At 37.2% G+C, this 64774-nt stretch overlaps 9 protein-coding genes across 10 annotated transcripts; 5 read left to right on the top strand and 4 right to left on the bottom strand.

The window, feature by feature from the left end:
• Positions 1–4235: 4235 nt before the first annotated feature.
• On the bottom strand, positions 4236–5708 carry LOC128252936 (pyridoxine/pyridoxamine 5'-phosphate oxidase). Its single transcript, XM_052981167.1, has 2 exons — positions 4886–5708; positions 4236–4421 (listed from the first exon to the last, which is right to left on the bottom strand). The coding sequence occupies exons 1-2, from the start codon at positions 5588–5590 to the stop codon at positions 4353–4355; spliced, it is 774 nt and encodes a 257-aa protein (XP_052837127.1). The 5' UTR covers positions 5591–5708; the 3' UTR covers positions 4236–4352.
• Positions 5709–11713: 6005 nt separating this feature from the next.
• LOC128252937 (pyridoxine/pyridoxamine 5'-phosphate oxidase) lies at positions 11714–12817 on the bottom strand. Its single transcript, XM_052981168.1, has 3 exons — positions 12688–12817; positions 12567–12626; positions 11714–12505 (listed from the first exon to the last, which is right to left on the bottom strand). Coding segments are annotated over exons 1-3 (741 nt in total). The 5' UTR covers positions 12689–12817; the 3' UTR covers positions 11714–11825.
• A 3860-nt stretch (positions 12818–16677) lies between these two features.
• On the top strand, positions 16678–22466 carry LOC128252926 (arrestin domain-containing protein 17). 2 transcript variants are annotated; one of them, XM_052981152.1, is made up of 5 exons: positions 16678–17419; positions 18261–18613; positions 18768–19605; positions 20207–20323; positions 21353–22466. In XM_052981152.1, the coding sequence occupies exons 1-5, from the start codon at positions 17305–17307 to the stop codon at positions 21490–21492; spliced, it is 1563 nt and encodes a 520-aa protein (XP_052837112.1). In that variant the 5' UTR covers positions 16678–17304; the 3' UTR covers positions 21493–22466. The 2 variants fall into 2 exon arrangements, with proteins under 2 accessions (XP_052837112.1, XP_052837111.1); XM_052981151.1 differs by having other exon boundaries at positions 20207–20386.
• A 92-nt stretch (positions 22467–22558) lies between these two features.
• Positions 22559–24504, top strand: LOC128252933 (uncharacterized). The gene is made up of 3 exons (XM_052981162.1): positions 22559–22942; positions 23046–23813; positions 23876–24504. Exons 1-3 carry the CDS (start codon positions 22825–22827, stop codon positions 24058–24060), a joined length of 1071 nt encoding a protein of 356 aa, XP_052837122.1. The 5' UTR covers positions 22559–22824; the 3' UTR covers positions 24061–24504.
• A 314-nt stretch (positions 24505–24818) lies between these two features.
• Positions 24819–31700, top strand: LOC128252928 (arrestin domain-containing protein 3). Its single transcript, XM_052981156.1, has 4 exons — positions 24819–25397; positions 25474–25799; positions 26105–26753; positions 30997–31700. Exons 1-4 carry the CDS (start codon positions 25286–25288, stop codon positions 31383–31385), a joined length of 1476 nt encoding a protein of 491 aa, XP_052837116.1. The 5' UTR covers positions 24819–25285; the 3' UTR covers positions 31386–31700.
• A 524-nt stretch (positions 31701–32224) lies between these two features.
• LOC128252931 (arrestin domain-containing protein 17) lies at positions 32225–36137 on the top strand. The gene is made up of 3 exons (XM_052981160.1): positions 32225–32373; positions 34485–35453; positions 35513–36137. The coding sequence occupies exons 1-3, from the start codon at positions 32262–32264 to the stop codon at positions 35662–35664; spliced, it is 1233 nt and encodes a 410-aa protein (XP_052837120.1). The 5' UTR covers positions 32225–32261; the 3' UTR covers positions 35665–36137.
• A 3306-nt stretch (positions 36138–39443) lies between these two features.
• On the bottom strand, positions 39444–43676 carry LOC128252930 (arrestin domain-containing protein 17). The gene is made up of 4 exons (XM_052981159.1): positions 43405–43676; positions 41713–42062; positions 40705–41260; positions 39444–40543 (listed from the first exon to the last, which is right to left on the bottom strand). Exons 1-4 carry the CDS (start codon positions 43514–43516, stop codon positions 40266–40268), a joined length of 1296 nt encoding a protein of 431 aa, XP_052837119.1. The 5' UTR covers positions 43517–43676; the 3' UTR covers positions 39444–40265.
• Positions 43677–55860: 12184 nt separating this feature from the next.
• LOC128266406 (arrestin domain-containing protein 17) lies at positions 55861–59714 on the bottom strand. The gene is made up of 3 exons (XM_053002904.1): positions 59518–59714; positions 57209–58264; positions 55861–56765 (listed from the first exon to the last, which is right to left on the bottom strand). Exons 1-3 carry the CDS (start codon positions 59630–59632, stop codon positions 56521–56523), a joined length of 1416 nt encoding a protein of 471 aa, XP_052858864.1. The 5' UTR covers positions 59633–59714; the 3' UTR covers positions 55861–56520.
• A 445-nt stretch (positions 59715–60159) lies between these two features.
• Positions 60160–62468, top strand: LOC128266408 (arrestin domain-containing protein 3). The gene is made up of 5 exons (XM_053002907.1): positions 60160–60377; positions 60515–60664; positions 60728–60936; positions 61284–61878; positions 62030–62468. The coding sequence occupies exons 1-5, from the start codon at positions 60266–60268 to the stop codon at positions 62266–62268; spliced, it is 1305 nt and encodes a 434-aa protein (XP_052858867.1). The 5' UTR covers positions 60160–60265; the 3' UTR covers positions 62269–62468.
• Positions 62469–64774: the final 2306 nt, after the last annotated feature.

The following is a 64774-nucleotide window of genomic DNA, read 5'->3' as shown; positions in this document are numbered from 1 at the left end:
ATAAACTTAAATAACCTTTTACGAAGAGCGTCTCTAGTCATTATATTCAATAGATTTTATACTTTAAATGTGTTTCGAAATATATCAACATTTCGCAAGGCGTGGCATCCCTACCCAACTTGAGCTGGCACGCAACGAAAACAAGGAATATTCATTATCCTTGCCAACAAGTTTGCCTGCTCTCCGCATTTTCCACGAGAGAGCCGCATAGAGCGGTGCCCAGAGAGAAGGCCAAACACACACCCTCCGTGAGAGGAGTGCCGACAAAGCACGAAACGGGCGGAGCAAAACAAAACGCCGGAGAGACGAAGCAAAAGGCGAAGCGCAGACGAGGACTAAGTAAACAGGAAAGCCAAAAAATGAACAGAGGAAGGAAGCGAACGACTGACGGAGCGCTGGCTAAAATTACAAAGGAGTGCAAAGCCAAATTTCAAGAGGGGCGGGCAGAGTAGGTTGTGGGTAACGGGGTGTGTGCTTTTCCGGCCTTGCGCTTTGGCTTTCACTATTTGTTGTCTGCTGTCACTACCGCTCAGCCTCCGTTCCTGTGCCCTCCTCATCCTTGTATCATCCTTGTATCATCCTTGTATCATCCTTGTATCACATCTATCCATCCAGCCCACATTTCCCGGCGGGCATTACTCTTTGCGTTTGACTGCACTCGCCTATTTATTTTATTACATTTTTACGTGCTCACGTGCAGTGGGCATATTCGCAGGATCCAAGGACATCCAATTAGGCAGGCTGCAAGCTTTGCGTTTAATGCACTTTAAATGCGATTGGGTCAGAGCTGGAAGAACTTTCGAATTTATTTAAATTTATTTTGGCAACGATACGCTTGAAGACTTAAGCTCCCTTGCTGGGATGCAAATAAAATATTTTTCCCGTGAAAAGCTAAAGATACACTCAACAAAATCGCTTTTTCGTCTCGTGATTTAAGTTGCCCTAAAAAACAAGGACAATTTTATTTCGTTTGTCGCCATTTTGATTAAATCAGGATCGATTTTTATGTATCTATACCCTTTCAGAGGTTGAAATATTTTCAGTCAAAAGTTTTCAACGCATTGAAACAGATGTAAAGTATATTTATTCTTGTCCAACTTCACTTGTCATTCGCTGTTTTTATTATAGTTGAATATAATTCGAGATTTTAAAATGAACCAATATTTTAAAATATAGGTTTTTCGTTAATAAAGCTTCACTTTTCACATTTTTGACTTGCCAAACATTTTTTTCTTAAATTAATCAAATGCATAAGGATTTGACAAAAAAATTGCTTATTGTTACAGTTTGGAAAAGTTTCATTACAAGATATCGCCATTTATTGAATAAAAAACTAATTTTTTTTGACAAACTCACAGAAAATTCGTTGTCATCTGTCAAATCCACATTGTTCCAAACAAAAGAGAGTAACGAAATTATTCTTTGTCAAGGACGTCCATCCGTAAGTTTTAAAATAAGGCAATCGCTAGAGAAATGGCTTTTCTTATATTACCAGAAATTACCCGCGCTTTTGACATTTGTACATTTGATGCAGCTAGTAGCCAGGAAATTGGGAGGCGTCTTGGATAAATTTGTATACCCTTGCAGAGGGTATTATAGTTTCAGTCAGAAGTTTGCAACGCAGTGAAGGAGACATTTCTGACCCCATATTCTTAATCAGCATGACTAGGAGAGTCGATCTAGCCATGTCCGTCTATCCGTGCAATTTAAATAAGTTATAACTTGCTGATTTTTAATTTAGTTTTAGTTCTTCGACATTTAGTAATTTAAATATTTCAGAATTACGGTTTAAATTTCAATAAAATCGGACGACGTTTGGCAACGACATTGATCACTCCAAATTTAAATTACAGATGACCAAACTCTTTTTAATTTCATAACAGTTTTGTAAAATCTAGAAGAGATAAAGCCAGATTTTTTACAAATAATGTAAGTTGGCGTCGGGTCACAGTAAATGCCGAAGACTTTTGAGATGATGCCATTGCTACCACCTCAAAAAAAAGGGAGGGCGCAAAAAAAACATTTTCTGAGTGTTTTCTAAAAACACAACAAAGGAAAAGCCCAACTGTCATCACAAAATGGGTACAGTGACGACAGCTGTGTCTCGAATTCGGGGTCGGACTAACTTGGGAAATTAGTTTAAATTGTGACTTTTTTTTTTTAAATCTTCAAAATATAAACCAAAGTTTTATTGTTTTTTTAGTCAATTGTCTTCTCTCCATTTTCAGCTGTTCAGCTCATAGCTTCGAGGTTACAGCTAAAAGCATTAGCATATAACCAAAATTAAAAAAAAAAATAAAACAAAAAGGAATACAATTTCTATAAAAATCAATTGTTTACTCTCTATTTTCAGCTGTTCAGCTTATAGCTTCGAAGTTACAGCTAAAAGCATTAGCATATAACCAAAAACTAAAAATTAAAAAAAAAAAAAGAAGACAATTTCTTAAAAAATTAATAACTAATATTTAAAAGATTTAAAGTTTTGGTTTTTATTATTTTTATTGCTCATTGAACTCAGTCCAAAGCCTGCATGGTCACTGCTTTCAACAAGATTTTGCAATCGGAAACAGTCCCAAAAAACTTTCAAACCGCTGTGTCCCATTTTTAAGAAAGGCAACCCGAAAGTTACATCCATCTACAGGGGAATCTCCTTTCATAACGTGTTAGCTAAAGTTTTCTCTGCACAATTGCTCGATCGGCTGAAAAACTGGGTAAGATACTGCGATATTCCAACTGAATTACAAGCCGGTTTTAGAAAAGGTTATTCAACAATTGACAAGATTTTCAGTGTCACTTGTAAAGCAAGGTCATACATTTACAGCGGAAAATAGTTGTGGTTATTTATGGGTTTTAAAGCTGCTTTTGGCTCCATATACAGAAGAACTCTGATGTACAAGCTCAGTACTATTGTAATATCAACCAAACTTTTAAACGTTTTTCACCTTGTACACGGACAACTTGGCAGCAGAGTGGGATTTAGAGCAATTATCCATGCGGTTTACCATTGAAGCTGGAGTTAAACAAGGATGTACACTAACCTCTTCTCTCTTTACCCTCTTTTTAAAAAATATTACTGATCATCAGCCTTGCGGGGGGCATCTCTCCCTATGATGTTGTTGAAAGCCTGTTAAGATTCTTCCTAAAAAGATTTTCGCCTACCCAGATTTACTCCGAATAGAATGTTATACTTTGAAACAGGCCTGTCGCCGCTGCAAATTTTTCAGCTGATATGCACTTCAGATATGTATATCCGAAAAGTTGTGAGCATGCCTGAGCATAGGCTGCCATGTTTCCAAGCCAATCATGTGCTGCAGGAACGAGAGCAGGAAATCGTAGTGCACATTATTGGATACTGTCCTATTCTAAGGGAGATCCGCCTTTTGTATTTTGGTGAGCCACAGCTGCAACGCGCTGGGCGGTCTTTGTTGTTCGTCTCTCTTCAACTACAACAGCAAGGAGCTCAAGTACAAAATTAACATTTTGATGGGTTCTTTTTAAATATTATAATGAATGTAACTTACATTTTCTTTAAATTTTATTGTTTGTTTTACATACCATACATATGTATAGAAATTTAATTTGAACACGAGCGTCGATCTTTGTTGTCCACCTGTAGTGCTAATTTGATTCGTTATAAACATAGTATTTCATAATTAATTGTTATATTTTTATTTTACGTGTTGAATGAAATCATTTTTACTTGCGAAATATTTTTATGAAAAGCACATTCCTCGACTCAGAAATAAACCCGGGACCTTTCGCGCTCTACATGAAAGCCTTAACCACTCGTCCACGCACGTTCTAACTTGTCAGTAGGCAAAAGCCGAACATCTATTTTCCTTAAAAAGGCTAATTCTTATATTAAGCAAAATTTTGCATCATTATTAGAACATTTTTTCTCAAATTCAGAACATATCCTCAGTTTAAGTTTTTTTTCTTAAAATAATAACATGGCTAAATCAAAACGTCAGTGATGCTAATCAATAATATTTATTGCACACCTTATGGGTCGGAAACATTCCATTCACTACGTTGCTAACTTTTGACTGCAAGTATATACAAATGGGAGTCCCCCTTAAGGATCAACAATTTGAAGACCGATGAGAAGATGCGGCCCTTTGGGATAATTAATAGTACGGTTTTGCTATGTCATGATATTTGCCAGTATTTTCACTAATACCTCCTTTTTAATTTTCTTTAAAGATTTATTTTTTGTAATTTAAGTTTATGGTTTTAGTTTTAGTTTTATATAAAAACTTAATTTAGTTGACAAAAAATTTAGAAAATAGTAAGCATACTTTGGGGTTAGTATGACAAGAAGGAAATAAAGCAGATCTGAAGTAGATTTAATTTCAATATTCCTCACAAGAATCATAGACCCAATCCTGCCTCTCAGCTTGAACGGAACCAACTCGTGTGCCCTGGAAAAAAGGTATAAGCTTAATTTAAATTAAAAAAATCGTAAAATCCAATTGTAACAATGTAAAAAAAGGTTTAGGAATATTTGTGATTTATGATGCAATATCTTTCATATGAGACATCAAATGTCCTTATAAAAAAATAAATATTTGTTTCTAGGGTTTCTATGAGACATCAAGTGGCATTCTAAGAAGAATTAAATAAATTTAATGAAATGAATTGAATTGCTTAAAAGATCACAAATATTGTTCGATTTTTGTAATACCCTCGAAGGTTCGAAAGACATTTGCTTCAATATTTATAATACAAATTAAAAAACAAGAATGCATACGTTTTTCTTATTTTAATTTTACAAACTACGTTTAGGGAGACTTTAAAACTTATTTAACAAGAAAGGAAAATCTTTGGAAAGAAGTGAGATATTTATTTTTATTTTTTATTTGTAGGGACTTATTTAAGGACTTACTCTGGGCATTTCAAGGCAGCGACGGAATCTCACCCGAGTCCTGCCGGCCTTCTCTCCGCTGAGCATCCCGAACTCGAAGAGGCTGGGCGTCAGGATGTAGCCCCCCCAGTTGGGCGGCATTGGAATCTCCTCCGGCGACTTGCCAAGCCAGTCGTACAAGCGTTGTACGACCCGCGAAAAGACCCCAGAGCGGGACTGCCACTCGGCAGCTGCGTATCGTGGTCCGTGGGTGATGCACATCTGGACGTGGCGCGGGTATCGGCGGAACTGGTCCAGTGCCTGCTCCTCCGTCAGCTGGTGGGCGGTTCCCGCTATCCGAACACTGCGCATGAGTGGCGCCCAGTTGAAGTGCAGCGACACGTGGGGGTTAGCGCTAATCTCGCCCGCCTGACGACTGCCCAGAGTCGTGAAGAACGTGATCCCGTTGGCGCTGACCTCCTCGATGCTGGTCAGCCGGGTCACAGGTTCGCCGGCCTTGTCCACGGTGGCCATGCAGGCGAGTCGCGGGCGCACTTGAGGGGCCTGTTCCTGGGCAGCTACCAGCCAGTTCTGGAAGATCACGTATGGTTCATCGTAGATCCGCTGCTCCTCGCTAGCTATAATGTCCACATGGTGGGACATATGGTTCACGCACTGCCCAATGCGACTAATTGAACCGATCGACCAAAGTGTGCCCCAAAACTTTTGTACTAAAGCGGACGACATTGTAATTTAAATTGTGGCGTCTGGTAATGTGCCCTAAAATAATATTGTTTTCCTACTTGTGAAGTATTTCAAATTGAGAAATTGATAAATAAACAAAAAAGGAAAAAAACTTCTTAAAACCGAAGTGTGTAGTGCCTTGCAGAATTTTTAACAAATCAAATTCAAAATATTAACTCTAAAAACAAGAAGCTTGCCCATTTTTTGTCTTTCATAGCACCATAAATTTTAGGATACTTTTTTTCTTAAATTAACATGGCTTCCTTTCTAAAATCTTAAAATAAGGAACGCTTTTCAAAGCAAACTATATAGATTTCCGAAATTAAGGGCACAATATTCAGTTTTAACAAATTATTATTTCTAAAACTAAGAAAAACAAGAAAGAAAGCAAATTTCGGCAAGCCGAAGTTTATATACCCTTGCAGCTATTGCATGTGCGTATATGTTGAAGGGAATTACCAGTGTATCTTTTTTAAAAATCGATTTTTATGTTTATCTCGAAAATACATTTTTAAAAACTGCTGGCATAACTCGACTATTAGTTGACCGATTGGTTTCAAATATACACTTCATCTTTTTGAGCGGGTCCTACCTTCAATGACCTACGAACTTTTAGAATGGTTAAAAACTGTTCATTTGGCAGAATTTAAAAAGTCATTTGTTCGATTCAGTCACTCATTCGACCAGAATCATGTCAGCAGTTGGAGTGCTTTTTTTTAGCTTCGGCAGACATCATATAGTCCCGTTACTTCTCAAAATTTTTTAAGTAGAAAAATCTTAAAACAAGTAGAAAACTCACCTTATTATGTGCAAAAAATGTTAAAATATTAAATAAAATCGTTAGTCTGATATATGAAAATAAACTATTTCCAAAAGATTTTTTTTTAAATATTTAAAAAGTTACATTTAAAAACAAAATTCTTAGTTCTACATTTTAATTGTTCCCACGGGAGCTATGTATATGATATAGTCGTCCGATTTTAATGACATTTGAACCGCAAATCTAAAATATTTTAACATTAAGTACATCTCGAACAACAAAAACAAAATTGAAAACAAGAAAGGAAGCAAACATCGGCAAGCCGAAGTTTATACACCCTTGCAGCTATTGCAAAAATTAAATATTCTTATGAACATTAAACTTATTTTTTACTTGCGTATATGTTTAAAAACATTGATGCTATAATGGTTTGCAGCTCAATTATTCGATAGTTTCTATGGCAGCTATATGATATGGTTTTCCAATCTTAAAAGCTTTAAATTAAAAGCGAAATTCTGAACTGTCAAATTATTAAAGAGACAAACAAAATTAAAAAAAAAAATAAAAATAAAAAAGTTACATTTTAAAAAAAGTTTACATTTTTTTTTATTGTTCTTATGGGAGCTTTGTATTAAATTTGTCCGATTAGTAGAACTATAATATTTTTCAATTATTTTTTCGATTGTTTCTATGGATGCTATATGCTACAGTCGTCCGTTCCGACATTTGTACTACCTGCAATAAGATCTAGATCTACTAGTGATGATGATCAATAATATATAATCGGAAATGTCTCCTTCACCGCGTTGCAAACTTCTGACTAAAATAATAATACCCTCTGCAAGGGTATAACCAGCAAAGTTATAATAATATAATATTTTTGTTTCATCGTTGTATTGATTCGAATATTTATTTTTTCGTTTGGGATTTAAATTATTTATTTTTACATATCATGCCTCAGTGAATATAGTTGAAACAGTTTATTTTATTTTGACAAAAGTATTATAATTATGTATAAGTTATCGATAACGCATCATTTGGGATTTTTCTGAAATACAGCTTACTTATGTTCTTAGTTCTTACTTCCTTCATAGAGTAAGCACTACATAGAGGCACCATTTGTTCTGCCGCTCTCTTGACGCCGTTCTGCCAGTTATGCCACATGGATAAAACTTTTAATTTGGATCGGCGTATCCAGGTTATGGAGCGGATCGAAAAACGGAGCCCAGACTGAGATAAATAATCGGTGTACCGAATGCTCCAAATAAAATTTTATTTAACATAATTTTTAACATATGTAGTAATTGCTTTTCTAATGCATTCTGGTTCGTTGTCGCAGTCGCTGGCAGCATTTGTTTCTTCAGGCTGTGGTTTCTCTTTGATTATATTCGACTAGGTTTCCAAAATCGCACTGTTGTTCTCGTTTAAAAAGTTGTGTAAAACACAACATTCGACGTTTGATCGCATCGGTTGTCTAGGCCCTTTCCAACCCGAAGGCGATCTCTACAACTCTCCTTGCTTTGGAAAGCGCATAATAAAATGCCTTTTCGTTCTCAGTGGCAGCGACGCTGAAAGATTACGGCTTCATTAGGGTTCTTGAAAACCTAAATGCCGAGTCGCCCAGCAAAACCAAAGGCACATCCGTTTCGTTTAAGCGTTTGGAGTTTGCTGGAAATAGTTCAGTATTGTCCACAATTCAGGGTGGAACACTCATAAACTTGGGAGTCGTGACAGCGGCACGGGCAGCCCACGTAGACATACCGAAAACTGTATCTATGAGGGAAAAAAATACGGGTATGACATGATATTGTTCGCTTCATTCTTTGACGGATTCATTGAGGTTCAGAGACAGAGACAATTATATGGATACTGCTTGAGATTTTTTTGGTAATAAGTTCACGGTCACACTGCCTTTTTAAAATCCGGTGCATATTTTTACTATCGGGTATCGGTTCTGACAGTTTTGTTCATTCATTGCTCATTGGAATCGTCATAGGCTGTCTTGCTCGCACTTACGATAAAACGTACAGTTAAAACAAAAAATGAGCAATGAATGAGGCCAACAATGTAGTGTTATAACCCCATTATCTGTAGTCAACCAATGCAAAAAGGATAGTCGAATACCACCCTTTAAAATTGTAGTAATCGATGCCCTCGGCGGCGGCTGGGCAGATCTCAATATGATTACCATCTTCGAGGATAGTTATAAGATTCAAGTCAATTAACTCTGCGTCCAAAACGTTAATTACCAATTGCTCCATAGCATTGCGGGAATCCATGAGCTTCGAATCCCCTAACGCACTCTTCCACTTTCTCCTGTGGGAGGAACTCACGGGGCAAGTACATATTTTGGAGCAAACACCCGGTACAGCTCAAAGCAGAACTCATGCAATATTTTGCCAACCATGGGAGACGACACTCCAAAAAGTCTTCCTACTGTGCGGTACTCCGCTGACGACCCTAAAGTGTACAAGGCGATAGCTATTCGCTTGTCCAAGGGTATGGCGACCCTGAAGCTGGTGTCCTTCTTCTTGAAGCCTTGCAGCTGTTCAACCAATGTGTTGAAGTGTTCTCTCTCCACGCGAAAACTTTCCTTAAAAAAGCCATTCGAGTTTTCAGGCACGTCCCGTTCCAAAAAGGAACCATAACGATTCTGTAATTTTTAATAGATTCATTATAAGTTTTCGATTATTAAATTTTTTTTGCTTACGAACGCTCATACGCATGGGGACTTACGCTTTTTTTTAACAACTGTGATGGCAGTACGATTTCTTCAACAAATCCCTGGACAACCTTCGCCAGCTCATCTTCCTCCTCCTGCAAATTTGCGAGTCCCACAATAGCGTGAAATATATAGCATGCTGATCGCTTAAATTTTCACTGCACTCACTCATTTAACATTTTCTTTGTTTTTCACTCGCGCCAATGGAATCATGCGCATTTAAAAATTAGTGGACTCCGCATTCCATTGGCGCATTAAAACGCATTTAGCCTAACGCGCATTTATTTACACAGGGCTTCCCATAAGGCTTAATTCCGCATTTAAAAAAAATGCGATTAATAGCCTGATTTCATTTGCCACATTAAATTTTTAAATGTCCCTGATTTCAATGGCGCATTAGCATTTAGCTAATGCTACTCCGACATGTGAGTGGCACGAACAGCTGATCTGGGTTTGTTTTCTTTTCAATTATGGCAAATCCAAAAGAAGTTAATTAAAAATTATGAATATGAGTGAGTTTACTTAACTTTTTAATGCTCAGCAGGACATCCATAATGCGACCGAGGCATTTGTCAACTTGGACGACAAGGAAGAGAAGCTAATTGCGTTGTTTGACGGGTTTGCAAAAAGGGCAATGATCCCCGTATAAGTGGGATTTATTTTATTCCAGAGATCCAGCAGTAATGCATTGTGGTACTGCGAGTAGAATTTGCAGCGTGCGCTCTAGTTTTCAGTAATTTTTATACAAAATAGATTTTATATTCAAAAGACATCAAAAATTGCGCCATCCTTGCATATAGAAAACAGCTGTTGTAGTGGTGGCACGAACAAAATATCGTTAAACCTCGGTATTTTCCGGTTATTTTTTCTAAAAACGTTCGGGGCGAATGGTTTTTAATCGCATTTAATTATCGCATTTACTTCATATGCGGCATTTAACCTTATGGGATTCCTTGTGTAAATAAATTATTATTATTAGTTGACTCTGAATCCGAAATAGGTATGGACTTGACTATGCTCTTAGGTGCGGTGATTTCAGGTAGGCTAGAAAACCACTTCGTACTTTATAGTCTGCAGCACCAGTCAACATATCATCAACAAAATAACCGGATCCAATAACTTCAGAAGGTCTAGGGAGTGAAGACTTACTTAACCTCTTTAAAAACCGAATGGCTGGTCCAGTACCATATGTTACGGTGTTCAGCTTCAACAATCTCAAGGATTTAGAGGGGTCTCTTCTCCACACTATAAGTTGAAACTGCCTATTCGCTCTATTATTCTGTGTGTTATCTGTGGAAGACATATGACCTAAGGAGAGGTACTCTTTCATAAATTCAGCTCAGGGTCTTGAGACAACCTTCTTTCTAGCGACAAAACCCGTCGTTTTGCAACTTTTCTTCACATAACTTATGCTCAGGTGACAATAATCTCTTAGGAGATGGAATGTCCTACAGTGACCAAAACTTCTGCAGTGTATTATCAATCGACACTTAAGGCTCTTCAAACCTTGGGAAGCACATGACTCGTATCTTCCAGAAACCATTCAACCTAGAAGGGTTTCTGCAGAGTTGGATAATTTGACCAACAGCTAATAATTCGAAAAACGATTCTGCTCCAATCAACATATCTATTATTTGTGGCTTGTAGAAACATTGGTCTGCTACAGGTAGGTTATTGGGAATTCTGCAGTCATCCACGTTCACAGACTGGTCAGGATGGTATCCTGAGGTCGATTTTATTATTCAAAAATCGAATGAGAACTCACTTCCATTTATTCGCTACTTCACCACCATGTGTGTGAAAATCCCAGATATGGGAAGGTTATTAAGTTAATAAGCGCAACATTTTAGGGCATACAATTTGGAAGTAATTTTTGTTAAGTTATGTAATAAATTCCATTTTTATTCCGGTGTTTTAAACCGAGTCAAATGAAGAATGGCCCCTATTAAGCCGGAAGTTGTCTGGGTTGATTTTGCCGCACGATAAGAATGGAAGCAGTTTGGATTGCCAAGGCAAGGCAACATACTTTGCCCTGGAGGAAACTAATTTTGAATACGCCGGGGGAACATTACCCGAAGTCTGGGTCAGAAATACTTGTGCCTCAGAAATACTTGTTTCCCAAGACAATGAGAAGGCCAATTTTCTGGACCTAATGCAACGCAGAGCTCTCGTGGTATCAATAAATGAACACAAACAAGAAGGGAAGCTAACTTTGCAGCTATTTCAAAAATTAAATATTCTTGAAAACATTAAGCTATGATGATTTGCAGCGCAATTATTCGTTAGTTCCTATGGCAGTTGTAACAACTCAATAAATCACGTTAGATCGTCTTTTATAAACGTTCTTTATTTTCACTCTCCTTTCGCGGCCAAAATCCAACTAAACTAATTATTTTAAGTACAGTGATCCAAGGTCTAGGAAGACCTAACTCCTAGCTCCTTGGTGCCGGTTCCCTCAGCAGCTATATGATATCGTTTTCCGCTTTTGTCTGAAGGAATAATAATTTCAGACAGAACCTTGCAATGCAGTGAAGGAGACATTTCCGACCCTATAAAGAACATATATTCTATAGTTGGTAGGGTCGGAAAAGGTCGGAAAGATACATTTTAATTATAACACATATGTACCTTTAATTAGCAATTAGCCTTTATTCCTAAAAGATCATTAACATTTGGAAAACTTCCAGCATATCTAAACAAAATTTGGAAGACATTGCGAATGCATACATATGTTGTTGTTTTCCACATTCTCATGCTTAGGGTGCCAATCTCTCGTACACCCAACCATCCTCTCCCTTGTGGACCAGTTCTCCGTCGACATCGGATTCCACGCTTGCACCTCGTCTGAAGCGGATACGATCGTGAAGGCGATCGGTCTGGCCCTGCCAGAATTCAATGAGGTTGGGGCGCACCAGGTAACCGCCCCAGTTGGGCAGTGGAACCTCTCCATCGGGACCCAGTTTCTCCTTGATTCCCGCCTCCACCTCGTCCAAGTAGTTTCGCGATGGGATCCGCTGGCTTTGCGGACTGGCAGCGGCTCCGATTTGACTGGCCCTGGGCCGCTGGTGGAAGTACTTGAGGGAATCCTCCCGCGGAATCTTCTCGGCCACGCCCTCGATGCGGACACTCCGCCGCAGAGGAAGCCAGTAGAAGGATATGGCTACATTGGGATTGGACTTGATCTCGTCCGCCTTGCGACTGCTGTAGTTGGTAAAAAACGTGAATCCCTCTGTGGTGGCTTCTTTGACCAGGACATATCGATTGGACGGCTTTCCCTCGGCACTGACGGTGGCCAAGGCGGCGGCATTGGGCTCCAGAATCTCAGGTGTTTTTAGGGCCAGCTCCAGCCAATCGCGGAACACGCAAAACGGGTTTTTCACCTTGATATTCTCCTCCAGGAAAGCGTCCTTGCGTTCATGGTACTTTAGCCGAAGTGCTATAATCAAAAATATGCATCGATTTTACTAAAACGTCTGAAAATCATTCAACTTACACACCCGAAAGCTGCAGCTCAGAGACTTCTTGGCTCATCTTGCGAACGGTTTGCAGGAACTTCACTGTTTTTGTGGGGTTTATGGTTTGATTAGTTCCACCCTCACAGGCCACAACAACACGTACTTATTGAAGGTCAACTTTGAGCTTATCTGCTGGTAAAATCGTTATCTACCGCCGCTAAATCGCAAATTTGTGTGCGAATAATAACATTTGTAGAAAAACAGCTGGTTGCGATGGAGTTGCCACCCTGCTAGAAATAGATTGCTTTTGCCAGGGGTGGCAGCTACAGCTATCGCTCAACTATCGAACAAATCTATCGAGCACATCGTGGGCAAGCCCGCGAAAAATATAATTTTTGAAATACGTAATAAAACTACCCGTAAAATTTCATTTCGATTTGATCGAGTTTCAAGGATAAAGGCATTTTGTATTGAAACGCAGTGAAGGATACATTTCCGACTCTTTAAAGATTTGTTGTTGCAAATACTTCCTACATTTCAAACACCACAATTTCAAAAGTGGGTATGTCAAAATGCGGTCACATTACGTTAGAAATTACTTTTAGTACGGAAAGCTTTACAAAAATGATTTTCAAAAGAATTTTTACAACAATTAAATAATAAATTGCAATTTTGTGATTCCTACAAAGCAAAACTGGAACTGTAGGGCATTAAACTTCGTAGGGTCTAGCCCGATGAAGCACGATGGAACAGAAAAAGCTTTCCAAAAACTTGGATAGAAGTTTGACATACAAATTGTTTTAAAGTTTTCCGAAAAGTTTGTTCCAGTTGAACTCTAGTTCGTATATCAACTGAGTACACCCAGATAAAATATAATTGAGTATTAAATATTAAAATATTTAAATGTAACATTGTTTTTTAAAACATAAACTTACTTAAAATCCATGGTATTATTAACATATTTAATCGGTTTATCCAATAAGAAAATTTTAGATATAATTTTTTTTTAATTTAAAACTAAATTATTATTATTATTATTTTATTATACTAAAATGAGAGTGTTACACACTTTGATTTAAACAAAACTCCTCTCAGTACCGAAAATATTTAATTCAAAGGGAAAATGTTTGGACTTTCAAATTTTTTTTCTGTAGGTGTACAAAGTAAAGAATTAGTATTTTAATTTTAAGTAATGCAAACTTATATTAGAAAAACTAATTGCGAACACAAAACAAATAATGTGTTACCCTGCCATTTCGCACTGGGTCAGAAATGTAATTTGTTGGCCAAAAGTCTGTCAGCTCCCTAGCTGTATAGGGAGATTATCTTTTCAAAACATTAAAATTTTCAACCTGCTAAGGTAAATCTACAACCAAAGTCGGAAAATATTTAAATTTTTTGCGTATTTTATTTCTAGAAAATAATGGAGAAAACGGATTCAATTTGTTATAACACACTTTTAAATACAAGATACAACAAATAAAAAAATGTCAACCGATAAATATTATTAGGCGGATTAAGATTTATTTAATTTTTCAAAATGTTGTCTTTTGGATCCCGAGATGCCAATATTAGTAAAAAAAAATCGATCCAACAAAAACCCCTTTTTTTAAAAAATTCTTTTTTAAACTTTTGATAAAAGATGAACACAACTTTATGATAATATAGGTAAATAACAATATATTTATTTTTTAAATATTAAAATGATGACGTCATACGGCTCTTCAGTGTATGCAATTTAATATGTTTTCTGTATGTATTTTAGTTCTTGTATGAAAAGAATTGAAGAAAGCATACTTTTGCGCTGCTTTAGACATTATACTGCCTCTACTTCAAATAAGGTTCTTACCTAAAACTTAAATTCTCGAAAAGTAAGTAATTTAAAAGCATCCCATAGCAAAAATGTTTTTGTCGATCTTTTAAAAATAAGGAAAAAATCAAGCTTAATTATATATTTTACTCGACATTAATAAATTTATCGATCAGCTAAGTATTCATATCATTTCACTAGATTTTTCGACTTCTTGTTCAATATTGCAATATTCCGCCCAAGAAAATTCATAGAAATGTTGGCATATATCAGCTTAATGTACATTAAAAACGAACACGTAGTTTTTATACCCTTGCAGAGGGTATTATAATTTCAGTCAGAAGTTTGCAACGCAGTGAAGGAGACGTTTCCGACCCTATAAAGTATATATATTCTTGATCAGCATCACTAGGAGAGTCGATCTAGCCATGTCCGTCTGTCCGTCCGTCTGTCCGTCCGTTTATATGCAAACTAGTCTCTCAGTTTTAAAGCTATCTGCATGAAACTTTCCCAAAAGTTGTCTTTCTATTGCAGGTAGTATATAAGTCGGAACGAGCCGGATCGGACGACTATAGCATATAGCTCCCATAGGAACAATCGGAAAAATAAATGAAAAAAAATTATAACTTTGCTGTTTTTTAATTTTTTGTTTAGTTCTTCGACATATAGTAATGGTAAAATATTTCCGATTTAAGGTTTAAATTTCATCAAAATCGGACGACTATAGCATATAGCTCCCATAGGAACAATCGGAAAAATAAATGAAAAAAAATTATAACTTTGCTGTTTTTTAATTTTTTGTTTAGTTCTTCGAGATATAGTAATGGTTTAATATTTCAGAGTTACGGTTTTAATTTCATCAAAATCGGACGACTATAGCATATAGCTCCCATAGGAACAATCGGAAAAATAAATGAAAACAAGAAGGAAAGCAAACTTCGGCAAGCCGAAGTTCATATACCCTTGCAGCTATTGCATTAATTAAATACTTTTGAAAACATTTAAATTATGATTTACTTGAGTATGTGCTAAAAAAAAACATTGAAACTATGATTATTTGCAGCTCAATTATTAGATAGTTATTTTATATATTTTATTATTTCTATGGGAGCTATATGCTATAGACGTCCGATTTTGATAAAATTTATACCATAATTCTGAAATAATTAAACATTGCTATATGTCGAAGAACTAAACAAAAAATTAAAAAACAGAAAAGTTATAATTTTTTTCATTTATTTTTCCGATTGTTCCTATGGGAGCTATATGCTATAGTCGTCCGATTTTGATGAAATTTAAACCTTAAATCGGAAATATTTTACCATTACTATATGTCGAAGAACTAAACAAAAAATTAAAAAACAGCAAAGTTATAATTTTTTTTCATTTATTTTTCCGATTGTTCCTATGGGAGCTATATGCTATAGTCGTCCGATCCGGCTCGTTCCGACTTATATACTACCTGCAATAGAAAGACAACTTTTGGGAAAGTTTCATGCAGATAGCTTTAAAACTGAGAGACTAGTTTGCATATAAACGGACGGACAGACGGACAGACGGACAGACGGACATGGCTAGATCGACTCTCCTAGTGATGCTGATCAAGAATATATATACTTTATAGGGTCGGAAACGTCTCCTTCACTGCGTTGCAAACTTCTGACTGAAATTATAATACCCTCTGCAAGGGTATAAAAATTATAACTTTTCTGTTTTTTAATTTTTTGTTTAGTTCTTCGACATATAGCAATGTTTAATTATTTCAGAATTATGGTATAAATTTTATCAAAATCGGAAGTCTATAGCATATAGCTCCCATAGAAATAATAAAAATATATAAAATAACTATCTAATAATTGAGCTGCAAATAATCATAGTTTCAATGTTTTTTTTTAGCACATACTCAAGTAAATCATAATTTAAATGTTTTCAAAAGTATTTAATTAATGCAATAGCTGCAAGGGTATATGAACTTCGGCTTGCCGAAGTTTGCTTTCCTTCTTGTTTTTTATTCATTTTCGAAAAAAAAAATAGCGGTCTTTTGGCCAAAAGTCGGACCCGCTGGCCCAGTGTGCATTGTGAAAAGGGCCTAGGCTAATGCGAAAAATATGTAGAAAAACCAACAACGCCAGCACGTGTGCGTGGCTCTCAGCTCGACGGCTTTCGCTGGCCCACTCTCTGGGGGTTGTTGTTTTGGCGAGCGGAGAGCGGAGAGCGGCAAGCGGCGAGTCCTGTCGGCTCCGCACGAGCGTCCGAGTACGTATATCCTGCGCTCGGCTGGGGGCTGGGGCTTGGGACCTCGCGACGATGATGACATGCGGATAGAGCAAATCCAACACGAACGGCTGCTGGACGTGTTTGCTGTGAGCTGCGAGCGAATTGAATTGAATCGAAACTAAAGGCCAAGCCAGAAAACTTGGGGATAGGCGGACGAACCGACAGACAACAGACAGACAGACGGACAAAGGGCCACGGGAAATCAGCAAAATTAATTAATATTCCTCGCCCGTGCTAATGTTGTGAATAGTTGCAGCATTCGCATAGACCCGTCAAGTGATTGCCCGTCGTTTGGGTGCGTGCAAAGAGAAGTAGGTTACGGCGGAAAGAATTCTGAGGTCGGATGGTCGGTGGGCCGTGGAAAGCGTTCACAAATTTTCCGTGTGCATGTGTGTAGGCCGCGGGGTGTCGAGGAAATGCAGCGCGAGTGTCACAAAGGCGACAAAGGCGAAGTGCAAATGGCTTGATAGCGAATATCAAATGAACGAACCAGCCCATTTCCCAAATACTTCGATTTATACTACCCAGCCGACAAGGGAAAAGTGATATTTTTACAACTGTGGCTTGCTTTTGCACAGTCCAAAGCAACCCACACAGACACAGACACACACAGACAGACACAAACACACACAGACAGACAGGGGGTATCAAGCGGAAGACACACAAACACACACGACAACTATATAGCAATATATGCCCATTGAGTGCCTTATATCATTTGATAATAATCCACAAGGTGTCTACTATGCCGGACAGGAGCTATCCGGAGTTGTTGATCTCAGCGTCGACGCCACCAAACGCATTAAAGGTGAGCCCAAATGTATACTACAAAAATGCCGCCCATGAGTCACGGGGCGTATGGTTGATGCGGTCACTTGGCACTTCGGTGCGGCCATTCGGTTGCACTTGAATGCACGACAACATCAGCTAATGGCAATATTAAAATGTTTTTTTCCCCGGACGCCGTTTCGAACGTGCCGTGCTATTAATTGTGGCTTCTGGCCCCCGCCCCATAAATATGTATGGCAGTTGTGGCTGTCACAGTGAGATAGTCTGCAGCTCTTGTGCTCCTCTTGGCATGCCGCCATTTTCATTTATCCATGAACTCGTTAAAGGCAAGGGTATTTGTTACTCTTTTGTGTATAGCCAAAGTACACTTGGAAAGTAGTTGCCCTAAAAGTTGCAAAATGGGACTAGTTGCTACATATTATATAATATTTTCTTTCGTTGATTATTTTACTAGTTGAATTGTATTTGCATTCGAAAATACACTTTTATAATATAAATTGTAAAACGTATTAGAAGGTTTAGTAAAATGATGTTGTTTTCTAAGTTACTAAACGTAAGAAAGAAATCATATTAAATGAGCTAAATTTTTAATTATCTCGAAATTTTCTGTCATAATAAAAGAACACCATTTTCTAAAACTAATTTTATAAATTCGTATAAAGTCTTTCAAAAAGAACCTCGATCCTCAATGGAAAATAGGAATGTTCAAAGAACAACTTTTCATTTTTTTTGTCAAAAATTAGGAACAGTCTATTAAATGAATTTGAGATGGTTATTTCCTTATTTCGAGTGTGTGAAACTTGCAATTCAATTCGGCAGTCCTAAGTCACAGAGGGCGGGGTGGGGTAATCCTCTTTCAGGCATCCACGTCACCGTCAGCGGCTATGCCAAGATACGCTGGATAAAAAAGGGATATCCGCGCGACAGCGAGCGAGCCATGTGCCGCGCCTACCGATCGTACCTGTCCTCGCGGTCCTACGTCCTCGGGTCCTGCGCGAACAACTCGAGCATCGACTGGCCGGCCGGCGAGTACTCGTACACCTTCCACGTCATTCTGCCCGACAACCTGCCCACGTCCTTCGATGGCAAGTACGGCCAGATTCACTACGAGATCATCACGACCATCGAGCGGGCCGGTCGCTACCCGAAGGTCTTCAAGCTGCCATTTACCGTGATACAACCCTTGGACCTGAATGCCGACGCCATTTACAGGGTAGGTAGATCTAGGCAACTGTCCCTTTGCGAGTCCAAAGTAACTTAACTAACAAATCTGTAAGTAATCTTGATAAATACCCAACAACTTCAAACATAAACTAATTTCATATTGGTTACAAGGATAATGTTTAATACAAAACCCATTCTTACAGGTGCCTTTGGAGATTCTCGATCGGAAGCGCTTCTGGAGCTTTTGCTGCCCCACGGGTCCGTTGACGGTGAAGTTCTCGACGCCGTACTGCGGATATGCACCCGGCCAGAAGATCCACTTCGTGCTGTACATCAACAACGAGTCCTCGATCGACATCACCGAGTGCGAGGTGAAGCTGAAGCAGGAGGTGAGCTACGAGTCGCACGATCCGCAGCACGAGTACCGCTACGACAAGCACCTGATCGCCCGGAAGCAGTTCGGAAACGTTTTGCGATGGTCGCGGAAGGTGTACCGAGGGTATCTGGACCTGCCTTCGATTCCGCCCACTTCGGTGAAGCCCACGTGCCCCATTAGTGTTAACTATTCGATTAAGATCATCGTGAACCCCACGGAGTTCCACTGGAAGCTGAAGCTCAAGATTCCGCTCACCATCGGCAGCATTCCGATCATGGATGGCCCAGAGGCCCTGCTGCGATTCAATCGCCAGCAGCAACAGCACCAAGTAGCTAGTCAAAATTTACAAATGTCCACGCAGCAGCGCGACAGGAACGCTGATCTGGATCGAGACAGGGATCGGGATCGCGATCGGGATCGGGACCGGACAGGTGCCTCAGTTCAGCAGCAACACCTCAGCAGCATCAACAACAACAATCATGGACGCTTTGCGGGTGGACTACTGCCGACCAATAGCAATATGAATATGATAGTAAACGCAAGTCCCACGCCCACGAGCTCCACGCCCTCATCAACGCCAACAACTGCCGCCCTCAGGCCCACGGCCATGCCAGCGATATTGGTGACCAGCGATAGCGATAATCCCCCGGACTATATACCCATGAGTAAGCCACCGGACACTCGTCCCGTTTGTCCTTGCAGATGGACTCAAAACTTATGAAGGATATTAAAATGTTTATAGTGACATACATTTTTATATATTATATTATATTATTGCAACGCAAAGATGGAGACATATCCGACCCTATAAGTATCTTCAATTTTATTAAAACCGTACGACTATATAGTTCCAATGGGAACAATTGGAATATTAAAAAACAAAACAAAAAACTAGCCTTATAGCTTCAATGTTTTAAGCATTCAGGCATATAAATCGAAGTTTAGGTGTTTTAAAGAACTTTTAGTCTAAGCAATATCTGCAAGGGTATATAAACTTTGGCTTGCTTAAGTTTGCTTCCTTTCTTGGTTTCTGTTTGAAGTACTTTACTTATCAATTACTGTAGTATTTTCAATTCAATTTTACATTATCAGTAATATAGATAATTTAAATAAAGATTTTAAATTCTACTTGAAGTCGTTTAGGTATAAGAAAATAAACCGTTTCTAAACTTGAAACTTAAATAATTATTCGTGAGGAAAGGCATCTGCAATGGCATTTATGATCCCAGGCACAATACTTACCATTAATTCCGGATTTATTTGCAGTGCCACCATCGTATGAAGATGCCATGGCTCTAAGTGAGAAATTCAGCGATGATACTGAGTTCTTGACCAACGTTAGCATGAGCAGCATTTTGTCCGCTCAGGCTGATGTTACCACAAGTGAGCCCTTTAAGCCGCGTTATCCGGTCTATTACGATTATGAGACACCGACCATACCGCCCGGTAGTGATGATTCTAATGAATCCGACACATAAAATCCCCTCCAATACAAAACTATCAAAAAATGTTACCAAAAAAAGCAAAAATGAACCAATAATTGAATGGCTGAGTGGCTTTTTCTGAAAATTCTTCGTTTATTCCTTTACTTAATAGTAGTTAGAGCATTTTTCTTAGATGTCTTGTATTTTGTTAAAGTGTCGAGATATAATATGGAATGTGAAAATTTATTTCAGATTGTCCGCTTAGTTGTTCCGGAAATGAAAGAAATTAATAATCTTTTGTCACATTTTACAATTCGTTGTCCTTATATCGTCCGAGTTGTTTAACAATATTCCCTTTGTTCTGTGCGTCTTTTCAGCCTATTATCTTCTTCCATTTAAATCTCGTCACTTATATTATTAAATTACATTTTATTCGTATTATATAAAATTGTGAACCAAAATTAATCGCACGTTTAATTATATATACATGTTATATCAAATTATCCAAGAGTTTTTACTAAATTTAATAAATAAGAACTTTTTGATCCATCTTAATATATCATATATCTTATTCCATTACCTTCCATTCTAATTATATTTTCATATACTTTACATCAAGTTGTTAAAATATTACTCGGTTATTATTAATATTTAAACCTTAAAAAATTATTATAAAATATTTGTATATTTCTGAATCGAATATCAAATTGTAGATGCTTTATTAGAGCGTCTTTAAAAGTTTAAGCCGGATACATTAACCAATTACCGTTTAAGAACATTATTCGTACATTATTAAAGTTCTTTTTAACTTTTTCTACTTTTCTTACTATGAATTTCTTTAATAATAAGATTAAGCCGAGCAGAGACATATTAAAAATGTGCTTAACTTGTAAATTTATTCTCTTGTTACCGCCCCAAAACATGCTACATTTTGTACCGTCTATTCACGTCCCCTACCACCTTCTTCCTTCGAATCTCGAAACCCCAGAGAGGCTTTACGATGAGTCCAGTGCCCAGCTGCGTCTCACACTCAGCTGCCAGGATTCGGTGCCAGCGGAAGCGGAAGTGGATGAGGAGGTGACCCCGAACGCACCTGTAGGAGAGTTTTTCGTCTGCGAAAAGAAATGAGACGGCCTGGGATCAAATTATTTGCGAAGAGCTGCATCAAATGTTAACCTACAAGGCATCTCCAAAAACACTTACATATTTACTGGAAATCAAAATATTATAAAAATCTATAATTCAAACCAAGGCGCTAACGTATAGTATAGTAGTTCTTAAGTCTGAGCCGTAAATGAGAACTGAAGACAGCAGAACGGACACATTTAAAAATAAAACAATACAGAATGGTATATATTTTGCAGAAATATTAAAACTATCTAAACTAACATGGATTTACTTTTAAATTCATTTAATTTTACTCGCAGGTTATTTATTTTTTTGTCCTGCCTATCTTCTATCAAGCCTTTGCTTTTTCTAATCTCTGCTCTTTTCTGAGTCTAATTTCATCTTTAATCTTAAACAACCCAAATTATTATTATTTTTAAAATATATTGCAAATTGTAAACAGATATAGGGCTGAACCAAAGTGATCGCTGGCAACATATATACGAACAACGTAGTGAAAAGTTAAATGAAATCCTTTAGCCCTAAGACTAAGATAAACCCCAACAAAATCTGCACAATTTTACCTAAAGGAGACTCTAAATTAAACAAGAAATTAACTTTTATCAATATTGAATATTGTATTTATAAAGTATCTATGAGAAATTTACAAGAAAGATTAGCCAAATTGTATTTAGTTTTTTATTATTTTACATTGCTACACCCACGAAAGTCTTATTGTAGTTGAATCAAGTCATCACATCAACCTAACCACTAACACATATATTTTGTAACTAAATATAAAAAGTGTCTTTTGCTCTAGTTTATATACAAGCGTTTGAATTTAGATTGTGAAGCCCTCTTACTACTTTGTACTTCCTCTGATTTTCAAGCCAGTCTAATCAGCAAACATATAAGTCTATTCCTAAGTCTTAACTGTCTTCAATTCGATTCAATCCAATTTAATAAAGCTAAACAAACAAAATATGATATCTATATCCCGAAGCTTAAGATGAACTGCTTAAAATGGAGAATGGGCTCATATCCTGATAACAGAAAAGAAGCTAGGTGAACAATCAGTAACAAATCTCAGTCGACCAAGCCTTGCCATAAACTGAAATTATGTCTGTATGTCGTCACAGCCAAAACAGACTTCGGGCCAATTTAGCAATAAAACAGCAGCTGTTTCACATGAAGCCGACTCGTGTGGAAAAAGTTTTTCAGACTTTCATCAGCTTCGGACAACTTCAAGTTGTCGCAGTCTCTGGTGTGCCGTCCGTCGACGAGGTCGCAACTGGAGTCTCGGTCGCGTGATTGCGAATTATTTAGAACCACACCACTATAAAAGCAGTGAAAATGCCAATAAATTGTGCATTTTATTTATCGCGTGGTGCTGATATTTATTACACTGGCGAGCAAATTTCGGGTTCACTCACTGTGACAGTTGACGGCAAAAAACATTTTCAATTAGAGGGTAAGTCGGAGAAGCAATTAGGCAAATGATTTGGTCTAGTGATTAGATAGAGACTTGTACAAATAGTAAGCAATCTGATCTTACTGTTGTTTTCCCTTGACAGGCGTAGGTATAACTCTCCACGGAGTCTCATCGGTTCACTGGCGGGAATCACTACATGGTCCTCCGGAAATCGAACATAATGACAGTACCGGGATCTTGGAGAATGCCAAAGTGGATTACAAGGGCACCAAGGTTCACATAAGTCAAACAAAGAAGTTGACTAGTGGACTACGCCTACAACCTGGCATTTTTCAATTGGGTGACTTTAAGTTCCAGCTCCCTGAAAACTTGCCAGCTACTTGCAGTCTTCCCTTCGGCAAAGTGCAGTATATGCTTAAGGCTGTTTTTGAAAGGAGGGGAAAACACAACAAATGCTTTCAGCAGCGACTGGTGATAAGAAAGAGCCTGGAGTTTAGTGATCTTAAGCCCCAAATTACGGAGACCTCCAATATAAGTCTTACACTGTCCCGAAGTGTGTTTGTTCCCGGTCAAAATGTAAGCTATGAAACAAATCCCAAGGATGGATCTTCGAAGCTCTTAACCCGATTGTGTAAAAAAATCAGTTACACATGTCAGAAACCCAGTGCAAAGACCAAAACCGTTGTACAAGTTTTATCTGAGTCTTTAGACCTGATAAGTAACCTTCGCTTGCCTCTGACAGCCCCCATTATGAGCCACCCAGATCTGTTGGAGCCTATACAAATCAGTTATTATATTGAGACACTTAACTACTTGGACCCTCCCCTAAAACTGCCTATATTTGTGGTTACTGCAGCACCACTCATGTACTCCCCCATGGAATCTTCGCGACTTTGCTTTGTTAATATGGGTGAGCCAATTTTTTCCGCCTAATTCCCCACTCACCATGATTAAATATTGGTTTTCTTCCAGCCCTGAGTCAGAGCGATCTAATGAAGCCAATTAATCAGGATCTGACCCAGAGCTTATCCCCGGAAATTGGCTCATTGGCGCTGACCAAACATTGTGAACGCATCAAGTTGCTAAAAGGCCCGAGGAGAAAAAAGTCGTACGTGCAAATAGCATTACGATACTTTTATAAGAAAGTTGGACCCTGACACGTGCCGAGATTGGAATTTCAGTGTCAAGTTATTGATACTTTTAGAGTTCGATGGAAATAAACGTGAAAAATGCGGTAAAGGAAACTTAATAAACTGTGTTCAAAAGTGGCACACAGAAACAAATAATGTTTATTTAAAAATTACGAAACAAATCTTTTTTGTACGTGTTACTCTTTTATTGATAAAAAAAAAACACCTTTCTTACCTGTCAAAGTGAACAAAAAAAGTGAGTTACTAAGGAATTAAGTATAAAATGTCTAGAATCGTCAGCGCTTTAAGATAAATATACCTGATTGCTAGATGGCGCCGCATCTTCTTTATTCACAGTGCCAACTGAATTTAAATTAGCGCCACCTGTTGATGGCATATTTGTTTTGAAATTGGTTAACTGAGTAACGACTTTCAAACAGATAAATTCATATAAAATCGAGGAAATGTTGTTTATACGCTACTTATAATAAACAAAAATGGACGCAAACAATCAAGATCCTAAGTCTAATTTTTTCTCTGTGCCCATTTAATTTTATGCAGCCGCATTTACTTGCCCTCAGTCAACTGGGAAGCTCTAATTATCGAAATTATGCATGCCAGATTAATGGAGTGAGTGCCCAAATTATTTCGAGGCCCTTATTGTGCCACGTTTTGCGGCAACAAAGTGGCCAAAGGGTTACAGCCAGCACCCCGAAAGCACAGGGCTTGTTGTGACGCACTGCTTGATTCAATGTTTTTGTTGACACTCGTTCGGGCCTTGATATATGCTAATAACTGAAATGTACCACAGTATGTAGTGTGTATTGGCTCCTGACCTCGCCAGCATCCGCCCCGTTGGCTTTCGTCCCCCATTTTTGTGGCACTGAGCTATGTGCGTGAGTGTGTGCGCTGGCCAAAGCCAAACAAAGGAAACCGAAAGGACCCACGGCCCAAAGCTGCTCCATTTCCGAACGTTTCGCGCTGAAATATTAGACCAGAAGCAGACAGTAGACGGCTACACAGACGCATGGCGCCAGCTTATTGATTGGACGCCGCCTCCGCTCCCCGAAAAGCGAAAGCCCGATGGCGTCGGATGCTGACAAAGAACTCGCAGCTCAGAACTCAGTGCGCGTCTGGCTGTGTGGAAGTTGGGTTGCTCGGTGCTCCGTTTCCAGAGCCCCAGAAAAACACAGTGGTGATGAAGTGACAGTGACGATTTGGTGAACACGAACCGGAAGGAAGTGTCGCAGCCATGCCCACCACCTGCGTCTTTCAGCTGGATCGCCTGAATCCGGTCTACAACAGTGGGGAGTACATCAGCGGTCGCATTTTGCTGCGCACGGACAAGGTGAAGCGGGTCAATGGTGGGTTGAAAGTACTCCCGAGTCCATGTTCCACTGGGGACACTACATGTTCTGCAATCCCAATCCCAATCCCCAGCCGTGTATGTGACCCTGGAGGGCGAGGCCAAGGTTCAGTGGTCGATGAGCGGCAAGAGCGAGACGGCTAATTACTCGGGCCACCAGCAATATCTACACTCCCGCACCAATGTGTTCGACAACACCCTCTTCCGGGCTGGCGTCCACGTATACGTGCTCACCCTGAGGATTCCCCCGGACTGCCCCAGCACCTGCAAGGGTCCCTATGGCTACATAGCCTACACCATCTCGCTGACCATCGACAAGCCCTGGGGCTTCGACGAGGTCTTCCGAAAGCCCATCAATGTGGTGCAGACGCTGGACCTCAACTACAACACGGAGTTCGCAGTGAGTTACATCGTTTAGTAGTGGGTGGCCAACGGGAAATGCATAGCCCAGTTGTTTTGCGTAAATCTGTGCATTTCAAAGCCTATATTAGAAAGAAATCACAACTTTTCGCAGTTCACCCATGCTCACTTGCCTAATGCTATTAAAAATCGAGCTTATTAAAAAAGGCAGTTGAACAATCATAGCATAACTAATAATAGTCTTATTCGAAACCGACAAAAAGCTCACCGTTTTAGAAATAACTTAATGCGAATATCAGTTTGGTGTTAAGTCGTGCAACTAATCTTCCTTTTCCCACACACCAGCTGCCTGTGAAGGATGAAAACCTCAAGTATCTCTGCCATTGGCCCTGCGTCTCTGGTCCCATCTGCTCCACCCTGGTTCTGCCCGCCTCCGGATTCACGCCCCTGCAGGAAGTGCCCTTCCGATTGGAGGTGGACAACCAGTCGCCGCACTACGACATCATCGGCGTGGAGGTGTCCATCAAGCAGCACTTCGTCTTCCTGTCGCGCAAGCCCGTCAAGCGGAACTTCTACACGAAGACGCTGGTCAAGGAGCTGATCTCGGACCGCACTCTGCGCCTGTCCAAGCGGCAGTACGAGTCCAGCATCTGTGTGCCCATGGACACGCCCCGATCCACCCTCAATCCCAACTACATCGTCTTCCTGCACTACACGCTGCAGGTGAAGCTGAAGACGGGCTACTTCCACTACGACACGGACCTGTCGGTGCCCATCATCGTGGGCACCACCTCCTTGCAGCACCTCCGGCACTCTGTCCACACCCAGCAGCCGGTGAGGAGGACGCCCACGCCAGAGAGACAGCGCCTGATCGAGCGGGTGACCCCCCGACCGCCAGCGGTGGAGGAGGAATCTGGCGGGGAAGCGGACGCGGCCACCGAAGAGCCGCACCAGGCGATCGAGGACGATGAGCCGCCCTCGTACGACAGTTGCCGTGAGTTTGTTCCCTACCTTGAAAGTAATTTAACCATAATAGTGACTTCAGCCGTACAAAATTTTTCTTATACTTTTGTATATACTTTTGTATATACTTTTGTATATACTTTTGTATATACTTTTGTATATACTTTTGTATATACTTTTGTATATACTTTTGTAATAGAATAAAACAAAAACACCTCTTGAGGAGGTAATAACAACGTGACGATCGCACCTTCAACTCCAAAAACATCTGATATCAGATTTTGTGACAATTATTATTTATTTTACCAAAACAATGTAATTTATTTTTATTGAATTAGTTTCATATTCGCCACCAAGTTGCACAATAATATCAGCCTTATAGCAACAGGAAAGGAAGCAAACTTCGACAAGCCAAAGATTATTGACCCTTGCAGCTATTGCACAAATTCAAAATTCTTTAAAACATCAAAATTTCGAATCATATTTAGAAACATTTATGCTTCTATAATTTTCAGATCAATTATTTTAACGTTTCTATGGCAGCTATGATATTGCAAACCTCTGACTGAAATTAGTGTACCCTCTGCAATAAAAAAAGTAAATAATAATCTACACAAAATCTGATATCAGAAGATTTTGGAGTTGAAGGTGCGATCGTCACTTTCTTATTACCTCGTCAAGATTTGTTTTTGTTTGATATCAGACGTTTTTGTTTGTAAAAGAAAAATATCTGATATAAAATTTGTGACGAAAAATGAATAAGCATTTTTAAATATATACGCAAGTCAATCATAATTTTAATGTTTTCAAGAATATTTAATTTTTTAAATAGCCGCAAGGGTATATAAGCTTTGGCTTGCTTCCTTTCTTGTTTAAAATGAACTTGACTTCTTATTTCCGTTATTGTTTTAAAACAGCTGGCATGTCTTATGTATATTATTCATGTAGTCTAGTAAATTGAATTTATCTTTATGAATTTCATGTCTTTTAAACAGCTGTAAAACACAAAATAAAAGTGGCACGTCAGGTTTTTTTACCATTGAAAATCTTCTATTATAAGTGGATATAAGTGGAACAATAATTTTGAACGAGACAGCGGAAAAACAGAGTATACACTCAATATGTGTAAAATAAACAATGTTATTAAATTTTATAGAGCCAGGAAAGAAATATTCCTTCTAAAAATAATCTTTGGGCCAGAATGTTCGTAAAAAACATGAGATAACGCTATAGACGAGTTCCACGACTATTAGATACCCGTTAGTCAGCTAACAAATTTCGAAATAAATATACACACAAATTTATATGTATGTGTTTCCGCTGCTCTTCATGCTCGATCTCCATTTTTCAAATATTCAGTGACGTCTTAGCTAAACATAAATGGCAAATATCAAATAATTAGAGTTAATATTTATGGACCATAACAAAGTGATTTCGCGATTTGTGGACTCCGTTTTAGAATAAAGTTGCGCTGTGTATGAATTATTCAAATCTTCAATTCAAACCTCCCAAACCTCTAGTTTTTATAGTTTTCGAGATCTTACCGTTCATAGAGACGGGCAGACGGACGAACAGACGGACATGGCTATTTCGACTCGGCTATTGATCCTGATCAAGAATATATATACTTTATAGGGTCGGAAACGCTTAGCAACGTAGTAAATTTAAGTATTTCATACTCAATTTTCATATTTTTCGCTTGATTGTTATCCATTGCTTTTTTGAAAGTTATCTTCATACATCTTTCTCAAACACGCCCATAACTTCTAAGCTAGTAAAATTACACGTCGATAAAAAGGTATTGTCAAATGCTAAACATACCGCCGTAAAAATTGGTCTAAATACAATAGTTTTAAAACTATTTTATTTGTAATTTCTTTTCACACTTTTTTTGCAGATTACTTAAAAACGGCTCTAACGATTTTTGTTTCACTTTTTATAGCCCCCAAGATTCCTAACTTTTGGTACATAAAAGTTACTGTGCAACAAAAACAGATACTTTTCTCAGTCCACAGTAGTTAACGCTGCATTGGCTAGAATTTCCAAACAATATCATAACATAAAAGCATAAAACAAGGATTATTGTTGTTTAATAAAATAAATTTAATTTTGGAATAGCTGCAAAGGTAAATAAACTTCGGCTTGCTGAAGGAGATTTGCTTGCAGAAGCTGGTTTCCTTATTCCTACATAGTTTAGCTTTAAAGTCTTCCTTGCAGCTATTTCAAAAACTAAATACTCTTGAAAACGTTAAAATTATGATTTACTTGCGTGTATGTTGAAAAACATTGAAGCTATGATGATTTTCAGCTTAATTATTCAATAGTTCCTATGGCAGCTATACGATTGTTCCTATGGGAGCTAAATGCTATAGTCGTCCGATTTTGATGAAATTTAAACCGTAATTCTGATATATTTAACCAATACTATATCTCGAAGCACTAAAAAAAAAATTAAAAAAACCAAAGTTATAATTTATTTTTATTTATTTTTATGATTGTTCCTATGGGAGCTATATGCTATAGCCGTCCGATTTTGATGAAATTTAAAACGTAATTCTGAAATATTTAACCATAACTATATCTCGAAACACTAAAAAAAAAAATTAAAAAACACCAAAGTTATAATTTTTTTTATTTATTTTTATGATTGTTCCTATGGGAGCTATATGCTATAGCCGTCCGATTTTGATAAAACTTAAAACGTAATTCTGAAATATTTAACCATTACTGTATCTCGAAACACTAAAAAAAAAATTAAAAAACACCAAAGTTATTAATTTTTTTTATTTTTTTTTATGATTGTTCCTATGGGAGCTATATGCTATAGTCGTCCGATTTTGATGAAATTTAAATCGTAATTCTGAAAGAAGAACTAAAAAAAAAATTAAAAAATAGAAAAGTTATATTTTTTTTAAATTTATTTTTCCGATTGTTCCTATGGGAGCTATATGCTATAGTCGTCCGATCCGGCTCGTTCCGACTTATATACTCCCTGCAATAGAAAGACAACTTTGGGAAAGTTTCATGCAGATAGCTTTAAAACTGAGAGACTAGTTTGCGTAGAAACGGACGGACAGACGGACAGACGGACGGACGGACAGACGGACGGACAGACGGACATGGCTAGATCGACTCTACTAGTGATGCTGATCAAGAATATATATACTTTATAGGGTCGGAAACGTCTCCTTCACTGCGTTGCAAATTTCTGACTGAAATTATAATACCCTCTGCAAGGGTATAAAAACAGCAATTTTATAATTTTTTTTTATTTACTTTTTCGATTGTTATGGGAGCTGTATGCTATAGTCGTCCGATTTTATTGAAATTTAAACCGTAATTCTGAAATATTTAACCATTAATATATCTCGAAGAACTAAAAAAAAAATTAGAAAACGCCAAAGTTATAGTTTTTTTTAATTTATTTTTTCAGATTGTTTCTATGGGAGCTATATGCTATAGTCGTCCGATCCGTCTCGTTCCGACCTATATACTACCTGCAATAGAAAGACAACTTTTGTGAAAGTTTTATGCAGATAGCTTTAAAACTGAGAGACTAGTTTGCATATAAACGGACGGACAGACGGATGGACAGACGGACATGGCTAGATCGACTTTTTGACAACACCACAAGTGCTTTTCAAAAGAAATACAAAAGTTATTAAGAGTAAAATCATTTTTTATACTTCCATTGAATGTAGGTCAAAGCTTACACGGCTGGTAATCCAAAATATAATTTACATCACATAATTTACCCATTTTTTTGGATTCTTGGCTTACTAAAATTTTGTAAAATTTAACATTAAGCAAGCCGATAGCTCCCATTTATGAAAACGTGCATTAAGTAAATGTATTTTTAACTGCTTTGCAAACTTCTGACTAGAATTATAATTTGTATACGACTCAACAAAAATTTGTAAAAGTACAAAATTATGCATAAGAGATTATAGTTTGATTTTGTTTAAACTTGATCCAGCCCAACGACACACTTGACTTTAAAATCTATTTAGTACACTAAAATAAGGTAAACAATACGAAAAATAATTTCATACGCCCCCATATTAATATCTTTTATTTGCCTATACACTTAAATCAGTTAGATAAAGAATTATTGTGATTGTCGTTTCGGAGCTCAATATGACGAGCATATCAAATAACAAGTTCATATTTGTACAGTTACGATGATGAGTAAAGAAAATAAAGAATGAAAGATAGCTGTATCTAAAATGGATAAGATCTAAGACCTGGTTCTTTTTTTTCCTTTCTACTTGCAGTTCCACCCTCATTCAGTTTTGCCACTTTGGCAGGCAGTCAGCAGACTTTGGGGAGTAACCACGCAGTGGTGCTGCAGCGCATTCACTTACCGAAGTTTCCCGGCTTCAGCACACTAATCGGGACTGCCCCAGCTCACGGAATGGAGGACTCCGGCTTGGACATGCACGTGTACCGGTCGTACGGCTCCCTGAACACGGACCACACGGGCCGAAGTCTGGACACTTTTGGATCGCTCTGCGGTCCACTGTCCGAGCAAGTTGTGGAGCAGGAGCAAGAGGCTGATGCTGGGGGGGAGACGGAGACGGAGGTCCTGGATGTGACTGCCCAGGTGCACCGGGCCCGGATTGCGGAGGTCGAGGAGGAGCTGCAGGACGAACACCTGTTCTAACGAAAGAGTGTCTTTAAAACGTATTACCATCCCAAGTAACAAGTAACTTAAGTGTTCAAGACTAAGGCTTAAACAGGATTTTAGGCAAGATTCTAGTCCGTCGTCTAGTTTTAGTGAGCTTTTATGGCGCAGATTTGTACAATCGCGTATAATGCAAAATTGATTTAATCGAACTTATTGAGTGCCAACGTTCTAACATACCGCTTTTTTACATCCATCACAAATTTACTGTTTAAATATTCGACTTGATACATTTACTAATTATCCTAAGTACCGATTAATGCGTTCTTAAGTGGACAACAAATATATGCAGTATACAAACCAATCAGTTTGATAATTGCATTTGTCATTGTGTAGTTGGTGGGACTTTTCAGAGAATAAATTTCATTTTTTTAAATCGAACTGGCAACTTTATAGTTTCCTTGTAAGACATCTATATTTATTTATGAGAACATAACTATTTAAGGCATTCAAAAGTAACTGGTAGCTGTTTGATATGCATATTTTTAATAGCCAGGTGTGAAACAATGTACATCAGCTAAAGACTCCTTATAAAGGGTGTCCTTGAACCCGTCATCCGCCTGAACTTGCCGCTCATATGTAGGCTACACCTGCCGTCCGATGTAATGCACTTTAATTAAATTACAAATTGATTGATACCAGATAACAGTTGTCACCCGCCACACTTCGCTGGCAGCGTCCTAGGCCAGATTAGATAACGGCTTTGGCGATAATAGCCATAGCCATGGTAGCATTCACACCTAGTATAGCCGATAAGGCCGTGTTGAGCTCCGTTCTTAATGGGCGAGCATATTGTCAACAACTGCCAGACATCGGTTAGAAGTCGAGCCGTTAACATAGAGGACAGTGCTGAAGATGAGCCACCGCTGTGACATCCAGTTGGACAATCCCCGGGGGTCTTATCGGGCCGGAGAGACAGTCAATGGTCACGTTTATCTGACCCTTTCGGAGCGTGCTTTAATCAAAGGTAAGTGAGATCGTGACTCATGGGGCTACCCTGTTCAAAAGACCCACCGAGTGCCAGTGACTCACCGATCAAGATCTAGTTTTGCTTGGGGTCTGGCAAATAATTTACTGATAGTGATTGTCGAATTGCAAATAGCTACCGTTAATGCTTATCGATTGCTGAAAGTATTTTCATACACTCAGAAGAGATAAGCACGAATTTAAGAAATTCGCGTGGCTTCTTAAATCTGTGAATATGCCAATGAATTTTTAAGATTGAAAAAGTTTGAAATACAAAAAAAAGAAAAAAAAGAGTAAAACTTTTTGTTTGTTAATCCCGTTTTTTCCATGCGAGCAATATGATTTAGCCGTCCGATTGTAAAAACATTTAAATACAATAGCAGTTCTGAAATAATAAACCATTATCATATCTCGAAAAACCAAAAATAAAAATTAAAAAACCAGCAAAGTTATAATTTTTGTTTTATGTTTTTTAAGCACTCTAATCCATTAATTTTAGTGTTGTTCCCAGTTTATTACATAAATTTGATCATTTTACAGATATAAAATATATATAAAAGGTTGCACTTATTGAAAACTAGTGTTTTGCAATCGTAAAATGAAATGGATTAAACAATTTACCAATTTATTATGCTGATGCCTTGGAATTGTTCAAAAATACTTGCCCTTTGCGTTAACAATGGCTTACAAAATAATTTTCCAGTTATCAAACCTTGATTTTCCGGTGCAGTTGGACACCCAGATTCAGAAAACATTTTTTCTTAACATTTTTATTGAAGAAACCCACCAGGTATTTATCGTTACTGTCCATTTTAGGAATACAACGTATTATTTCAGCGCCAAAAAAATCTTTTGTTTCTAAAATTAAGGTGTTTTTCTACTGAGTGTAGTTAATATTCGCACTATTGTTAAAATATAATTAAAGGAAAATTATAACATTATGTGCCGGCCTCCGATACTATACACCCAAAAAAAAATGTTCATAAAAACTAGACTATTGTTAAATGAATTTTAAACTATTGGGGCGGATATCATATTCTCAATAATATGAGTTTTAAATAAATACCTCGAAAGTATAGACTACCGTTTTAGACTCTTCGGCACAGAAATGAAACTAAAAAGTTGAGGTGTTACATTAATTAGTACTTAATTAATACCTTTACTTAAATACTGTCTGTGGTTTAATTTTAAGACACAAATAATAAAACTAAACTTTCAGTTCTTTGTTTGGGTGTAGACAATTACTAGGTTAATATTTCAGCTGTGGGACTTAAAATGTAGTTAATTTTAAGGCAATTATGGCACAACTACATTAATCGACAAAAATATAAAATTTTTCCATTTTAAAGTCACCGCTTTATTACCGAGCTAAAAATTTTTATTTCACCAAAAATCGTCTCATACTTTCAGTATTCCCTACACCCAGAGAAAAATCATGGTAAATCCAAAAATTTTCTCTTTGAAATAAATAATTTCGGTTCTAATTTAGCTCCGAGGGTTTTGTGTTTAAACCAATGCAAAAAATTAGTTCTAAACTAAAAAAAAATTGAAATTTTCAATTTTCTTATTGGATAAACCAATTAAATATGTTAATCATGACATTGTCATGTTTATAATTTACTTTAAATAAGTTTATATTTTGAAAATTAATCTAACAGTCAATTATTTAATGTTGAATTTTCCTGGGTGTAAACGAGTGAATCTCTGAACTGCTGATATTAGCAGAGATATCATTAACATGTCTGGCAACTCTGCTTGTGTTATTATTTTAGCTGATCGTCAGTTCTTTTACCATCGCCAAAGCGAACAGGAAAACTTTTTAACATAAAGCTGAGTGAAGACATAACAAAATCTAACATTCAAAGAGCAACCTTATTTATAGCGGGTTATGTTTGTAGCTCTTCGCCATTTCACGCATTTGGTCTGAATTCATAGTCAACTTTCATGTCCAAGCGAATACACGAAATGGTGCCTAAATACGTATTTTCCCATTTCACAAAATAATTGCATAAAAAGACCATCGGATAATATATTCATGTTACATACAAAATTAACATATATTGACTTTTAAATTTGTTTAAAAACTTAGTTTTACAACCGTTTACATTTCAGCAATATGTTTGGAGGCCAATGGCTATGCTGCAACCGCCTGGCAGCAGCCCCAAAAGCAGAAGAAATCAAAGAATTCCGAGGCGCAAGTGCAGATTCAGAGCTTGGACTTTGACTATCGCGTGGATTATTTTGCTAAAATCGATTATTTTGTGGGCTCGGAGGCATCACAGCCCCAGATAATGGAAGCGGGCACGTACAACTACGGTTTCCACGTGAAACTGCCCAAGAACTGTCCGGGTAATTACGAGGGGGCCCACGGTCACATCCGGTACACGCTCCAACTGCTGATACACAGTAGTGCAGATCGTCCGCTAGAGATTCTTAATGTGCGGCAGTTGCAGATTTTCCCGCAGAACAGTCTCATCCAGGAGACACGGGGTAGTGAAGTGCAGATCCACGAGCAGACCCCTCGCCTGAAATTCTGGATGAAACCACTGCACTTGCAGCTCCAGATTCCCAGACAGGGCTATTCGCCAGGAGCGGGCATTTCCGTTCACGTCAAGCTGCACAACCCGGGAAAACTCCCACTCCGAGACGTAATTTATTCCCTCGTCCAGATCAGCACCTATGTGGCACATCTGAGGAACAAGCCCAAGCGTATGGAGACCAAAGAAGAGCGACAAACCATCCTGAGCAGCAGCCACGAGCTTCATAGCCTGCCTCGCGGCGAACTGGAGAATTTCCAACACCTTCACATGCTGCAAGTGCCCCAAACTGCGGCCACTTTGAGTTTGGCAGGATGCGCCTGCATACAGCTTAACTACGAGGTGGAAGTGCTGGTGAGAACTCTGCAGGAGAAACGCCTCATTGCGTCCCGGATTCCTGTGACCATTGGCAACGTGACACCGCCTTGTCCGGGCAAACTTCTAATGCAAGAGCCGCTGGAGGCCACTGCTCCGACACCCACTCCGCCCGCCGAAACAGCGCAAAAATTGGCTCCAAATTTTAGCGTTTCAACGACCTCTTTGGGTACGTTTCTCTGCCGATTTTAATTATCCCAAATTAAATATGGGTTTTCATTCCTGTAGCTTCCAATTTTCGGGAAGCCGAGTTCATGGTCGCTACCAATCTAAACAAGACCAACAAACCCTATTTGTCCGGGGAGCAGTTGGATTTTAGGCCACGCTATGTGTACTACGAAATGGAGCAGACTCAATCGGAGGAAGTCAAGTCCCATTGATTGCATGGCTACACTGAGTACACAGAGAAAACAATAGTGGAACCAACTCTTTTTACCTATAAACTTAATACATTTCGCCTACAAATTAGTCTTAAGTATGGTATCAGCAAAATTCAAAATATTTATTTGAGTTCAATATTTAAATAATTAAATAAAATAATATGTTAAATTTAAATATACTGTAACATTTTTAACAATCTTTTGATGTACAAATTTAATAATGAAATTTTAAATTAAGAAAAAACTCCTTTGTATGATGATTAATTATGATATGTTTAATGTAAAGGATTCAAAAACAATTATCAACTGTATTAACCCTATAGACTTAAAATGTTTCGCCGACGATTTAGTTTTATTTATTGGAGTTCAATATTAAAATAATAAATTTTACTATCATTTTTAATAAAAATAATATTTAAAATCTTAAAATCATATCGAGGTAATAAGTATGAAATGTAACTTGCAATTTATATTAAATGCTTTTGTACATAATTTAAATAAACTTTTTTTGAACAGAAACAACTTTTTATACCAGATACTTGAAGAGTAGAGTAGCCGTTGAAAAGTGTGTAACAGGTAGAGGGATGCATTTCCTACCCTATAAAGTTTATCAAACAAAAGCATCTTTTGACAAGGTCAGTGTAATGTTAATTTATTAAATTAGTTTCTAGTTCAGCACGCTGCTTTTTAACAGCAAAGCTTGATTTTATTGTGCAGCTTTGTGCTTAATACGAAACTAATAAAAGTTAATTTTTTGTTATAGTAAATTATAATCGGCACAAAATTTGATAGCAAAAGTTTTTGAAATTGAAGGTGCGATTGTCACTTTATTCTTATCTCGTCAAGAAGTGGTTTTGTTTGATATCAGAAGTTTTTGTTTGAAACTTTTTTCTTTTTTTTTTATAGAAAGAAAACTAAAGTTTTTTTGGGTTGTGTGACACAAATAACAGTAGTGCACAAAATGAAAGGTTTTCCACAAAACTGGACCGTTTTTTTTTTTTTGTAAAAGTGGTATTTACAGGGTTTAGAGAGATAAAACCGAACCAGATTATTTATATATTGTACTTATATAATAACATCAGATTAACAAAATTAATATTTAAAAGGAACTTCAATTACTAAACTTAATTAGATAATTTAATGTTTCCTTATCGATTTAGATGTAATAATAAAAATCAAATCCAATTAAAATTTCAAAAAGGACGTTCAAGAAGAGTCACTCAAACGATCTACCAAATTGCCTTGCCTTAACCCTACTTTTATCTATTTTATCAGGAGTCTCACTATTAATTACTTTTCATATGTCTTGTTCAGCAGAAAGTGCTCTAATTCTAAACTTCCAAACTGAATATTTCTCGCTATTTTTCGCTTCGATTTCTTTATTTAGTCTATGTATTCTCTAAAAGAATGTCCAATACCTTTTGTTTTTACTATATTAGTATATTAGTTGGGGAGGGAACTTTTATTTATTTTAATTATAATACTCTAAATTATATTAACGCTTTATATAAACGATTTATATTTTCTCAGCAAACAACCAGCCACTTACATGTCAAGATCAAAAGCGAAAGAAGAAAGAAAACCGAGGGCCCACTTTAATCATTGAGGGATTTCTATAATGTTAAATTTTGCTATTTACATAATATTATAATTATGGGATATTAACTAAGTTATGTTCAGCAGCTCAATTATTAGATAGTTATTTTATATATTTTTATTATATCTATGATATAGTCGTCTGATTTTGATGAAATTTAAACCGTAAATATAAAATATTTAACCATTACTATATATATATATGTCTCGTCCCGACTTATATACTACCTGCAATAGAAAGACAACTTTTGGGAAAATTTCATGCAGATAGCTTTAAAACTGAGAGACTAGTTTGCGTAGAAACGGACGGACAGACGGACGGACAGACGGACATGGTTAGATCGACTCTTCTAGTGATGCTAATCAAGAATAAATATACTTTATAGGGTCGAAAATGTATCCTTCACTGCGTTGCAAACTTCTGACTGAAATTATAATACCATCTGCAAGGGTATAAAAATGGCGAATCGCTGGAGGTTTTTTTCAACGTTATAAAAGTGCACTTTATTGCAGGCAAAAATACAACAATTGATGTCGACTCTGTAAATATCACTAACCCATAGAGTAGAACTATACTTTTGAGGATGTTATTTTTGCCAGTCGTTTGTCAAACGTGCGAAAGTAAAACGATAACTATCTCTTTCTAGAGCTTTTCTCTGAAAAACTGATCGTCCTCGGCAAAGCCGATGAGACCACCTTGTGCAGTTGCACCATTACCTACCCCACTTAAGCCTAATGGGAAGAGAACGGGGGGTGGAGACTGTTAACAGTCCGTGAGCGAGATGAGAGATCTCCTGGAAAGAACTGCCACTTGTACGTTAACATATAACAGAAAAAGTGCGCGGACATTAACGATACATAAAGTTGCCAGTGGTTCTTAAAAAGCGAAAATTACGTCAATTTGTCTTTCAAAATAGCCATATTTGCCGCTACTCGCTATTTTACAATTCATCCCGAGTGGGGAAAAAACTAAATTGGCATTACTGCTCATGATGCAACTATAAAAGGTGGTCTTATAAGCTCTGCCGAGGACGAAACACTTTTATTAGCCCTCTCTCTCCGCTCTCACAGAGACAAGCAGCTCTCGCGTTAAGATCACCTTATATACTTGCTTCTCACGGCTTGCTTGTAGTGTTGTCAACGCATTTTAGCGGATGGCAAAATTAATACCCGTTACTCCTAAAGTAAAAGGGTATATTGTATTCGTTAAAAAGTATGTAACAGATAGAAGGAAGCGTTTCCGATCATGTTAAGCATATGTTTATATTCTTGATCAGGATCAATAGCCGGGTCGATCTATCTATGTATGTCTTGTCAGTCCGTCTGTATAAACGTTGAGATCTCGGAAATTATAGAATCTAGAGATTTGGGACTGGCATGCAGATTCTGAGCCACGCCCACTCTTACGTCCTCAAATCGTGAAAGTATGTACTGTCATTCTGAGACATGTTAGACCGTAGGTGTTGGACTCTGTGTGTGTGTTTCGGTCATAGATATCGGTAGACACAAAAATCAAGCTTATATTTTAGATGATATATGGTTTCATTACGACTTCCATTGAGAATTAAAAGCCATAAGGCAAAACTCCGCATTTAAACTAAATGCAAAAATTAAATGTGATTTCAAACTATTCGCCCCAAACGTTTTTGAAAAAAAAAACCGATATTAAATTATATTTGTTAGTACCACTACTACAACAGCTGGTTTCTATACACAAGGATGGCGCAATTTTTGATTTCTTTCGAGTAAAAAATTTATTTTGCATAAAAGTGACTAAAAACAAGAGCAAGCCCAGCAAATCCTGGTCATAGTGCCACAATGCATTACTGATAGATCTCTGGCAGAAAATAACTGCCACATATACAGGTATGGTCTTCTTTGCAAACCAGTCAAAAAAACCCCATCATCGCCCCTTCCTTGTCGTCCAAGTTGGCAAATTCCTCGGTCGCATTTTGAATGTTGCTGAGCATTAAAGATTTCCATAAACATATTCCAGATTTTTAATTAATTTCGTTTTAATTTGCGATTATTCAAAAGTAAACAAACCCAGATCAGCTGTTCGTGCATTAGCTAAATGATAATGCGCCAATTGAATCCGGCACAATTTTATTTTAAAATTTCGTGATTAACATTAAACCTGGATACTATTGTATAATCGCAAAATAGTTTATTATTCTCTTAATTTTTTCAGGTTGTATTTAAAAAAAAATCTTTTAAGCTTTTGCATCCCTTATTTTAATGTAAGCATTCAAAAACTACATTTTTATTTTATTACAAGAGCGCTTATTATATGAGGTAGCCCTTTAGATTCCTTAAATAGAAATAGGAGGAATATGGAGATTCTGAATATATAAATATCATATTTTCTACTAAGTTAGATTGTTGTATATTTGTTTGTTATAATCTCGCAGAGAATATTTAAATTTCGCAAACAATTGGTCGAGCAATACAAAAATTGATTAATTTTTTAAATAATCTGGGGATTTCAACAAAAAGATATACTTTTTTTTGTCGATGTCGAAAAGAATTTTTCGTTTTTAAAATATAAAAGGATTCCTTATACAGCAAATTACAAAATTTTTGTAACTTCATTGATTTTAAAAATAAATTTTGTTATAGCAAGTTTCCTTTATTTCTTTTGGAAGTACTTTAGGGTTTGTGCTAAAACTTCAATATCAAATTAAAAAAAAACAGAATTACAACTTTCGAGTTAAAAAAAAGTGATAATATTATTTAGGAGATTGTAAAACAACTTTTGAATAAAGTAAAAATTTTGATTGTAAGATTCTTTAAACCAAAACATCGGGGGTATAGGTATATTGCTCAAAATGATATAATGGTAATGAGGTTCCAATGCTTTTGTTCTTAGATGCCTGACCTATGGTATTACCTATGGTATTGAAACACTTACATATGGCACAAAATACATTAAAATTAAATTTGGTCGGTTCAAGTTCATACACGCAAAAAAGCTAAGCTTAGTAGACGAGTAAAATCCATTATTTCTAAGAGTTCGAGTTCCAGCCGTAAGATGGTGAAGGGCGATCAATAGAGCTGCCTTCGATCAATGGGGCACTGGCGTCATGAGGTAGGGACAGGACGGGAACGGGTTGTTGAAGAGAAGAACCCGGTTCTTCTGTTAGAAGTGGGGGCGCCGATGGCAAGGCAAAGTTAGTGTACATTGGATAACGCGGTATGAAGTCATCCGTGCGGTTGTGCTCGTCCACGTCGATATCTATAAACCTTTCGCCAAAATTGGTGGCCTCCTCGAAAGTCGGTGGTTCTGTGGGATAATCAAAGAAAAATAAAAATACAATAAATTTGGGCAATTAGATATAACCTAGTTTATAGCACACATATAAGGAATGTTAATTAAAGGTTTAAATATTATATATAAAATATATTTGACTCTATTCTTGACTTCATAGTGCACTGTGTACTCACTGCACTTGTCGTAGCTGGGAGGCAGGTCAGCTGCAGCTCCGGCCGGAGTGTCTGGTGTTTGCGGTATCCACTCGGACACATGCGCGGGGTTCTCAGCGCTCTGGATTAATGGAATGGTGCCAATGACAATCGGCACCTCAAAGTCTGAGTCCACGTGGCAGCTACCAGTGTTGATCGACAGGATAACTTGATAGCTGACCGATATGATGCCATTAGAGCGGGAAGAGGGCGGCACCGCCGGAATAGCTAGCGTGCCTTCAATTATCTTCTTTGACAGCCGCAGCACCCGTTCCTCCTGACCAAATTGGTTTAGAATGTGTTCCATCTCGCGAGTCTTGTGGTGAGGAGTTTGGGCCTGGAACCTGTAGGTCTGCTTCAGTTGAACTTCGATACCGTCCAAGTCATAGCCACTCGATTGGTTGTCGATTTCCAAGGAGAAGCGGATCTTCTGCCCAGGTGCGTAGCCGCCAAAGGGTATTGTGAGTGTGGAGAGTACTGGACCCGATCTGCAGGGCCAGCAGCAGAAGTGCTTAATGTCCTCTCTCACTAGGGGCATCTATGGAATACGAAAGTGGATCGATTTTTTAAATGTCTACATATACGATTTTTTGATTTAAATGTTAACTTTCCAATTTGTTTGGAACTGTTTGGTTTTCGCGATATATAACAAAATTAGAATTAGAATTAGAATTTTTAAAGTTATAGGGTTATGAAGTCCTCTGCCGCCGCTCTGCCGCTGCTCTGCCGGTAATCGCTGATGTAGATAAACAGAACAAAATAACTGTAAGCGGGATGCTGCACGCTTTTAGTGTTGGCTATGCAGTTCGACTTTTTGATGGTTTTGTGTGGGAATATTTCGTTTGAAATTTGATGGCTGAGTAACGGGTCTCTAATAGTCGGGGAACTCGACTACAGCGTTCTTTATTACGTTTCGAGAAAAACTCATTTTTTTTTATAGTAATCTGAACTTTACTGATTAAAAACCATATACACTTGATATTGACTCACCAGCAACTGAGGACTCATGTTTAGGTTGTAGGTCTGCAGTACCGTCAGTGGCTGCTTAAAGATGTTGTTGAAGCGCCACTGGCGATCGATGACCACGGTGATCTCGTAACAGATCTTACCGTACTGTACCGCCACCGATGAGGGGCATTCCAGAGGCAGGGGGATACAAAAGGTATAGGTGTGCGTACCAGCTGGGAGATTTCCGGATCCGAAGACATTGGTGCGAGTGTTCAAATACGTCTGCTTGCCCCGAAAGTGCTCCGTATAGTACTCCGTTTTTCCATTTCTGCTCCTAGTCTTGCGCTCATCCCATCGCACCTTCGCCTCTCCCTCGAATAGTATGTATACCTCTAAAATATAAAATAAATAAAATATTAAAGTTTTTTTCGAATCTTTTCTTGCCCATTGGATAATACATTTTGTACCAACACTAAAACCACAATAAAAATTGGCATAAAAACAAGAAAGGAAGTTCGGCGAGCCGAAGCTTATAATGCCTTGCAGCTATTACAAAAAAAAATGTTCTATAAAACGACTTAGTTTTGATTTTGATGAGTATATGTTAAAAACATTGAAGCTATGTAGGGATTCCGATTCATTTTTCGAGCGTTTCCATGGTAGCTATATATATATGATTTGGTTGTCCAATTTGTATTAAATTAAAACCGTAATTCTAGAATAGTAAACCATCACCATATTTTGGAGAATATTCGTAAAAAATTAAAAACAATGAAGTTCTCTTTTTCGTCGGGTATTATTCCGAAAGCCGATGGGAACAAATAGGGCCAACTTTGGCAAAACTTGTCTTTCTATTGCAGGTATATAAGTCGAAACGACTATAGCTTCCATGGGAACAATCGGGAATAAAATGAAAAAAATTTTAAGATTCCGGTTTATTATTTGGTTCTTCAATCTAAAGTATTAGAATTTGTTTTTAAAGTTCCATTGAAGCTCCATTCTAAACATTCTAAATAAAAAAAAAAAATTAAACAAAAATGTTTACCCTCTAATTTTAATTTTTTTTATTATTTGGTTGGATATAGTTTCCAAGGTACGCTTTAAATTTAATTAAGACCGGAAAATGGAAAACCTCCATGGAAACGATCGAATAATTGAGCTGAAAATCATCAGGGCCTCTATAAGGATGATTTAAACATTAAAATTTTTGCTTGATTTTCAATGTTTTTAAAAATTGCAGTTTAAGTTGACAGCATTTGGATAATGTCAATCAAAATTCCAACGAACTCATACGCTGAATCCACTTAGCTGGCAGTTAATCCACTGTGTAAAACACTTGTTGCTCTCTTATCTCTATGTTTTTTTATTTTTATAAGTATACACACAAACATGTTTGTTTTGAAGAGCTTTTTGGCTTTTGTCCATAATGTCATTTATTTTGCAAAACAAAATAATTCAACACTTCATATGGGTGGAGATTCTTTCTATTTAAGAGGGCGTATAGATGAAGGCATTGCAAACTCAATAATTACATATTAATTATTTGAATATTGTACAAAATAAAGTCTTTTGGATAATAGCAAGAAATCCTCTCTGATGTCTACAAATGTATATACAGTACCGGCTTACTACTTTAACTAAACCGGCTTGGCATTATACATAATGACAACCGTTTTACAGCCGCCATAAGGGAGAACTTCTGCCCTTTATTTATTTATTTATTTATTTACTCACCGTTTACTGACTTTTCAGATGTTGTTGTAAGAATGGCTCGTCCATTGATCGTTTCCCCACTATAGTAAATCGGTTCAGGGCGATCGAACTCAAATATGCAGTTTGATGGCATTGTACACCTCTTTTGATGACGAAAGTTTTGCTTTAAAGATTGCGTGCTGCAACTCAAATAAGAAAATTTTAAAAAGTTTACTTTCTCCCGACCCGCACACTAGAATTATTCAGCACCAAACAAGCGTCGCACCCGAAGTGAAATACTATAACATTAGAATCGGCGGCGTGCGAGAGCTAGTTTGTTTGTGACATCATCACTTTTCGAGAGCTAAAGCTTTTTTTCGAAGAGAGTAAAAGCGAAGGAGAGAGCTTTGAAACTTGCTCCCACCAAAAGCAATTTCGGACAATATAGCATTTTAACCCATTTTTCACTTTTTTGTTTACTACACTACATTCGATTTTTTGTAAAGCTTACGTCAAGCACATTTTTGAAATTGTACGAATGAAGTAACAGTGCACTAAGGGGCCGACGATCACTTTTTGGGGCATTAATTAATATATTAAGAACGAAGAAACATTTTACCGTTTCATATAAATTAAACATGGCCATGTACATTGCATTTTTGAACACCTCTGATACCCATTTGTTCAGGTATTTTGTTTGTTTGTTTGTTGTTACTTATCCGTATATTTATTATTTCGTGAAAGAACAAAATTTTAAACAAAACATAGTTACTTTTTTCAAAAAATGTTTAGGCTGGGAATTTGCCGATCTTTAACCGTAGAATTCGTAAAAGAAAAAAAATGTCGTTCTTATTTAAAGAATTTTTTTTTTTAAACATAGTTGTTCTGCTTAGTTGATATCAAGTAAGCAGAGCACCCTACTAAAATTGAACTTATCCATTAACATTACATCTTAAATTTTTGGGTGTTGTTTAATACTATTATTTTACATCTCTGCATATATTTATTTATAAACAAACATCTCCGGTTTTACATTTATATATTTATTAGAACAATGCGGCTTTTAAATAAATCATCGTAAACCGTCCAGTTTGTGCTTGTATTGTTGTATTTATGTTGTCTCAGGTGAACCAGCAAAATCGCTGAAGCCGATTAAGGCAAAGATGTCTTGCGTTTTGGGAATCTGAAAGTTTTCAGGAGATGGTGGAGAGAACACTGGATGGTATATGGCAACACCAATCAGCACAATGTCACCTAAAAATTAAATAATGCTTAAATTCATTTAAAGGGTTACAAGGGTTTCCTCGTAAAAAAATGACAAATTGTAGTAATAAGACTAAGTAAAAAACGACTCTTAATATAAACATGGCCAAAGTAGTTTTAAGTTATAGACTGATTCCATTGGCGCATTAAAACGCATTTAGCCTAATGCGCATTTACTTACACAGGGAATCCCATAAGGCTAAATGCGGCATTTAAAATAAATGCGATTTTTAAATGCGATTAAAAACCATTCGCCCCGAACATGTTTAGAAAAAATACCGGAAAATACCGATGTTGAACGATATTTTGTTCGTGCCACCACTGCAACAGCTGTTTTCTATATGCAAGGTTGGCGCAATTTTTGATTTCTTTTGAATTTAAAATCTATTTTGTATAAAAATGATTGAAAACTAAAGCGCACGCTGCAAATTCTGCTCGCAGTACCACAATGCATTACTGCTGGATCTCTGGCATAAAATAACTCCCACATATACGGGGATCCTAGCCCTTTTTGGTCTCCATTGCAAACCCGTCATAACAACGTAATCAGCTTCTCTTCCTTGTCGTTCAAGTTGGCAAATGCCTCGGTCGCATTATAGATGTCCTGCTGAGCATTACAGAGTTTAGTAAACTCACTCATGTTCATTAATTTTGATTAATTTCTTTTGGATTTGCCAAAATGCAAAAGTAAACAATCCCAGATCAGCTGCTCGTGCCACTCACATGTCGGAGTAGCATTAGCTAAATGCTAATGCGCCAATGGAATCAGGCACATTTAAAAAGTCCACTAATGCGGCAATGGAATCAGGCTATTATATAGTTAAGTTTTATTTTAATGTACACACACCCTGGATTTATTTGGTGTGTGCTATCCCTGGTTTGTAAAAGTATCGATGTATTTTGCATCCCTAAAAAAAGGCACGAACAAAGAAGAGCGAGGCATTCAAAAAAAGCGTGGCTGGTGTGATCGAAAGAAAAGCTAAATAAAAGATAATTAAAAAAAAGCAGAACAAAGAACACTATAATATTTTCAATTATTTTATTTTCATTTAAAAAATAATGTATTTTGTTCAAACATTTTTTTTAAATGAATTAAAAAAAAAATTAGAAAATACAATCGGCTGTTCAAACTTTTTAAAATATATCTCGAAAACCTGTGCAAAATTTCATTAAGTTCGTTTGAGTAATTCGCCTGAAATCTTGACAAGCGACTTTGATAAACACAGTTTCGAGAAAAAAAAATAAAATTTACTTATATCATGCATGGTTGTTGTATTTATTTTGGTGCAGGCATCTTGGCGACATCTAGTTCCGTCTAGGGCCACATGCTGTTGTACAGCATTCTCTAGACTTTGCATTCAAAGGAACAGACAAAAATTTCCTTGAACGAGGGGGTGGGTGGTTCTTAACAACATGGGTCACACAATTGCTGATGCAAATCCACACTTTGGATGCAATGGCTTGGTTGCTTTTTAAGAAAGCTGAGCATAATTTGTGCCCGTTGATTATATGACTCAGCATCAATCTTACTTCCAATATAACTCAAAACTTTGTCAAACACCTACATCTCGTTTTCATTCTTTTTTTAACATAAACATAAATGTTTCATATTCTGAGTATTAGGCTATGAGCACCTAAAAGAGCACACGTGTTTTTAAGGCCGTTCACGACACTTTGTGTCTTCACAAATTTGGACATTACTGCCATCTTCATCCAGAATACCCCCCTTGACCAATTTATTACTCATTAAGGGCACATTGCTTAAATTGTATTTTCGTGCTCAACAGTGCGCCAAGAACGGATTTATCGAAATCAAAAAGACATTTTCTCAGATCAAGACAGCTGTTTTAGGACTAAATGTTTTCGATTTCAGAATAAGTCTTCTCGGCATCGAGAGTAAATCGTTCTCAAAATCAAAAATGATTTACTCTTGAAAACGAGAGCGCCTAGGCTTGGACTCAAGAACCTATTCGTTCTCAGAACCAAGAAGACCTGTTCTCAAAGCTAGAATACTCAGTCTTAAAAAAGCAGGTCTGAGGAATTTTCTTCGTCATTTCGGCAAATTTGTTCTGAAATTAAAATTGTTGAGAACGGTTTTCGAATTTTGTGTTTTTTATTTTGTTCTTTTATTTATTTTTGTTTTACATTTGAAATTTTAGAGCTAAATATATTTTAATCTTTTAATTTTATTATCATTAATTAAAACATACCTACTTAGCTCCTCTGCTATGATGAATTCAAGACACTCGAAATCAACACCAGCCCCTAGAAAAAAAATTATTAAATGATGATTGTTACAATTATTATGTTCGAATTTCAAATTTATGAAAAAAAAAAATTGGTTAAAGAAAATATAAATATTCATTCACAAATAAATTACATTTTAATCGATTTTTAAATGTTATAAATTAAAGACATTTAATTTACAAATTGTAAGTAACAAGCTTTCCAGCTTACAACTGGTAACCTTTAAAACTAAATGTATGATATAGTTTACCTGAGGTATTGATATTTGTTGTTTGTTCAGACGCGTTAATAACAGCATTTATAAGTGAAAATCTAAAAAGTGTGCCTCCTAAAACTAAAAGGTCCGTAAAACTTGAAAGTTATCATAGCCCAAATGTATTTTCATATTGTTGTTGTGAACCCAAAAAGGCCAAAAAGTTCCATGAAAATCGGACCTTTTAGCTTGCCCACTTGCCAGATTTTCACTCTTATCTCACTTTCTTCCTTCGCTGGACTCTCGATTAATTTAACTGATTCTTTTAAAACCGTTGCTCCTTCTTCACCTCTTTTACATTATGAAATTATTTACAACGCCTTAATAATTTTAGGGGCATCTTCTGGACATATTGACAAAATAAACTCTCCACTTCCAAATAAATAAAAAAAAACTTTAAAAACTGTAAGTTTTAAAAAAATCGGCCCAATTGTAAGACCTCGGCATATTATAAAACATGCAAGCATCTGCATAGGCTTCAACTGTATCAAAGGTCGCAAACGTCAAAACAACAAGCCGCAGCAAAGCCCTTGTAGAATCGGACTTTTTTTTTATAAAATTACCACTTATTTTGTATACTGTGCCCCTGTTTGTATTCATCTTAGAAGCCATGTCGTAATGAAAATCATGTCCTGCTTCTCCGTGAGCATCGATGAAACAACGAACTTTCCAAACGCAGAGTTTAGCACAGCAATCAGAAGAAATATGTGCTGCAATTTCTTTCCATCAACGTGAATATATTCCATAATCCTCCATAATCGCATCGCCACAGATTGCTCTGTTTTCTTAGTTAAGCATAAATCAGGATCTCTACCTAGTTCTCGAATAATGTCTTGGCCATTACGGCTTCTTTTAAGGTCACTTTCCTGAAATCAAGTGGTAACAAAGAGTTGTCCGATCCCAGTAGCTCGCAAGCTTTTTTGGTCCTATTGAACACGTTAGATTCATTCCATATTTTTTAAAAACTTGTGAAATCTATCACCTACCTTGGAATTTTCCTTCAGATTTATCGAAATGGTACGCATGGTACAATTTAAATTCATCGCATAGCCTTTTTGGAAAAATCCCTGTCCATTTTTGCGGTTGCAGAACATTTAAAGCCTTTTGGCGAACAGTACCCTTTTTGTCCTTATAAGAAGAAATTTCTACTATTAACTGCTCCATCTCAGATTTTGAAAACGTCGTAACAAATTGGCATGATTTATTTTGGTTCGTTTCGTTCACTAGTGTCCCACTCGTGTGACGAATTATAATGTACGGCATCAAGACATTTTCTTGGAAGAGGCGCTTTTCCTACGTACGATCACCAACCATACAACGAAAATGGACACAAAAATTTGAAACCGGGAGACCCCACGGGCTCTCAGCAGCTGGTTTTTGCTCTCCCATTCTTATTCTCATTTTTATGCTCACGCCCTCAGTGCACGAGTTCAGTCGTTGAGTCGCAGAGACATAGATTAAGAACTGTTTATTATTTCTTACTCTATGGCAGAGAGGCGCATTTTGAAGAAGGCTGCCCTGCGCCGGAATGGTCTTTGTATGTATGCGTGATCATGCAAGTTAATTTCCAGGCGGAAGAGACCGCGGCGGTGGCCTAGTTCTGATGGAGCGGCTGAAACTGCAAGGTTTGCAGAATCACAATTTTGGTATTGCGCTGTGGCTTTTAACCGGATGCGTGTGTTTATGTTATTGAACTTGCAGGTTCTTGACCGTTGTATTGAAATGTTGCCATCGACAATGTTGCAATATTTCTCGAAAAAAATGAAGAATATTTCTGTGATTAACTTTCATTCTTATAAACGGGTGCGTGTGTGCGTTTATTTCATTTCGACGCATCAAGAATATCTAGTTTTTTGCTACTTTTCAATATGAATATGATAACTTGCGCGCCAATTCCGGACACTTGTTATGAATTTTGTTTAATGTTATTTAATTATCTAGTTGTGTATATTTTTATGTTCTAAAAAGTCGCCGCTTGAATTTGTTACCGATAAATAACTTTTTAACTTTTTTTAAACTTAAAAAAATGAATTTATATTAAACTCTTAAAATACTTTTTATATGTTTGTAAAAGTAAATGGATTGCATTTTGTATTAAAATAATATTTTAATAAAAATAATTGTATAGTTTAACTTGTAATTTCCTAAATTTTCATAACTACTTTGGTAAGATAGCATTATAAAAAGGATCATTTTCGTATAATATGTTTTTTTACACTGTCCATTTAATATTGTTGTAAATACAGGTGTATGTATATAATAAATGTGTATTTAAATCGGTATCCAGCGAAAACCACGAGGAGGCCATTTCAATTGCGATGGAGTCTTTATTATAGACTTATGAGTCGACTTGACATTCCAAAATTCTTTGAACATCTCCTTGTTACCCACCTAACAATACCTCCTATTCACACAAAAACAAAATTCAGACATTTTATAGTAAACTAAATACTGTTTGAGTATTTTTAGTTTTCTTGCACCAGCTGTTGATACAGCTTTTCCTTTCGTATATTTACATTTATCTGTTAGCCATTTAATGATTTTCCTCAGTAATATTAAAATAAACCCATCTATCATTTTCATTCTATGTTCATAACAGGAATGGGTAACCGAAATCCAATTTGAAAAAAGGCTGGACTTTTCAGTGGCGAGCATACAGGAGTGTACTATTTATGGATATTAAAGTTCTCCAAGATACTTTTAGTCGGCTGCCACACGCTTGATCTGGCCATGCTGAAAAGCAAGAGGAAAACACAGTTAAAATATCTTTAATGCAGACAACAATTAAAACCATAACTTTGACTTCTGAACTTAAAACTACAGCATAAACCAATTTCAAATGCAAACAATGGGCACGGCACTGCCAGGCTAAAATTATTAACAGGTTGCTGTTACCTATTGGTATTTTCTATGACTGTTGAACGGTCACTTTCCTGAGCATGTAAATCTAGTATTTTTTCTCTGTTATCTCTGTCTTTCTCTGTTAATGTTAATGTTAATGTTAATGTTAACTTATGTACACAAATAAAGCTAGCCGCAACGCTCATTCTGCGCCGGCCTTATTAAGTGCATACACACACTCAACTGAAAAACATACAGGCGCGCACGGTGCGACCGAAAAGACATGAAAAAAAAACTTTGCCTTCAGCCGTAATTAAATTGTTCTTCATTATTATGTTTGTCAATGATTTTATAAAATGTGGGGCATCAAATATTGTAAATATTTCTTTTTCATTAACATTAAAACTCGGCTTGTGTATGTTAAATACCGATTTTTTGAATTATGCTCTATTATTGAGCCTTGATCGCATATTATAGCTCTTACGTTAAGCCCCAAAGCTTACGAAACTCCAATTTTCAATGTTAAATTCAAAGTGGGTACGGCTTGCTTTCAAGCCTATTTATCCCAATATATTTACTTTCAAAATGTCTATTGCAAATTCGCGCAGTTCGTTTTTCTTAACAATATTCTGGTTCATTGCAAAAAAAAAAAATAATAATAATTAGATAAATTAAACTACTTTTATACTTGCGAATTGATGTTGTTATAACCAGGAACACTCGAAACAGCAAATCAGGCGTTTTGAAAAAACACGCTATATTGTAAATCAAATCTTCGAACTTTTTTAAACACTATCTGTTTTGCACTGTAAATACCACCGCACAGAAGCACAATCTAAAGCCAATTGAAAGAGGCTTGACTTTTCCAATAAAATGGCAATATTTTACGCGCGTAAATTTACAACCAAAAATCAAACAACAATAAAAAAGGCGTGCCAAGCTTATAATCAAAACAAACCAAGCAAAACAATAGAATTGGCGCGCAAGTTATCAGTCGGCCAAAAACAACATCTCTCATAGAAATAGCAAAGGAAATTATAATACCCTCTATATTTCTGGACTTTTCAGTGGCGAGCATACAGGAATGAACAATTTTTTTTTTTAATATTGTAATGAATTTCAAATAGAGAGAGAGAGAGATAATAAAATGGAGTATTGTGTTTCTGTATTTGTTTTTAATAGATCAGAACACACTCCGCATTCTTTATTTTGCAGAAATTTGAACAATCAAGTCTGCAAAATATCGCAAGGCATTGCTATCAAATTCGTTACCAGTTGCAATACCAAAAATATGCTCAATTTCCGTCTCTTCATTGAGAAAATATCGAATTAGCTACTTTCTTCTTAATCGGTTTTTATTTCATTGTTTAAGCTACAGTCCTGGATAACATTTATCAACATTGTATCATCATCTGGGCCACAATTACCAGATACTGATGTGGATGTGAATACATTCATTGAAAGCATTTTTGACGTAATGATGTTAAATTCATACATCGGTGGATTGTTATTTGTTCTCCGCGAGCCCTTATTAAATAAAATAGGTTTTCTAAGGGGTCTTGATTTAACTTTGCGGTTGATATATAAAATCTTTCGGAGCTTGACACACTTTCAGATAGTGCAAGTACAGATCATTCCGTAAATGCAATGCACTATTTGTGGATATTAAAGTTCTCCAAGATACTTTTAGTCGGCTGCCACACGCTTGATCTGGCCATGCTGAAAAGCAAGAGGAAAACACAGTTAAAATATCTTTAATGCAGACAACAATTAAAACCATAACTTTGACTTCTGAACTTAAAACTACAGCATAAACCAATTTCAAATGCAAACAATGGGCACGGCACTGCCAGGCTAAAATTATTAACAGGTTGCTGTTACCTATTGGTATTTTCTATGACTGTTGAACGGTCACTTTCCTGAGCATGTAAATCTAGTCTTTTTTCTCTGTTATCTCTGTCTTTCTCTGTTAATGTTAATGTTAATGTTAACTTATGTACACAAATAAAGCTAGCCGCAACGCTCATTCTGCGCCGGCCTTATTAAGTGCATACACGCACTCAACTGAAAAACATACAGGCGCGCACGGTGCGACCGAAAAGACATGAAAAAAAAACTTTGCCTTCAGCCGTAATTAAATTGTTCTTCATTATTATGTTTGTCAATGATTTTATAAAATGTGGGGCATCAAATATTGTAAATATTTCTTTTTCATTAACATTAAAACTCGGCTTGTGTATGTTAAATACCGATTTTTTGAATTATGCTCTATTATTGAGCCTTGATCGCATATTATAGCTCTTACGTTAAGCCCCAAAGCTTACGAAACTCCAATTTTCAATGTTAAATTCAAAGTGGGTACGGCATTGCTTTCAAGCCTATTTATCCCAATATATTTACTTTCAAAATGTCTATTGCAAATTCGCGCAGTTCGTTTTTCTTAACAATATTCTGGTTCATTGCAAAAAAAAAAAAATAATAATATTAGATAAATTAAACTACTTTTATACTTGCGAATTGATGATGTTATAACCAGGAACACTCGAAACAGCAACACAGGCGTTTTGAAAAAAACACGCTATATTGTAAATCAAATCTTCGAACTTTTTTAAACACTATCTGTTTTGCACTGTAAATACCACCGCACAGAAGCACAATCAAAAGCCAATTGAAAGAGGCTTGACTTTTCCAATAAAATGGCAATATTTTACGCGCGTAAATTTACAACCAAAAATCAAACAACAATAAAAAAGGCGTGCCAAGCTTATAATCAAAACAAACCAAGCAAAACAATAGAATTGGCGCGCAAGTTATCAGTCGGCCAAAAGCAACATCTCTCATAGAAATAGCAAAGGAAATTATAATACCCTCTGCAAGGGTGTAAACAATAAAGCTATTATGATTTGCAGCTCAATTATTCGATAGTTCCTATGGCAATTCAATAAAATTAAATGAGTAATTCAGAACTGTCAAATTATTAAAAAGTCAAAAAAAATTTTTTTTTTTAATTACAAAGTAGAAATGTTACATTTAAAAAAAAATTGTGTTATACCCTTGCAGAGGGTATTATAATTTCAGTCAGAAGTTGCAACGCAGTGAAGAAGACATTTCCGACCCTATAAAGTATATATATTCTTGATCAGCATCAGTCGATCTAGCCGTGTCCGTCTATCCGTCCGTTTCCACGCAAACTAGTCTCTCAGTTTTAAAGCTATCTGCATGAAACTTGTTCAAAAGTTGTCTTTCGATTGCAGGTAGTACATTAGTCGGAACGAGCTGAATCGGACAAGCTTCCATGGGAACAATCGGTAAAGCAAATGTAAAAAATTATAAGTTTGCTGTTTCTTAATTTTTTGTTTAGTTCTTCGACATATAGGAATAATTAAATATTTTAGAATTACGGTTTAAATTTCATCAAAATTGGGCGACTATAACATAAAACTCCCATAGAAGCAATAAAAACAGTAAAAAAAAAAATTTTTTTAATGTAACTTTTCTATTTTGTAATTATTTTTTTTAATTCTTTTTGACTTATCAATAATTTGACAGTTCAGCACTACATTTTTATTTTTATTAAAACGGAAAACGATCATATAGCTGTCATAGGAACTTTCGAATAATTGAGCTGCAAATTATCATAGTTTCAATGTTTTTAGACATATACTCAAGTAAATGATAATTTTAATGTTTTCAAGAATTTCTAATTTTTGCAATTTCTGCAAGGGTATATGAACTTCGGCTTGCCGAAATTTGCTTCCTTTCTTGTTGTAATTGGAATAAAAGGAAAGGAAATACGATAAATTATTATGTTATAAAAGTAAAACGAAGAACAAACTCACTCTATTTTTGGGCCAACATGGTTCAACCTAGATGTGAGCCGAGGACCTTTTGGTTTCGCATTAGCCGATTGCGCCACACTGGCATCACATTTAATTTTGCACAAATCTCATATAAGAATTCAAAGCGCAAAGTAAAAGTCAGACAAAATTATTTTAAATAATAGAAGAAAATTTCTATTTTACAGAAAAGTATATTTTTATATATGTAAAAAATTAGAAGAGGCTGGTGTACTTATTTGCTGAAAGCAAGGTCGATTTCACCTATAAATGAAGAACATTGAAAAAGGCAGTATAGAAAAATACACATTAACTTTTAGAAAACTGCAAAAAAATTCCTATATTTTAGAAAACATTTTTTAAAATACAAATGTAGAAAATGATACCGTTTAAACAATGAGAAATACCACTCTTCTTCAAGTAGTCTATAATCCTGGTTCTTAAAGTCTCTATACCTTAAACAGTTGTCAGATTGGTCTAGAATGTTATTAAAATCTTACGTCATAAATATAAGGTCATGTTTAGAGAAATTGGCAAGGAATTTGGACAAGTAGAAGGACATTTTGTAGCACTAGTGACAAAAAAACATATAATAAGGTCTAACAGATGACATTTTGTCTAAGAGTCGATGCATACATTACATGTTGCTGTAAAGATATCCAACTGAAATATTTTGTATTAATAAGTTCAATGATTCCTTGGTATTCTATATCACGATGTGGTCTATATATGCAACTAACTAGTATTTTGTTTCATAAGCCACAAATTTTGAAAAATGTATGTTTATTTCCACTCTTAGGAGGATGCTTAGAAATTAATTTGGCATTTAATCGTTTACGTGTAAATAGATGACATCACCAGCAACAACGAAATCTCATACTTTTGTCGTAAGACAGGTTTCAGACACACATTCCATATCAACATCTGACCCTACAAAAGTTTACGTTAATTCATCCATTTTCTTAGTTAGGCCTTGAGCGTTAATGTAAAAAATTGTAGCTACAGATTTGCAACCATTAAAAACTCCGCTTAATTAACTCTTAAACTATTATTAACGTTTAAAATCATATCCGATGGATGTAGAAGGCTGTTTTCCCTAGTCTAGACTTAAGGTTAAGATAAACTCTATGAGTATATATTTTGCGACGTTTAGATATTTAGTTGCGAAAGCTGCGGTTTGGGAGATTATCTTTCGCCGATTTCAAATATTTTGGGAAAGTAGTAAGCTCGTGCTTACTTCGAATGCACTCAAAACTCTCAGAGCCCTTTGGTCTGACATGAACTAGTGAGATTCCTGTGGTAAATGAGTAATATGATTATGAATAATGAAACATATTAAGATGCGGCACTCCATGGATTCTGACATCGTTGGCTATGTTGTAGTATGTAGTTGTCATAGTTGTTGATGACTTCAGCTTCTGCAATGTCAATCCACTGTTTCAGATAGATTGTTGATCCACTCTCCTAGTGATGCTGATCAAGAACTTTAACGGGTCGGAAATTTCTTATTCACTGACTGACTGATGACTGAAATAGCCTCTTCAATGGTATACAAATGGTGTTAAAGTTGATCTTGACAGAGAGGCGACATTTTTAAACTAGTGTTCTGAACATATTTTCAAATTGAAAATTTAGTAAAACAAGAAAGGAAGCAAACTTCGGCAAGCCGAAGTTTATATACCCTTGCAGCTATTAAATACTCTTGAAGACATTAAAAGTATGATTTACTTGCGTGTATGTTTAAAAGCATTGATGATGATATGATGATTTGCAGCTCAATTATTTGAGTTCCTATGGCAGCTATATGATATCGTTTTCCGATTTTAATAAAATTAAAAGAATTTCTAAAAAAAAATTACAAAATAAAAAAGTTACATTTCAAAATTTTTATTGTTTCTTTGGAGCTTTATGTTATAATCGTCCGATTTTCATGATGATGATTTAAACCGTAATTCTGAAATAACCATTACTATATGTCGAAGAACTAAAAAAATTAATTAAAAAACAGCAAAGTTATAATTTTTTTCATTTATTTTTCCGATTGTTCCTATGGGAGCTATATGCTATAGTCGTCCGATTTTTATGAAATTTAAACCGTAATTCTGAAGTATTTAACCATTACTATGTGTCGAAGACCTAAAAAAAATTAAAAAACAGCAAAGTTATAATTTTTTTTATTTTCTTTTCCGATTTTTCCTATGGGAGCTATATGCTGTAGTCGTCCGATCCGGCTCGATCCGTTTTATAAACTACCTGCAATAGGAAGACAACTTTTGGGAAAGTTTCATGCAGATAGCTTTAAAACTGAGAGACTAGTTTGCGTAGAAACGGAAGGACAGACGGACGGACAGACGGACATGGCTAGATCGACTCTCCTAGTCATGATGATCAAGAATATATATACTTTATAGGGTCGGAAATGTCTCCTTCACTGCGTTGCAAACTTCTGACTGAAATTATAATACCCTCTGCAAGGGTATAAATATTGATATCACAAATATTTTGCTTGCTGATTTCAAAGATTTTTGCTGTCAGGTCAATTATCGCAGTTTATCGCATGTCACCCAGGGAGACACTTTTATATTCTTGTTTGTTTATTTACCATTTCGTAGGTATGTGTAGGTATATATACTATCATTTGGTTAGTAGACTGGCAAACCAAAAAAGAAATAAATACTGCCGAGATAAGATAAAGTCGAATTTAAAGCGATAGCGCACTCAGATTTGCACGGGTGACTCCACGGGCTGTTTCTCCGGACGCTGCTTCGACTGTCCAGGATCGGCGGGTCGTCTCCGGCGGCGGCGCCTCTTTTTTTGCGGAGGATTGGGTGGGGGGTTTTGGAAGGTGTCCACATCGAAAACCGGGTAGCGCGGTGTAAACCGGGAAGACGCGCTGACGGTGTTTGCGTCTGTGTCCGCTATATCAGCGGTCATAAACATGGCTTGTTCGTACGTAGGGGGAGCTGTGGAAAATTAGTAAGAGACGATACATTAAGATACTCAGCAATATTTTTGTATAAGCTTTGTCAAAAAAAAAAAATTAAAAAATGTGAAAAAAATTAATTTACGCGACTCCAAAAGAAAATTGTTTCAAATTACGATTAAGACTTTTAATTTTGGAAAATATAAATCTAACGTGCAGTTATCGTAAGCTTAACAGTTTCGCAAACAAAAATTGACAAACATTCGTCAATGCTTACAAGCCAAACCATGTGTTTATAATTCTTACGAACTTTTTGTTTACTATTGAACTCATTTTCATTGTTTAACAAACAGTTTTATAAAATCGAGTGCATGCACAACCTAGCACTATAAATGTCCGACATACTTAGCTTAGTAATATAAGAATAAAAGAAATTCTTTTGGACATGTGTTTTATATAACATAGCACTATCCTTGTACTCACGTAAGTCTGACACGAACTCGTCGCTCGCCTCCTGCTCATCGTCTCCGTCCTCCGGCAGCTCGAAGTCCTCAAGATCCTCGCTTATCTCGTAGCCGGAGTTGCTCACCCCGCTGCTGGACATCTGAGCCAGTTCCATGGCTCTTGTGGAGGTGCACGGCAAATCGGAGGGCAGCGGGCTTCCAATTTCGGCGGCATAGGCGTTGGCCGGCAGGAAGTCCGGTCCCGAGGCCGCAGTGGCCAGCGGCACGTTGCCTATGGTTATGGGGATGATCACCCGCGGGTTGGCCATCAACCAGTTCATCACAGCCACCACACGCACTTCGTAGGATACGCGCACCACCTTGCTCAGGTGCTCGCAGGTGGGTGCCGTGGCCGGGATCCTCAGGGATTCCGTGTAGGTCCTCTGGCCATGGTGAGCCACCGGTCCGCACTCGCGCTTCACCAGCATTATCTTCTCGGAGGTCGTGCGGAGAGACGGCTGGTCCGCCGTGTAGGTAGCCCGCAGGTGCAGCATGATCAGGAGTTTCCGGCAGTCGGCGCTGGACTCATTGCGCACCTGGGCGTGGACCAGCAAAAACTGACCCGGGACGTAGCCCTGCTGCTGCAGAGTGACCTTCAGCTCCACGGGCTTCGTGTGCATTAGGCAGAAGTACTCCACGGCTTCGTTGCTCGCCGGCTCGCGGAGCATCTTGCTCTCCTGGTTAAGGTCTAGAAGCTTCAGCACCGTGAAGCCCACGTTGTGGGTGCGATTGGAGGCGCCCGGCTTGAGGAAGGTGACCTTGGCCAGGTACCGGATATGGCCGAAAGCACCCTCAAAGGACGAGGGACAGTGGCTGGGAATGGGGCAGGCAAAAGTGTAGGTGTAGGTGCCAGCGTCCATGCTGAAGTTACTGCCCTGCTCGGAGCCCATTAGGTAAGTGGTGGAGGCTATGTAGTCCTCCCGTCCGCTGTACTGGTGCTTCGATCGCTTCTTCGAGTTTTGGATGGCCACCGCCCGGCCATGTCTGCGGAGTCTCCACTGTGCCTGCGCATAGCCACTGATCTCCAGTTTGATTCCTACGAAACTCAAAAAATTAAAATGTCGGTAAGAGAAGTAAGCCCGAAAGAGATATTTCTGTTTTACCAGAGTTACATATTTACTTTAAATTTTTTGTATCTTAGACAAGTGGAGTAACAGTTATAAATATAGGTTAAGGTAGTCATTTCTAGTACAAACAAGAAAGAACGCTATAGTTGAGTTCCCCGACTACACGTTACTCAGCCAAAAAACTTCAACTTATGTAGGTATTTTCCCTAAAAAACAATCGAAGTTTAGGTGGCGCCATCTGTCGAACTGCATAGCATACACCCCCTACTAACAGTTCTGTAGTTCTCTCTCTCTCTCTCTCTCTCTCTCTCTCTCTCTCTTTGACTCTCATCTGCTAGCAGCGGCAGAGGGGCTGCCGATCAATGACTAAGCAGCGGCAGAGAACTTTATAACTCCTAAAATAATACCTCGATTTTGAAATTGTTTGATGCAGACAGACAGACGGACATGGCTAGATCGACTCGGCTATTGATCCTGATCAAGAATATATATACTTTATATGGTCGAAAACGCTTTTTTCTACCTGTTACATACTTTTCAACGAATGCAATATACCCTTATAATCAACGAGTAACGGGTATAAAAAGAACGAGCAAGCTCATAAAAAATGATTACATTTTGTTTATCTTATTGCAAACTGAGATTATAATTCTGATATACTTAAAGCTTGGTGCCTATCATGGTAGGTCTAATATTAAGATAAGATAAAACCATAAAGCGGAACCAGTTTGGTACGGATTTTCCAAAAAATAGTGAACAAATCAGACTAAAATGATTTAAATTTTAGCTACGAAAATGCTGATAGTACGGAAGTGTTTGGTTTCAACACTATTAAGGTGAAATTTCGCAGGAATTTCGTCAGGAAAAAAACATTTAACTTAATAATAAACTTTAACCGCTTCAGCAGGTTCCCAGTTCTTAAATAAACAAATACCGTGACTAATTCCACCGGTATTTCCTCGAAACGAAATTCAATCACTTGTGTAGATCCCCTAACATAGATAAGGAAAATTATTAATGCGGCTGAGCTCCAGGAACCATCAATTATCGCACTTTTGGAGTGTTCGCATGCTATCACTTAATTATCCATTCGAATGGTTGAAACTTTCGGTTTTGCCAAACTTGACATTATCCGATGCGATTAGATACGCCACACTAGATAAGCGATCACCCCTGGACTAGTCAATTTGGCTTTCTGGGGATCCAAGTTGGGCTTACGTACCGCGCAGTTTCTTGGTCTTGGTCAGATTGACGATCACCTTGCCGGTAATCACCTGGCCGGTGAAGTAGGTGCCGTGCTCATTCTGGTCGAACGTTATCATGCAGTTTTTCGACATGATGGCGAATCAGTAAAGGGGACGCCCTCGCCGGAGTTATTATTTTTGCGAGCGTCCGCGCGCGCTCGCTGCCGAATGGGAACTGAAGCTATCTGCATTGTTAACTGGGCCTAGACTCTCTTACCCAATATTTGCCGTTGGTCGGTCTTATCTTATCGCCTTGACTCTCTACAAAACCCACTGCAATGTTTTTTATCCATAACGAGTGCAAAATGACGGATAGTTGGCAACGCGGAGAGTTGAGTGAAAAAACTCCATAGATATAATTATGCAAATACAGTAGCTAAACGTCAAAGTACCTCTCCTAGTTGCATAGTTTTACGAATGCTATCTCAACCCTGAGCACTTGTCCCTCATCGATCACTTCTGCCTGCCTGCAAAACTCGTATATCTGCTGTCGTTGTCACTTACATATGTAAATACTTCGATAGCAATGGTACAAATTTGTGTTAAAATACATAAATACATATCGCATTGATAAGATAAAATAAAAATGTTGGCCAAATAAATACTGCACAAAAATAAATAAAATAAAATCAGACCCACTGGGTGTCTTCAGTTCGCTGGGAGACACGACGCAGACAGGGCAAAAGTTAACAAGCTCCGGGATTATCATTAAAATCAATCCGAACAATGGTAATCTGTGAGATTGAATTTTGCAATAACCCCCAGGGGGTTTTCTATGCAGGCCAGCTGATATCAGGACAGGTGGTAATCAAAACTGAAAAGGCGAAACCAGTTAAAGGTAAGACGCTGAGTCATTTCTATTCGGTAACTCTATCAAGGGGAACTTTATTTGCGGACAGTGTTAATTGGATTTGAAGTGCATGCTTTGCAAGTGCTAAAAATAGATGGTAAACTGTAAAATATTTTTGCATTCAGCTGTGGTCCTCCAAATCAAAGGATACGCCGAAACCCATTGGACTGACACCGAACACGATCCCGAGGATCAGTCGAACGGTGATTCATTCAACGGACATGTGGACTACCTAGCAACTAAGGCATATCTGCACGGGTCTAGTTCCAGCATAGGTCTGTTCCAAGACGATAAATAACCATAAATCAAGAGATAACGAAATCAAAGCTCCATTTCAGAGGTCGTTATTGAGCCCGGCACCAGCAAGCACAGATTCGCCTGCCAGTTGCCCACCACATGTCCATCCTCGTTTGAGGGGACATTTGGTCAAATACGTTACCTGGTGAACGTGAGGTTCGTGCGACCGTGGAAATTCGACCAGAACTTCAGCCGATGTTTCACCGTACTCAAAGTGATGGACCTAAACTCTCAAAGCCTGATGTTGAGGGTAAGTTTTTCGTTCATATGGTCCCTTTGTTTAGCTAAAAGACAAAGCTTCAACTAACTGTAGCACTTAAACTGGAGAACTGTGAATAACGAGTATCTGGTTTAATTGCTTAATAAGGAATTTTATTTCTTGGATAAAACTTTTGGCAAAGATGGCTAGATCGACTCTCCAAGTAATGTGTTGCCACATGTGACTGAAACTATAATACCCTATGCAAGAATATTAAAATGGGGTTTATTTATAGAAATGACTCGAACCTTTATAAGTAAAACTAACAAAAATTCACTAAATATATTAGTGCCTAGGATAATTAATGCAAAGAGAAAGGTATTTTTCTGTTGTTTCAGGTACCCACCCAAGTGGAATCACAGCGCACTTTCTGCTGCTTTCCCTGCCGGTCGGCCCCACTCAGTATGTGCCTCTCTTTGCCGCGGGGTGGCTTTGTGCCAGGACAGACTGTAGCGGTGGAAATAATGGTCTCCAACGACAGTGGTGTACCTGTGGAGGATATTACCGTGAAACTGGCCATGGTGGTGATCTACTACAGTCAACCCCCCTGCGCGGACACAAACAAGGATCATTTCGTGATGGTCCTGAAAACAGGCGAGGGCGTGTCGTCCAAATGCCGAAAGCAGCTCACCTTCGATCTTAAGGTGCCGGCAACACCGCCAACCTGCTTCGACCTGTGCAGCATCATTCAGATCGGCTATCAGGTGGAAGCGGAGGCCAGGGTCAAAGGTTGCCATGGCAGTCAGTCGCTTCACATGCCCATAACCATTGGAAGTGTCCCGCTAACGAAGGTACTGCAGAAAGAGCCAAGATTTTGGGGCGCAGACCTACTGCCTCAGCAACAGGATGCCAAAGCATTGATTTTAATCGCTAACGAACAGGCTGAAGAACCTCACAGCCCTCCCAGCCCTTGGTCTTCAGATCCCTCTATTGGTGAGCTTAAATCTTGTTAAATTAAAAAATACTTAATTTAAATCTGGAAAAAATGTTTTATTTTTAACTACTTTATTATTGCTTTTTCTCAAAAAAATCAAGAAAGAATTGAAAGTTCAAGTTTACTAAACAGTGATCGTTTTTTTTATAGCACCGCCGACCTATGCTGAGGCCAAACACATCAGTCCGGATCCACAGATGTTCTTAACACCAAAAAAGAAGTCTCAGAAAAGGTCGGGCAAAGGACCACAAGAGAAAAAAATTATATTTTCTCCTTTGTACGGGATCTTTGATCTCTCGAACGAGATGGAAGAAATAATTGTGAGACCTAATAAAAACAGGACTAGTGGATATGTCAATGAGGCAATAGACAAAAGCACATGGCTTTAAAATTAATTTTAAAAAAACAAGAAGGAACGCCTAACATATCCGCTACTCAGCTAACCAATAACAAGCAAAAATATGCTCCCTGAAAATAGTCGTGTTTTATGTTCTGCCATCACAATGTGATTATCACAAACATATACGCCATAGTTTGAAAAATTATTTTTATGAATAAATAGATATTTACCGAATAAACATATACAGCTCTATACGGCTTTTTGGCTTTTACATTAGGTGTAAAAATAAGTTCGAGCGGTTTCAATTACAGACGTCTTCTTTAGTAGGCTGGTATTTGATCTGGCAACACTGGCATTTTGGAGTGTCATCACTAGTCTTTATTTTCTAGCATTTGCAATTTCCTTAAAAATTAAACAAAAATGTCAGCTTCTGTTCCAAATAATACATTTTTGCAGGGAGTTTTAGTTTATTTTTACAATATGAAAAACAAGAACGAAACTAGCTTCGGCAAGCCAAAGTTTATATACCCTTGCAGCTATTTCAAAAATGTAATATTATTGAAAACATTTAAATTTTGATTTATTTGCGTATATGTTAAAAAGCACTAAATCATATAATCATGATTATAAGCCCAATTATTCGATCGTTTTCGCTTTAAATAAAATGAAAAGCGTAATTCTGAACTATCAAATTATTACTATTTCAAAAGTATTAAAACAAAAATTAAAAAATGGAGAAGATACATTTTTTTGTATTATTTTTTAATAATTTGATTGTTTCAATGTGAGCTTTATGATAAAGTCGTCCGATTTTTAAGAAACTTAAAACTTACTAAAAAAAATTAATAACAACAAAGTTATAATTTTTTTTTACTTTTCCGATTGCTCCTATGGGAGCTATATGCTATAGTCGTCCGATCCGGCTCGTTCCAACTTATATGCTGCCTGAAATGCAGATAGCTTTAAAACTGAGAGATTAGTTTGCGTAGAAACGGACGGACAGACGGACGGAGAGGCGGACGGAGAGGTGGACATAGCCAGATCGACTCTCCTAGCATCACTAGCATCATTAATATATATACTTTATAGGGTCGGAGATGTCTCCTTCACTGCGCTGCAAACTTCTGACTGAAATTATAATAGCCTCTGCAAGGGTATAATAAGGCTGTCGAACCCCCCCGTATTCAAATTAAAGCTTACGGTGAGCATGCTCTAGCTGGACGAACGTGTAGTATGTGCTTTGCACGGTTCAAAAGTGACAATTTCAATTTGCACGACGAAGAACAACCAGGAGTTTCACCAACTGGACACTTTGCTCAGTGAAGAATCATTACAAACGCGAGAGAAACTTACAGAATCGCTTGGAATCAGTCAGCCAGACATTTCCTTTTTTTTAAAAACAATGGAAATGATCCGAAACATAGGAAATAGGGTGCCATATGAACTGAAGCGACCTCTGGAAAAGGTAAATGGTAAAAAGGAAGTCCTACCCCACTCGCTGCATAGCGCAGACATTGCTTCTTCCGATTAATTCTGTTTCGATCTATGGTTCATGGCCTGGCAGACCAGCACTTTTCGAACTATGATGAAGTCAAAAAATGGATCGACTCATGGATATTAGAAAAGGCCCAGACTTCTTTCGACGCGGAATCCGTGATTTTTCAGAAAGATGGCTAGTAGTGGCTAGCAATGGACAATACTTTAAAACCCAATTGCTTCCGAGATCTCGACGTTCATACGAAAAGACAAACAAACGGAAATGGCTAGATCGACTCAATATATATATATATATATTCTAGCTGTTACGGGTCTAATTATAAAATTTTTTATATAGCTACATAATTTTTCAATGTTTTAAATAAATCAAAAACAAATGGAGACCTAATTTTGTTGTTGCTGGACGCGGACTGTGCTAACTTTCAATTTCCATACATTCCCGTGTTTTCGATCTGCCCTGGGCACTTTACATGTTTATCCCTATTTGTCATCAAATTTTGACAAATAACGACTTAATATATATTTTTCTGCGTTCAATATTTATAACAATTAATTCTTAGTATTATTATTGCTTTTGGTGTATTCCCGGTTTTTTAGGGGATTGTTGTTAAAATTAGTCCTCGCACTATACCATTCAGTCCCAATATATAGAAACACAAGCGAAAATCAAACAGAATAGAAAAAAATTGGATCGATCTGAACCCAGATCACCCACAGAGCAAATTTTTGTTTGAGCCATAACACTTGGTTTTGTTAGTTAGGTAAAGTTCAAGCTACACAACCATACCATTCATTCGGAATTTTTTAGTTTTTTTACATGAAAAAAGTTTGTTAGGTCGATCTGACTCATAGCACGGATTTAAGGTTAATGTCCTCCGTGAGCAGTATTTGGTTGATTTGTACGCTATCTTATCGAATACATAGTATAGTACATCCCAGAAACAGGTGCAACTGAGAGCTGGAGTAGAAATATCGATTCAATTTGAGGGTAAGTGCTCTTTTTAAGTCCGTGAGCTTTAGATTACAGCAAGGGGGTTTTGGTTTTTAGCCTAAAAATT

Source organism: Drosophila gunungcola, chromosome 3R, assembly GCF_025200985.1.
Source record: "Drosophila gunungcola strain Sukarami chromosome 3R, Dgunungcola_SK_2, whole genome shotgun sequence".
Classification (NCBI taxonomy): Eukaryota; Metazoa; Arthropoda; class Insecta; order Diptera; family Drosophilidae; genus Drosophila; species Drosophila gunungcola.
Note: the sequence above shows the minus strand (reverse complement) of the source record. Positions and strands in the feature narration are given on the sequence as shown.

Coding starts and splice junctions, on each gene's coding strand:
- LOC128252937 (XM_052981168.1), bottom strand. Junction 12,506..12,566: donor CTCTGAGCTGCAGCTTTCGG/GTGTGTAAGTTG, acceptor TTTTGATTATAG/CACTTCGGCTAAAGTACCAT.
- LOC128252933 (XM_052981162.1), top strand. CDS start 22,825: ATGCCAATAAATTGTGCATTTTATTTATCGCGTGGTGCTGATATTTAT. Junction 22,943..23,045: donor AAAACATTTTCAATTAGAGG/GTAAGTCGGAGA, acceptor TTCCCTTGACAG/GCGTAGGTATAACTCTCCAC. Junction 23,814..23,875: donor ACTTTGCTTTGTTAATATGG/GTGAGCCAATTT, acceptor GTTTTCTTCCAG/CCCTGAGTCAGAGCGATCTA.
- LOC128252930 (XM_052981159.1), bottom strand. CDS start 43,516: ATGCCATCAAACTGCATATTTGAGTTCGATCGCCCTGAACCGATTTAC. Junction 42,063..43,404: donor ATCTGAAAAGTCAGTAAACG/GTGAGTAAATAA, acceptor TTTATATTTTAG/AGGTATACATACTATTCGAG. Junction 40,544..40,704: donor TCCCAGCTACGACAAGTGCA/GTGAGTACACAG, acceptor ATTATCCCACAG/AACCACCGACTTTCGAGGAG.
- LOC128266408 (XM_053002907.1), top strand. CDS start 60,266: ATGGTAATCTGTGAGATTGAATTTTGCAATAACCCCCAGGGGGTTTTC. Junction 60,378..60,514: donor AAAGGCGAAACCAGTTAAAG/GTAAGACGCTGA, acceptor TTTTGCATTCAG/CTGTGGTCCTCCAAATCAAA. Junction 61,879..62,029: donor GTCTTCAGATCCCTCTATTG/GTGAGCTTAAAT, acceptor TTTTTTTTATAG/CACCGCCGACCTATGCTGAG.
- LOC128252926 (XM_052981151.1), top strand. CDS start 17,305: ATGCCCATTGAGTGCCTTATATCATTTGATAATAATCCACAAGGTGTC. Junction 17,420..18,260: donor CGCCACCAAACGCATTAAAG/GTGAGCCCAAAT, acceptor ATCCTCTTTCAG/GCATCCACGTCACCGTCAGC. Junction 20,387..21,352: donor GACACCGACCATACCGCCCG/GTAGTGATGATT, acceptor TCGAAACCCCAG/AGAGGCTTTACGATGAGTCC.
- LOC128252936 (XM_052981167.1), bottom strand. CDS start 5,590: ATGTCGTCCGCTTTAGTACAAAAGTTTTGGGGCACACTTTGGTCGATC. Junction 4,422..4,885: donor GCTGCCTTGAAATGCCCAGA/GTAAGTCCTTAA, acceptor CCTTTTTTCCAG/GGCACACGAGTTGGTTCCGT.
- LOC128252931 (XM_052981160.1), top strand. CDS start 32,262: ATGAGCCACCGCTGTGACATCCAGTTGGACAATCCCCGGGGGTCTTAT. Junction 32,374..34,484: donor GGAGCGTGCTTTAATCAAAG/GTAAGTGAGATC, acceptor TTTACATTTCAG/CAATATGTTTGGAGGCCAAT. Junction 35,454..35,512: donor CGTTTCAACGACCTCTTTGG/GTACGTTTCTCT, acceptor TCATTCCTGTAG/CTTCCAATTTTCGGGAAGCC.
- LOC128252928 (XM_052981156.1), top strand. CDS start 25,286: ATGCCCACCACCTGCGTCTTTCAGCTGGATCGCCTGAATCCGGTCTAC. Junction 25,398..25,473: donor CAAGGTGAAGCGGGTCAATG/GTGGGTTGAAAG, acceptor CCCAATCCCCAG/CCGTGTATGTGACCCTGGAG. Junction 26,754..30,996: donor GCCCTCGTACGACAGTTGCC/GTGAGTTTGTTC, acceptor TTCTACTTGCAG/TTCCACCCTCATTCAGTTTT.
- LOC128266406 (XM_053002904.1), bottom strand. CDS start 59,632: ATGTCGAAAAACTGCATGATAACGTTCGACCAGAATGAGCACGGCACC. Junction 58,265..59,517: donor CAAGACCAAGAAACTGCGCG/GTACGTAAGCCC, acceptor TGAGTTTCGTAG/GAATCAAACTGGAGATCAGT. Junction 56,766..57,208: donor CGAGTTCGTGTCAGACTTAC/GTGAGTACAAGG, acceptor AATTTTCCACAG/CTCCCCCTACGTACGAACAA.